The sequence below is a fragment of the Gastrolobium bilobum genome, unplaced genomic scaffold (genome assembly GCF_033153095.1).
Source record: "Gastrolobium bilobum isolate Gb01-03AN ecotype WA unplaced genomic scaffold, APGP_CSIRO_Gbil_v1 utg4886, whole genome shotgun sequence".
Taxonomy (NCBI): domain Eukaryota; kingdom Viridiplantae; phylum Streptophyta; class Magnoliopsida; order Fabales; family Fabaceae; genus Gastrolobium; species Gastrolobium bilobum.
This window is the reverse complement of record NW_026895089.1, coordinates 26,244-98,332: the sequence shown is the minus strand read 5'-3', so window position 1 is coordinate 98,332 and position 72,089 is coordinate 26,244. Positions and strand designations below refer to the sequence as shown.

Sequence of the window (72,089 nt, the reverse complement as noted above, 5' to 3'; positions counted from 1 at the left end):
TATTCTCCTCAACTATTGCCACGTAAGTATTCTCAAAATGCCACGTGACATGCTCCATTCTCTCAACGTGTCCAACCTCCCAAGTCTTACTGTTCATCCCATGGTTGTTCTGTCCCTTAAATTTAGAATGAATCTTTATTATTTATGTAGTACATTTTTTTTATTAAAAATTAAAATTCTGTAGAAATCATGTAACATTATCATAAAACAACGGATAAAATAAATCCAGTTAAATTCATTAGGTCTTTTTTGCTAATTTTAATAAGTAATCTAGTTAATCTTTTACAATACAAATTATATCGCTTAATATAATAGGGAAATATTATTCTCCTTTTATATGAGGTAACTTATCTCATTTTCTCTTACTTTGATTTTCGCACTTCACTTTTTTCTTCTTCTTTTTTTCTTGTAATTGTAAAATCCATCCATTTTCTCTCTACCACATAAGATAACTATATTATGTAGAAAGAGATTAAATATAATATAGACAATTGTTTTCTTGTAGAATATTCACTTATCCCGAGGGGATAATGCTAACGGCGTCAGTTAAGTACGTAGCTGGATGTCAGTGTCACAGTTTGGGTTCTCCTGAATGGGCAAATTGGCTTTGCATATGGATAATTACTTCTGTACAATGCTGAACGCTGCAACCATCAAATCCACATATTACCCTTACCTCGACCCATTATGTTTTTTACCAATGCACGACTCTAAATAATATGGGTAAAACACAAGGGTATTTCAGTCATAGAACATTTCAGTCACGTAAGATTTTATAAGTCCAAATTATCGTTTCCATGAGGAACTGTAAAACAGGTTTAACGAAGTTGAAAATAATAAAGAAAAGTGGAACAAATCAATGGAAATTAAGATCAGTGAATATTGTAAGAGAAATAATGTTGTAAGATAAATACAATAACACTTTCAGTTTTCAAGAATCCAAGAGAGAAATAAGAAAAATTAAATTATGAAAGTGAGACACTGAAAACAAAATTGGCAATGATGAAGGACTTGTTGGCATTTACTTTCCTCAAATAGATGCTATAGCATCACCGAGCTTTAGGGATGTGCATAGAGCGGTTCGGTTTGGTTATTGTCAAAAACCAAATTAAACCAACTTTAAACGGTTTGAATTTTAAACCGAATCACTTTTTTTAAAAAAAATCAGTTTTTAATTTGTCCATGTAGTTCATAACCGATTTTGATTTAAAATTAGTTTTAAATCGATTTTAATTCAAAATAGGTTTTAAATCAAAATTAGTTATATTTAAAATCGGTTATGAACCACAAATCGGTTATCAAGATTAAAATCATTTTTATAACAATTTTTTTTGAATGACTAGGATGCAGATCAATGAATTCATAATGTAATTAAATGAATTCAAGAAATTGAAACCAGTTTAATAACAATTTTAATTCATAATGTAATTAAAATCGATTTTAGTGATTTTCCCAAAAACTAGATCACATGTAATTCCGTAGAACTCACATGGAGAGTCTGATTCATTCCACGTACCCAAAGAAATCAAGGGGTCCTTTAAATGGTTCTTGAACAAAAGAAGAGCTTGGCTTTCCAAGGTTAGAGACAAACATGGCAGGAAAACAGGGGAGGTAATGGATGAACATGAACAACAACAGGGACTTTTTGCTTCAACACACTGTTCTAGTGGATCCAATCGTGAACAACAACAGGGACTTTTTTTTAACTTACATTGCTATATATGCATATATACAGCTCAACATCAAAGTCAATGCAGCTGGTCTAATTTATGTAGGCCACAAACAAAAAGTAGACAACTGTTGAAACTAATGTACTTTAATATTGAGCTTTCTCTTTGAATGACAAGAAAAAGAATAATAATGTCATCTATCTGAATTGCAATATTTTTCATTGTAGATTACAATGATATCAGTGAAACATAAATGCCACCAAAAGTACCAAATACCAAACTCTTTACAGCAACCATCAAGACTGGAAAACCAAATATAAACTACAGCAGGAACAGGGGTCTACGAAAGTACAGAAAAAATGTATCTAAATCTGAAATTCTTAAAAGCTAAAATGACTTCTGCATCCAAATGGAAAACAATCTCCCCTAAACGTCTTCTATTAATTCTGTGAATAATCAAAGCTCAATGGCTGTTGACCAAATGGAACCTGCAAAGCAAGGAAAAATATAGCTAAGCAAAAATATAGTTACTTGGTAAATAAGCAAAACTTTCCATTTGAACTTAATGAAAAGAGAAGTCCTTTTCAAAATCTGAACTGAACCTCGGCTTAAACAATGTTACCTCGTGTACAAGCAATCTCTACAAAGTTACCCTTGAGATAATTGGCATTTGTTGCAACTAGTATGCTGACAAAGAGTTTTCTGCCTGCAAGAAAACAAACGATTTACCAAAAACTTCACCATGTTCAAGGAAACAAGTATCATATGTATTATGTAAGACTTGATGTGTCAACATTATAGATTAGTGTAACACCACGTAGTACTCCGGTTGTTAACATACATAATATTTAGCATACACATCGGAAGACTTTATTTTAAAAGAATAATAAAACGTTTCAAAAAAATACGAGTAAACTTTTTCCAAAACCTTTTACGAAAACATTTCTAAGAACGTTCACGTGAGATACTGCCAAAGCGTAATCTAAACATACATCTACTAATTAATCCCATGAGCAAGTATTAGTGGCCATTGACCATCAAGATATGACATCAAGTGTCATTCCTGACGGAGTCTCACGGACAGCATAACAGCTGTATTTCGGATAACTAGGAACATGGTCCCACACATACAGATAACCTAATTAATATAATAATTTCAACAGATAGCTTGCAAGTCCCACACGGACTGCAATCCCCTCAATGGGTCAATACAAACAATAAGGCTCCATGCCCCAAATTAACTGAATGCATACATCAAGTCTATATTAATTCTAAAACATAAAATCAGTAAATCATCCATTGCTCTAAGGATACAATCATGAGCATAAACAAATCCATAACATAATCTCAATACAGTAATTAAGCATGTTAACAAATCTACATGTTGTCATAAGTCTAAACATAATATAAAATATCAACCGCATCATCAACTACTCCAATGCGGGGGCCATGCCCCTAGAAGCATCACCACTGCTCCGGGTACCTGAAATGATGTCCCCAAACGGGGTGAGATAACAACATCTCAGTAAGCTCAAGGTTCATAAATGATCCTCTAACCCCTGAGCCCACTTCCTGCATGACAAGTCAGATATAAAGCATATAATATAGACATACAACATAAACATAGCATCATCATATCATCCTTGTGTAACCCCAGGGTCAAAGCCATAGATGGTTACAAATGTGTGACTTCCAGGGTCAAGCCATAGACAGTCAACACAACCTCAGTATGAAATAGCTCCCAGAGTCAAGTCATAGGCAGCCTACATACCATGATCACTGGCCAGGATCCTCATAACATATATCATCAGTGCATCATCATAACATCAAGATCATATAACATCTATATGAATGTGAATGAATGCACATATACATCATACCATATACTTTCATACAATACAACCATAATGCCCACCATCATGGTGGGGCCACAAGAGAGAGGAGTCAACTAGAACTAGGAGCTTACCTCACTGAGCTTATCAATAGCCCAACTCCAACAGTCAAATACGTATGCTCCAGAACACTCTCAAGTGCCAAGCTCTCTAGGCAAATCTAGAGCAGGAATCATTTACATCATTAATAATCAATCAGTTAATGGTTCCACATTGCATTCTTACATGCCAATAATATACCCATCACAAGTCTAGACCAATTATTACTTATTATTTATTTTAGTGCATTATTATAAGCTACCACATTCTTTAATCACTTACGTAACTTAGAATCCTCTTCTAGGCTCACATAGATAACTTAGATTATTTTCAACTCATCCAAGCCATATAATTATGATTATTATAAGTTACTAAGGGTTCCTTTAAGCCCAATTAGCCTAAATATCACTTTTACGGTTTTCCCATAACTGTACATGCTTCTATTTTCTAGTCAATGAGCGCAACTCACTTGTTATAAATTTTCATCTTTTAGTATGTTAATCTAGACTCAATTACCTTTCCAACAAGGTATCACATGCCTCATTTGGAATTTTCTAGCTCCGATTATCACCATCTGAAGTTGGACAAGCAAAACTGTTTGCCAACTCCGAACAGAGCCCTAAACATCCTTTACCATTTCTGCGATTCTGGAAACTCTACTAAACCAATTGCTCTCAAATTTTTATGCAGATAACTAGACACCTTTATCTTTAATTAGACATATTATGAGCCTAATTTTAGTAAGAATTGAAGGAGAAAAAATTGGTGGAAGTTCAACTCATAAATCATTTTTTAGGCAGTGCAGGGGATCCTAACATCCCTCACGGTTTTCGTCCCTGTGAGAGTCCCAGAAGTATGATTTATTTCACATTTTAATATGTTGTAGTGGATACCTAGGGATTTAATTAGAGGTATCATAAGCTTAATTTGAGTAAGTAATGAGAGAGATATTAATTTTAGAAGTTGGACCTTTGGAATTGTCCCCCCACAACGAGAGATTGGGCAGTCTGGACTCAAATTCACTTTCTGGACAAACCATGACACATAATCCTCTCAAGTTTTATGACCATATATATGATATCTCTAGCTTTAAAATGAGGTTTCATGAGCCTCATTTGACCAAGGGATGAGGGAGATATCACCCTAAATTAAGCTTTTTAAGCTTGTTTCTTTGTCCTTTCTTTAGTTAATTAGTCACAACACTTAATTAATCAGCTAATTATTGATTACCTTATTTTTAACACAACTAATCCACCTTATACTCAAGAGGTCAGAATCATCATGTGTCTCTTTTAGGGTCCAAGTTCATCCTTTTCCATGAAATCCATATAAGGATCCAAAGGTTGTACCTTTACACATCAAATCAACCATTTCTTGGTTCAAAACTCACACACCCTCAAGAACAATCATCAAAACTCTTTCTTTAAAAATTTTAAACAATATTTTCCCCAAACACAAGACAAAACCGAGGATTAAAAGGGAGGAGGAAAGGATTTTTGGGTCATCTTTTTCCAAAAGAAACCTTACATCTTCAAGCTCATACATTTAGCTCCAAGCTCCACTTTTTACCAACAAGGATGCTCCTTTAAACAAGAACACACCTTCAAAAATATGCTCAAGAGTTAGAGCTCATGAACACAAGAGAGAAAGATGAGATTTTTCATGAAAAGTTTAGGAAACTTACACAAAAACTCAAGAGAATCAAACACACAAGTGATGTTCTTCAAGAGAACTCAAGAACACAACTCCATAGCTCCTTGAACCTTCAAAACCGTGGCTATTCATGAGGATATTGACCACGAAATTTTGCTTCACACCATGAAAATGGTATGGTTGTGAATAGGAGAGTGAGGGGAACAAGTTTGGTGAAGGAGATTTGGTGATTTGGAAAGGTTTTGGAGGTTGAATCTTAGAGAGAAGTGAGAGCAAAGTTTAAAGTTTGAATTTTAGAGAGAGAAGTGAGAAGGGGGCTGCTGAATCTGATCAGAAAATGGAGGGGAAGGTGCCCTAATTAGGGTTTCCATGTCACTTAAGTGGCACCTTGTCCTTTAGTGAAACCTGGTGTAATTTTTATCTGAACCTTATCAAATTTTTACCCGAAAACACCCAAGACTCGAACTTTAAGTACTTAACATTAATTTTGTCTAATTATCATGTTCATAACTTAAAAATTTGATTAGTAGATCCCAGATCCATAAACATTTGTTTAATTACACTGTAGTCTTTACCGGTGTTCTTAACTGTACCCGGATATCATAATCTTTTTAACTTTAACATTATTAGTCTAATTACGACTTGTTAGGCATATATTGGTCTTTATTTCCATTTTCTCATCTTTTTTCCGTTCCAGGATTCTACCGGCTACTGCTACAGCAGTACAAAATACCCGGCAGAAGTGACTTTTCAAAAATATCTCAATATAAGTATGAATCTTCATCAAATCATATCCTAACCTCATTCATGATGTTTATATCATTAGATTAGCTCTCTAACTATAATTTACACACTTGAAGCTATTCTACCGACTGTTACTACGTCAGCAGTCAAAATTAACAGATAAAATTTCACCTGTGTAGAATACCCTCAATATGGATATAAAAATTCTTAGAATTTCATCCTCATTTCATTTATGACCATAAGGTCCCCATCATAACCCTCGAATTTAAAAATCTTATAATTAGGGTTATTATATTCACCACACCTTTTTAAAAAGATTTTGTCCTCAAAATCGAATCATACCTGATATCAAAGTCGGGATGTCGCCGAAGAATATCATCCTCCCGCTCCCATGTGACATCCTCAGGTGTCAATCCTTCCCATTGAATCTTGACCATGGGAATAACTCTATTTCGAAGCTGTTTCTCATCTCTAGCAAGAACCTTACAAGGTCCAACAACGAACTTCAAATCCTTCTTAACCTCTATGTCATTAGGCTGTACAATGTGTGAATCATCATATATATATCTACGAAGCTGACTCACATTATAACACCTCGCATTTCTAAATCTTATATTAATATATTAAATGAGGATTAAAGGGGAGGATTAGTGAAAATCCTGGAAATTCGGTTAAAATACAAAGAAAGGGTAAAACAGTAATTAGCCAAACACAAAACCCTAGGAAGGTAAAATTGAGTAGGAGGTCTCAGATGATAAAAATAACCCTGGAAATGGATTCAGAACAAAAAATTTAGTGGTTAGGCAAGTTTCAGAAAATTCAGTGAATAGTGTTTTTACTGGGTAAAAATACTGTGGTACAGTTGCACTGTAAAACGTGCCGATTGAGTTTTGAGCTCTAGGTTTTGTATACAAGTTATAAATGGTATATAGGACTAGAAAATATGAATTCTGATGATAATTGATGGAAATTAGTAAGTTTGGGGAAGCGTGCCCACGGTGCGCGTAACAGCTTAAAACAACATTTTCTCCGAACGACCGGAAAACTCATGATTCATCTGATCAAGAGTAATTAAAGGACAATGGTTAATGTTAAAAATTAGAGTTTCTAAATAGGTTATGAATTTTCGGACGTTTAGTGGATTAAGCGAGAGTTTTAAATTAGTTTGAAATCGCGTGATGTGGCGGTGGGGCCCAGCTCACTTAAAACAACTTAAGACACATAAGCCTAGGTACTATTCATCATCTCTTCCCCTTCTCTCTCTCCACAAACCCGCAGCCTCCTCCCTCTCCCACCTCATTTTCATTTGATTTTTCTTTCTCCCCTAACTTAGTCATCCAAGCACCAAATCAAGCAAAGTTTGACTTGAAATTTGTTGGAAATCATCTCCTAAACACATTGGTGGTATCCTTGAGCCTTGAAACCCACTAGATTTTGAGAAATCCCTCCCCAAAACCCGCGGCCCTTTTGTTTAGATTTGTGTTCATGGAGTTGTTTGGAGCTCCAATGGTTTAGTATGTCTTGGAGGAGCCTTAGGTCAAGCTATTGAGTAAGTTTCATCACTTTTTATTAGTTGGATTGTCGATTTTGATTTATAAACCCTAAGTCCATTTTGTATGATTTGTGTAATTAGAGAGCTCAAATGGAAATTGTGTATTAGATGATTATGTCTTAGAATGATGTGTTGGAGCCATAAATACAATAAAAATTGTTGGTGAAAATCATGATAACTTAGTGGAAATTTGGATGATGCCATGAACTTTGTGATTTTGAATTGTGTAAGTGAGTTGTTGTATGGTTGTATGATGTGATAATGGGATTGTATGAGGTGTGGAATAGTTGAATTGGATTGAAAAATCCTTGGTGATTGCCTAGGTACAATTCGGCCTTATGTGGAATCATAGGAAATTGATCTTGCAAAATTATTTGGATGATGTGTTGTGTACTATATGCCGTAGGGCTGTGCATGGGTCAGGTCGGGTCAGGTTTTTGTCCGACTCGGCCCAACTTGGTTTTTATAGTTCAGGTATTTTGACCCGACCCGCTTTAATTTGATCCAAGTCAGGTCTGACTTGGATTGGATTTTGTTGAACTAGTTCAGAACTAGTTTGGATCTAACCTGACTTGGTTTCTGAAGTGGGTCTGACTTGGTTTCTGAACTGGGTCAAATCTGACCTGACCCGTTTTTGACTTGGTTTTCTCACAAAATTTTGTCGAAATTTTGACGTTGCAAAAGACGAAAATTTCGTCACAAAATTATTTTTTCGTCGAATTTTTTACAAAAAAAAAAATTTCTATTGAAATTTAGTTTTCGTCAACAGTTTTGACGAAAATGATTTCTTCCATCAAATGTTTTAAACGAAAAAACAATTTTGACAAAAAATTTGACGGAATGTTTTTCGTTCAAAATTTCAATGGGAATGTGTTCTGACGAAAATTTTAACGGAAATTATTTCGAGGGAAATGTTTTATTTGAAACTTTCGACAAAATTTAGATTCTCTAAAGAATTTTGACTGAATATTATTTTCGTCAAAATGTTTTTTTTTTTAAAAATTTACGAAATTTTTTTATAGAAATGTGTTTCGTTGAAAATTTTGATGGAAATTTTTTACCAAAAAACTTGACGAAAATTTTTAGTTGAAAATTTTCGATGGAAATGTGTTTCGCTAAAAATTTCGACGAAAATTTTTTTTTGTCAAAAAATTTAATGAAAATTTTTTCGACGAAAACTTTCCCTGAAATTTGAAATCTGCACAAAATTTTAATGAATTTTTTTGCCGTCAAAATTTTTTGAGGACGAAAATGTTTCCGTCGAAAACTTTCGCCAAAATTTGAAATCTGTAAAGAATTTAATGAAATTTTTTGCCGTCAAAAAATTTTGATGACGAAAATATTTCAGTCGAAAACTTTCGCCGAAATTTGAAATCTGTAAAGAATTTTGATGAAATTTTTTGCCGTCAAAATTTTTTTGATGACGAAAATGTTTCCGTCGAAAACTTTCGCTAAAATTTGAAATCTGTAAAGAATTTTGATTACATTTTTTGCCGTCAAAATTTTTTGATGACGAAAATATTCCCGTCGAAAACTTTCGCCGAAATTTGAAATATGTAAAGAATTTTAATGAGATTTTTTTCTGTCGAAATTTTTTGATGGAAATGTGTTTCGTCAAAATTTCAATGGAAATTGTTTTGAGGAAAATGTTTCATTTGAAACTTTCAACAAAATTTAGATTCTTTAAAAAATTTAGACAAAATATTTTTTCTGTCAAAATTTCTTATCGAAATATTTTTGTCAAAAAATTTTACGAATTTTTTTACAGAAATGTGTTCCGTTGAAAATTTTGATGGATATATTCTTTATCAAAAAACTTGGCAAAAATATTTAGTCGAAATTTTTTGATTGAAATGTGTTTCGCTAAAAATTTTGACGAAATTTTTTTTTTTATCAAAAAGTTTAACGAAAATGTTTATGTCGAAAACTTTCGCCGAAATTTGAAATCTGTAAAGAATTTTGATGAAATTTTTTTCCGTCAAAGAATTTCGATGAAAATGTGTTTCGTCGAAAGTTTTTATGAATATATTTTTTTGTGAAATATTTTTACGAAATTTAGATTCAGTAAAAAAATTTGACAAAAAAAATATTCCGTCAAATTTTTTTACCGATATGTTTTTAGTCACAAATTTTGATGAAAATATTTTCCATAAAAAATTTTGACGTAATTGTTTTACGTTAAAACTTTTCTTTTAATGTAATTGTGATTTTGTTTTTCACATAATGGGTATGGGTCAAGTTTTGGGTCAGTGGGTCAGGTCTAAAACTGACCCAAATAAAAGTGGGTCAGTATTTAAACCAGTTCAAAAAATATGGGTATTTGTGGGTCGGGTCAAGGTCGGATCAAGGGCAGGGCAAGTGAACCAGTTTTTTTGCACACCCCTACGTGAGTATATGGTAATTAGAAGGGTTGTGTGATGGTTGGAAGGTTTGAAAATCAATAGAAAAATATTGGATGATGTTGGATGGTGTGTTGAACCTAGAAGGAATTAAATAGGCAAAATGATGTTAAGATGGTGTAAAATGAAAAGTGACACCTAAAATGGCATTTTGGTAACCTATGAGTGCTTAAGAAAATTAGAAAGAAAATAAAGAAAAATAATTTGTGTTTTAACACATAGATGGCCGGACCTCACCAGTGGAGGGAGGAGATTTTGACGTTTTTGGATTTTGATAGATTTACCGTGTGTTGATGATCTATACATGGTCATTGTAGGTTTCCGTACGTGGATTTGAACCCCGAACCGTGGGCTTGGTGGGTTGCCCTTGGTCCCGGACCAAGTGGGATTGTGGTGAGTATTTAGGAACCATGCTTGTTGAATTAATAACTTGCATGTGTTTGTATGAATGGAAATTAATTGAGAATGTCCTATGTGTAGGCATTTCTGTTGTGTAACTAGCTCGAAAAATACATTGGATTGGATCTACGTGGAGGTGATTAGCAAGGCAACCTCTTGGTACTGGGGTTTGATCCCCTTGTGTGTTCCACCATGCCTGTTGAGGGTAATGGTAGGAAGTGTATGTAAATAGTATAGGATAACATGTTCATGCATATTGTATGTGTGTTGGTACATAGGATGTACCGTGTCTCTGGCCGGTAGACTGTTTGCCTTCGGGCGTTACGGACTTCCACTGGATAGGTCTCCGCGAGAGAGTTCCAGTTGACCTGGGGACGTGGTGTGTGATCCGGATAGAAGCACACTATGAAGTCTCGGGTGGTTATGGATGGAGGGTGCCTTGGTTTGATGTTCTGGGAACACGCCTTGGTTTGAAACCCGTAGGCTTATATACCGAGCCAATAGGCTGGACGTTGCGTGGTTTTGGCATTGACCATTCTAGCTTCGTCGTATTTTGTATCCATATGCTCCCCTATTTCACTAAATCCCTTGTTTTATCCCGTTTTCGGATGTTATGTTATGTTATTTATATGCATCGAAGTGAACCATTGGGCGGAGTATTCTCCAGAACCTATGGGTTACTGAGATATATTCGTATATCTCACCTCGCTTTGGGGGCTTTATTTCAGGAGGTAGTAGTGGAGTTGGAGTGGCGGGAAAGAAGCCCGTAGGCTGAGCTGGAGGATTTATTTGTATTTTGCATTTTGGTGGCCATTGGGCCTAGCTAGACTTAGGTCATGAACAATGCATATGATTAAGAGCATTGTTATCATTTTGTTCATGATGTATATTTTGTCTAAGTTTAGTCTTGATTTATCATGTTTATTTTGGAGTATTTATTATGTTTTATTTGAAGGTTATGGTTTGTAAAGTGTAATATGTCATTTGGAGGATTTGTAATTTGTACATGAAGACTTGATGTAATATAGAAGTATGTAATATGATGAAAAGGCAATAGGCCTATTCTAGGATTGATTTATGTTTTACGTTGCAAGAAGCATGCAATTGAATATTGTGATTGAAATTGATTAACTTGAGAAAAGTAAGCATGAATTGAGTATATTGATTAAGTTGGATATAAACTGTGAAAGGTTGTAAGAGCACCGAGGCATTGCTGGTCTTTGTGTGCCACTCAATGATTATTAGGTACAAATTGAGGTCATAGAACACTTTTGCAAACTTGGGGATTATTGGAAAAACAAAGAAAATTCTGGCGAATTTTCTAAAAATTGGCAGAACTTAGGCGAACTGTGGGAGAGCATATCTCCCTCCACATGGGTCCGATAGGGACGTTCCATACGTCGTTTTGAAGCTTGAGATATCCTCTATCTTGTGGTAAAAATTGGGATTTTTTTGGGTTGCACGTCGGCATGTAGAAGGAAGAGAACACAGACTGCCCATTTGGTTACTACACATGTGGCAGTTCTGATGCGAAATTGGGAAAATTATTCCCGCTTCGTTTCTTGGTCAAATTAAGTGTATGATATGTCAAATTGAATCTTTGAGGTGTCTAGTTTCTTATATAAAAATTTGAGAGAAATTTGTTGAGTGGATTTTCCAGAGTAATTGATTGAGTGAAGGCTGTTTGGAGTCATTTTGGGGTTGGCTGGCAGATTTGCTTGTCCAAATTCAAACGGCGATATCCAGAGCAAAAGAGAACTTTATGACTCGTGTGATAGCTTTTTAGAAATGTAATTAAGTCTAGAATAACATAATAAAATATGGGAGTCTTGTCGTTTGCGGTTTGTCCGCAGAAAATTAAAGACCGAACCATGTTTGGATAGGTAGAAAATGTAAAAGTGAGATTTTAGCTAAGTGGGTTTATGGGAACCCCTTAGTAACTTGAGAGAAGTAATATAAGATGTAAAAGTAGTTTAAATAATTATTCCACAAAGAGTTTACAGTTACGGTCACAACTTTTATTTATTACGCTTTTATTTTTTTTAAATGCTCGCGTAATAAACAGAAAAAATTTACTCATATGTATTATGTAAGACTTGATATGTCAACTTTATAGATTAGTGTAACACCACGTAGTACTCCGGTTATTAACATACATGATATTTAGCATACACATCGAAAGACTATTTTAAAAGAATAATAAAACGTTTCACAAAAATACGAGTAAACTTTTTCCAAAACCTTTTACGAAAACATTTCTAAGAACGTTCACGTGAGATACTGCCAACACGTAATCTAAACATACATCTACTAATTAATCCCATGAGCAAGTATTAGTGGCCATTGACCATCAAGATATGACATCAAGTGTCATTCCTGACGAAGTCTCACGGACAACATAACAGTTGTATTTCGGATAACTGGAAACATGGTCCCACACATACAGATAACCTAATTAATATAATAATTTAAACAGATAGCTTGCAATCCCAGACGGACTGCAATCCCCTCAATGGGTCAATACAAACAATAAGGCTCCATGCCCCAAATTAACTGAATGCATACATAAAGTCTATATTAATTCTAAAACATAACATTAGTAAATCATCCATTGCTCTAAGGATACAATCATGAGCATAAACAAATCCATAACATAATCTCAATACAGTAATTAAGCATGTTAACAAATCTACATGCCATCATAAGTCTAAACATAATATAAAATATCAACCGCATAATCAACTACCCCAATGCGGGGGCCTTGCCCCTAGAAGCATCACCACTGCTCTGGGTACCTGAAATGATGTCCCCAAACGGGGTGAGATATCAACATCTCAGTAAGCTCAAGGTTCATAGAGGATCCTCTAACCCCTGAGCCAACTTCCTGCAAGACAAGTCAGATATAAAGCATATAATACATACATACAGCATAAACATAGCATCATCATATCATCCTTGTGTAACCCCAGGGTCAAAGCCATAGACGGTTACGCATGTGTGACTTCCAGGGTCAAGCCATAGACAGTCAACACAACCTCAGTATGAAATAGCTCCTAGAGTCAAGTCATAGGCAGCCTACATACCATGATCACTGGCCAGGATCCTCATAACATATATCATCAGTGCATCATCATAACATCAAGATCATATAACATCTATATGAATGTGAATGAATGCACATATACATCATATCATATACTTTCATACAATACAACCATAATGCCCACCATCATGGTGGGGCCACAAGAGAGAGGAGTCAACAAGAACTAAGAGCTTACCTCACTGAGCTTATCAATAGCCCAACTCCAACAGTCAAATACGTATGCTCTAGAACACTCTCAAGTGCCAAGCTCTCTAGGAAAACCTAAAGTAGGAATCATTTACATTATTAATACTCAATAACTGAATGGTTCCACATTACATTCTTACATGCCAATAATATGCCCATCACAAGTCTAGATCAATTATTACTTATTATTTATTTTAGTGCATTATTATAAGCTACCACATTCTTTAATCACTTACATAACTTAGAATCCTCTTCTAGGCTCATATAGGTAACTTAGATTATTTTCAACTCATCCAAGCCATATAATTATGATTATTATAAGTTACTAAGGGTTCCCTTAAGCCCAATTAGCCTAAATATCACTTTTACGATTTTTTCATAACTGTACACGCTTCTGTTTTCTAGTCAGTGAGCGTAAATCACTTGTTATAAATTCTCATATTTTAGTATGTTAATCTACACTCAATTACCTTTCCAACAAGGTATCATATGCCTCATTTGGAGTTTTCTAGCTCCGGTTATCACCATTTGAAGTTGGACAAGCAAAGCTGTTTGCTAACTCCGAATAGAGCCCTAAACATCCTTTACCATTTCTACGATTCTAGAATATCTACTAAACCAATTGCTCTCAAATATTTATGTAGACAACTAGACAAATTTATCTTTAATTTTATATATTATGAGCCTAATTTTAGTAGGAATTGAGGGAGAAACAATTCGTGGAAGTTCAACTCATAAATCTGTTTTTAGGCAGTGCAGGGGATCCTAACATCCCTCACAGTTTTTGTCCCTGTGAGAGTCCCAGAAGTCTGATTTCTTTCAAATTTTAATATGTTGTAGTAGACACTTAGGGATCTAATTTGATTTATCATAAGCTTAATTTGAGTAAGTAATGAGAGAGATATCAATTTTATAAGTTGGACCTTTGGAATTGTCCCTGCACAACGAGAGTTTGGGCAGTCTGGACTCAAATTCACTTTCTGGACAAACCACGACACATAATCCTCTCAAGTTTTATGACCATATAGATGACATCTCTAGCTTTAAAATGAGATATCATGACCCTCATTTGACCAAGGTATGAGGGAGATATCACCCTCCAAATTTAGGGTGTAAATTAAGCTTTTTAAGCTTGTTTCTTTGTCCTTTCTTTAGTTAATTAGTCCCAACACTTAATTAATCCACTAATTATTGATTACCTTATTTTTAACACAACTAATCCACCTTATACTCAAGAGGTCAAAATCATCATGTGTCTCTTTTAGGGTCCAAGTTCATCCTTTTCCATGAAATCCATACAAGGATCCAAATGTTGTACCTTTACACATCAAATCAATCATTTCTTGGTTCAAAACTCACACACCCTCAAGAACAATCATCAAAACTATTTCTTTAAAAATTTTAAACAATAATTTCCCCCAAACACAAGACAAAACCGAGGATTAAAAGGCAGAAGGAAAGGATTTTTGGGTCATCTTTTTCCATAGGAAAGCTTACATCTTCAAGCTCACACCTTTAGCTCCAAGCTCCACTTTTTACAACAAGGATGCTCCTTTAAACAAGAACACACCTTCAAAAATATGCTCAAGAGTTAGAGCTCATGAACACAAGAGAGAAAGATGAGATTTTTCAAGAAAAGTTTAGGAAACTTACACAAAAACTCAAGAGAATCAAACACACAAGTGATCTTCTTCAAGAGAACTCAAGAACACAACTCCATAGCTCCTTGAACCTTCAAAACCGTGGCTATTCATGAGGATATTGACCATGAAATTTTGCTTCACACCATGAAAATGGTATGGTTGTGAAGAGGAGAGTAAGGGGAACAAGTTTGGTGAAGGAGATTTGATGATTTGGAAAGGCTTAGGAGGTTGAATATTAGAGAGAAGTAAGAGCAAAGTTTGAAGTTTGAATTTTAGAGAGAGAAGTGAGAAGGGGGATGCTGAGTCTTATCAAAAAATGGAGGGGAAGGTGCCCTAATTAGGGTTGCCATGTCACTTAAGTGGCACCTTGTCCTTTAGTGAAACCCGGTATAATTTTTATCTGAACTGTTATCAAATTTTTATCCAGAAACACCCAAGACTCTAACTTTAAGTACTTAACATTAATTTTGTCTAATTATCATGCTCATAACTTGAAAATTTGATTAGTAGATCACAGATCCATAAAGAGTTGTTTAATTACACTGTAGTCTTTACCGGTGTTCTTAACTGTACCCGGATTTCATAATCTTCTTAACTTTAACATTATTGGTCTAATTACGACTTGTTAGGCATATATTGGTCTTTATTTCCATTTTCTCATCTTTTTCCCGTTCCGAGATTCTACTGGCTGCTGCTACAGCAGTACAAAATACCCGACAGAAGTGACTTTTAAAAAATATCCCAATATGGGAATCAATCTTCATCAAATCATATCCTAATCTCATTCATGATGTTTATATCATTAGATTAGCTCTGTAACTATAATTTGCTCAAAACCCTTGTAATTTAGCATTACGACAACATATTAGCAATATATTCAATTATTGTAACTTTACAGCATAAAACCCTAATTTCAATGCAATTCATAACATATATCAATCATAATTAAGCCTAAAAACATGGTAAACCAAGGGTTTATCAATATTCCACTTATGTGAGGTAGGCCCCTCAAGTGCCACCTCATTTAAAATCACTCAAACACACCACTAATCTTCAATTAACTCTCAAATCATCCAATTAATTTTTGTTCTAATCATCAAAGCATCATTTTAACATTCACCAAAGTGGTTTAATAATTACCCTCCACATTATTTTTGGATTTCTGATAACTTTTTCCAAACTACATTTTTCTCCCAAAAATAACTATATGACGTTCCCAACCTAGGAACGCCGTTCCCACCATGAGAACTTCGTTAACCTACTGAATATTGTTCCTACCTTGGGAACGTCGTTCTCCCTTTAGGAACAACTTACTGAATATTGTTCCCACCATGGGAACGTCCTGCTGAATGCCATTCCCACTCCGGGAACAACCATTATTTAACAATTTTTTTTTAAAAGTGTCTACCCACTCCAAATTTTGTTCTGAATCCATTTCCATCATTAGTTTCATCAAATGAAATGTAATTTTATCATCTCACAGACTAAGGTTGGGTATTTGCCAAATTATTATTTTACCCTTCGTATGTATTTTTACCTGGATTTCAAGATTTTTACTAAATAAACCCTCTAACCAGCATTTTAACTATAATTAAGTGTTTTAAAACTACGAGGTGTTATACAAGGTATGGCCTTATTCTGATGCATCAAGTCTATCTCGAAATCCATGGCTTTAAGCCATTCAAAGGAGTCAACATCCTTGACTGTCTCTTCATAACTGTTAGGCTCATCATCCTCGATGATTTGTTGATTATCAATAACAAAATTGTGGTGGTTGACTAACCTTAAGACGTCTGCGAAGTTATGTGTTTACATCCCTTTCAATGGGTGTCACCTGTGCAACAAGCTTGAGTCATTTTATATGTTCTTGTGGGACTTGAACTTCATAAAGTTCAACTCTGCTCCTACTGATTCTTTGAACAAGGAAATTCTTCTCTAAGAACACAACATTCTTGAACATAAATACTTTATAGTCCTCAGAAAAATAAAAGTAGTATCCTTTAGTTCTCTTGGGATAACACACAAAAAGACACTTGGTTTAGCACTCAACTTGTCTTATGGCAATGCTTTAACATAAACAGGAAAGCCCCATATCTTTAGAAAACTCAAGTTGGGCTTCTTGCATTTCCATATCTCATTTGGAGGAGTATGAACAGATTTAGAAGGTACCATGTTGTTAACGCTCCTATGGAGACTTAATTCTAGGCTTATATTTGATGATTTGGTACATAAGATGGGGTATAATTCCCTGATAATCATAAGATAATTGAATTAATATTGTCATTTTGTGTTTTGAGTGAGAAATATTTAAGTATTTATATTTGAAGTTATTACAAATGCTAGAGCAATTCATTGTCTTTGAAGTTTCTGATGCATAATAGAGCCACAACATTCTTATAACACTAGAGAGTTTAATGAAACAATGCATTTGGAAGCTGCCACATAATGGATAAGAATATAAGCATTCAAACACGAAGATAAGACACTACAACACTGGATAAGGGATAAGAAGGCTGCGAAAGATAAAAGATGAACACATATCCTATCAAATCCTTATTTTCAGCAATCAAGAGGAGAAATATTAGTATCCAAGTTAGATTATAAGACAAATTCTGAGTGAATTCAAATTTAAAAGTTACTTGGCGCCCAAGTGAGCATTTTTCTATAAAAGAAAAACCCATTCACGTCAAAGAAAAAGCAAATGGATTGAAGAATGATTTGAAGATTTTGTTAAGAAGAATCCAATGGATCAAGGGGTGAAGCTAGTGTCCAGTTGAATAATAATTGGACTCAATTAATCCTAACACTTCTCTGGAAGCTTGGAGACGGTGTAGAAAGGTGGCGCATAGAGTTGTTGCGGGAGTAGAGCTACAACAATGCTACTGTTTACTTTATCTTAGTTCTATGGAGTTTTCTTATTTCTTTTGTGTTACTTTTATTTCAAATATGAGCTAAGTTACCTAGGATTTGGTGATAGAGTACCTATATGGTAATATAATCATGGTTGCCTAAACTTTGCTATGATATTTTTTCATTAGATGTTTAATAAATTATTTTTTTAATCTTGTTGACTTACTAGGAAGTAGGGGTGTTAACGATCGGAATCAAGTCGGGCTTTGATCTTAAAAGGCTAAGTCTGTGTTTAAATGTGTCAGTCTGATCTAGCCTGTTATATGTTATGAATATAATTATCGACTTGTGGCATGACTTATTTACAAAAAAATGCTTGGTTTAGTCTATTAGCCTGTTAAAAAAATAAGACAACAAAAATTTATCCAAACAAAATATATGATCATCAACACTAATAATTCCACAAAAATTCATAAATTCAATGTATATCCAAACAAAATAATATAGAACAAAATCATTCAACAAGTTTGTTTAACCAATAAAATGGGGTGAAATGAATTGAGAAGAGAGGAAAAGCTATTATGAGTATTATAAAAAATTGATATTTAGGCTCACTGTATGAGTCAAAATTGTTTTTTCTAACATTAATCTTGAACAGCATGGACTTGTCAATAAGAACATCAAATTCTTTTGGATAATGTTCCAAATCAGCACCCTAGAAAAAATTTCCAAAAAAAGATGAAGATTCCAACCAATAAAAATATCAGAATTTAGAACTAATTAATATGACAAACAGTTGATGAACACAACGTTGGGCAAAAATAGAATACCAACCCTCTTGTATTGCAATTCACGCAAATCAGAAGCACTCATACCCAACAAAGTAACACAATCTCTATCAAAGAGAATGAACGATGCAGAATCGGTGTTATCAACAACTCTGACTTGAACACTGAATCTATAATATAATAATTATTATTATCAGCGTCAATTACGTAGTATAAGAAAACATTAAAAATAAAAATAATCTCACCTTGGTTGATAATCACTCCAATGTTTTTGGCAGTTTTTACAAAACCATTTATCATAATCTTCAAAAACAGGATACGGGCATTTCTTATAGGATTTGTACCACCAGTTGTACTTACTCTCAATTGCTTTGATAGTTCCGTAAGCAATACACGTCATAACCTGAAAAAAAAATGTATAACATTAACGACAATTAAAAATAAATAAATAAAATTTAAAAAAGATAGCATAACTTTATCCCAATCACAAATAATCAACTCGGTAGAAATTTTAATATCAGTAATACACTTTCTTTCTGTATTTTTAAGAAAATCATTCTCAAAGAAATATGTCGATTGAGTAGACAACTGGGACAATCCACGAATACAATCCGTTGAAACATTTCCAAGCCTAAAACAAAAACAAACGTAACATATAAATTACGAATCCAAACATACAAAAATTTCATAACAGAACTTATACTGAATAATAGAGTTGCAACGGTCATAAAAAATATTTCTTACTGTTTCTTGAATTCAATAATTTCTGTTACATTCGAATCCATAATGAGACGCGTTGTATATCTTGTATTAGTTATTGACTTTTGACCTACACAATTAAAAGTGAAAGAAAACGGAAAGAGCTACAGTTACAAAAAAAGTAATAGAAGGAGACAGACAAAATAGATATTTATGAAGACAAATACCTCTGAAATCCTTCATCTTTGCAAGATGAACTATTATAACATTCTGAGAAGCCTGATTATTTGCCAAAAAACTCTGCACTTCATCAACATAATGCTCCCACAATGTGCATTCAAGTTTGTGACCTCTTTTTCGCAGAGGTTTTTAAAAAAATATACACAACTCATTACGGACATCAATTTACCACACATAAAATAAGTATAACTCTTACACATGCGTTATTCAAAATCGTTACAACAAAAAATACCTGTGGTTATCAAGCTCCAGCACAATGTTTTTTGTTTTCCTACCAAACACATCATGCTCTTCAACTTAGTTCCAGTCAGTAAACCGATGACATCTACAGAAAAAATAATTCAGATGAATGAAAATATTTTTTTCCAAGTAAATAAATTATTTAAAAAAATAACAAAAGAATACATTACCCAATAAATAAGGAGAGGCCGTTTTTTGCTGTATAATAAAATCAAACTCGACAAAATTGAAACAATTGACAGGTATGGTAGCATCAACAATGGCCTTAACATCTGTCCTCAAGTTGAAAGAAATTTTGTAAACATGCCTAGTTGCCCTGAAACCTTCACCATTCAATCCAACTCCAAAATTTCTAATAATGTACGCTTCCCCTTCTATAAATTTTTTTCTAACTTGCAAAGTCCCTTTGACAGTAGCATGGATCGTAGAACCCTACACAATTCAAACATAAATTAGCAAGAATAATCGAAGAATTAGAAAAAAAAAAGAGCAAAATCAGTTTGCAACATAAAAAGAAAATACATGTTCATCTGCCAGAATCATCTCCAGATTGTCATCAAATCCCTTTTTCTCATAATTAGGGACCTTCCAAGTCCTAATGGCCCTAACCTTAATCCTCCAATCATCCTTAGAGGAATTTAGATCTTTTATAAAATCGTATTTTGAAAACATGACTAAAGCAGAAAGTAGAAGAAGGGAATAACAACAAGATACTGAAGAAGATGAATGAGTGGACCAGAGAAAAATGGAGGGTTCATATAAAAAATGATAACAATAGGGAGAGAAGGCATTAAAAGTCTGAGAGAGACATTGGGACATTCAAAACATTGAATAATTACTTTCAGTTTCCAATGGGGTACAACAGTTATTACGTTCATCAATTACCAATGAAAGAATTAGGTGGGATTTTAATTGGATTTCTGCCACCAATATATTTTCGGAATTAAAATTTTTCTTTATTCAGTATTTATTTGTTTAATGTTCGAAATTCAAATTTTAAATGTCTACCAAAACAGGAAACTTTTTAAATTGTTGTAGGTGTGAACACAAACCTCAGATTCAAGGAGAATGCGACACATCATCAAAGTTTCCAATAAACGGTTTTACTTTAGAATAATATATATATATATATATATATATATATATATATATATATATATATATATATATATATATATGTTTTAAAATCAAAGTTGGGTGGAGAGCTAAGCTCATGCTTAACTGAGCAATATATCTAGAATTAAGCTTTAGGACTTTTGGTAAGATTCCATCGATGGAGAGCAATCACTCCTTATGTTTTACCATGATCATGTCACGTGGAATATTTTAGGCATTCAATTGTAGATCAACAATCATAATTTTAATGAAAAAAGTTTATAAAATGAGAAAATAAAAATTAATACTTTAATTATTGACATTAAATTATAATTAAATGACTAAAATCTTTTATATAACATGGTTATATTAATACAAAACGTGAAAGAATTAAGGTGACTCGGAGATATGGAAAATAACTCACCTCAAAAAAGTAATTAGAATTGATATAAAAAAATAAATATAAAAGGATTATTTCCATTTTCTTTTTGTGTACATCACATAATCTCATTTAAATGACGTGTGACTTTTTATTAAACATGGTATTTAATTTGTTTTTATATATTACATTGCGAAAAATGAAGTAAATCTTTTATTTTTCCAATCACATTCAGTGGTTCAAATTTATCAAATTCATTACAAGTTCTATTTTGATATATTATCAGTGCAAATATTCTTTCCCACATTATGCTAACTAACATCTTATTTAATGAGATTTGTTATATTACTAATTATATAAGATATCAAATTTTTAAAATTCCATCAAAATTAAAGTTTAGAAACAAATAAATTTTGTGCTTTTGTGACATACCAGGAATTAAAAAACCAATGAACATTCAGTGGTGTTTGGTTGGAGCTTTTTGTGAGGATACCTACGTATATGAGATTGGGTTTTTGTATTATTCATGTTTGGTAAAAAAATTACAAAATTTTCCTAGCTAACTTGATTCCCCGTCATTTCATAATTGTGTGTAAAAATGAATGAAAAGCACTGTTCAACTTACCCACTTCTAACATGATATTTGGTAGAAAGCTAGGTAAATGGTAAAAAGCAACATATGCACAGTACAACTTACAACTTTTTCTCAGTAATATTTTACTCAACCAAACAACTTTTTTTACATTTTCTTACCAAACTTACTTTCAAACCATTTCCCTATCAATTACATTTTTCTTAATATTCAAAAAAAAAAATTCGTGAACCCAACACCCCTTATAAATTAAGGGGGGTTGGGAAATTAATGAGTATTACTTTTGGGCGAAAGTTTTGATTCTGTGAATTCATTGCAAATATCTGTAGAACTTAATTACATACCAAATTTTTTTTTAAAAAAAAACGAGAGAGAGAGAAGAGAAAAACCTATGTACTTTGTTAAAGCAATAAGGACGACAAGTGTTCAGTGAAAGCGAAAAATGGCAGAAGATGAGGAACTTGGCTTTGGCTCCAACTGCAAGGATGAGAGAGAGATTGATTCTCGCATATCTTAAATGACAGTGTGTAATTTGTTTTTTCTTGAAAAAGAAAAAGCAAAAAACAACAAAACAAAGCAAAATTGTGGAGATAGAAGAAGAACACAGGCTAGAGAATAATACATGAAAAATGACAAAAAAAAGAAAGAAAAGGAAATAATGATAATTGAGAAAAAAACTATCTCTACAATAATAAAGATTAAAAAAATTGGAAAGAGAAAGAAGATGGAAAAGAGAGAGAAACCTGTCTCGTGAAGCAGCAGGTGACGCTGAAGAAAAAGAAATTAAAAGCTTCCTCTTTTACTTTCTTTCTTTCTTCTTCTCTCTTTCTATATCTCTCTCTCTCTCTCTCTCTAAAAACGAAGTTTTTTTCTTTTTCCGTCTCTCTCTCTCTCTAAGAATTCTCTCCAACAACACTCACATTGATATTCTTTGCTTCATCCTTTTACATCACGAGATCCCCATCACTTTCTCTCTCTTTTTCTTCTTCTTCTTTTCTTTTGAGCTCGTGTTTGTGAATCTATGCTTCTGAGCTTCTTCTGAAGCCTTGCTGTGGTTTTATTCACTGGCATTGCTGCTCATAGAGTGAGAGTGAGAGAGAGAGAGAGAGAGGAAAAAAAAAAGAAACATAAAAAAAAAAAAAAAGAGTTTTTAAGATATACTGATAATACCCCTTTGTTGTTTGGTTACCGAGAAAAATGTCACATTCTAGGAAACCCATTACCGAGTTAGGGCTCAGCGATCGCTTCCGTGACTCACTGAGTTGCGGCGACGACGCTAACAAGCCCGATTTCCGAGAACTCGATCTGGGTTCCCCCGTTTCGCCATTGCGGACCCGACACAACCAGAGTGCAGCAGCAGCCACCAGTAGCAGCAGCAGCTCCGGTTCGACCGGTTCGGTTTCCGGCCGAACCGGGAACAACCAGGTTGCGAAGAGATCCCATTCCGGCGAGCTATCCGGGTCCAGTGAGAACAACAGCCCCACCCGGAGTTTCAAACCGGGTCATCGGAGATCCGATTCGGGTACCTTGCAGCCGTTAATCTATTCCGGCCAAAGCCAGAGATCCCCCTCCTCCTCCTCCGTCCCCGCCTCCTCCGCCGCCGTGAATTCGCCGCCGCTGAACGTTCTTCCTGCCGGAAATATATGCCCGTCTGGCAGGGTTCTCAAGGCCGGCATGGCGGCGGCACCGAGCCGCAGCTCTCGAACCGATGTTTTGGGCTCCGGCATGGGGAATTACGGCCATGGAAGCATAATGCGGGGTGGAAGAGGTGGCTGCGTAGCCGCAGGAGAGGCAGCGAGTGCGAGGTTGAGTGATTCTGTGAAGAGGGTGGATCCAGAAGAGGTGAAGAGAGCAGGGAATGAAGAATACAAGAAGGGGCACTTTGCGGAGGCATTGAGCCTGTATGATCGGGCAATTTCGTTGTCTCCCGGCAATGCCTCCTACCGGAGCAACCGCGCGGCGGCATTGACCAGTATGGGACGGTTGGCGGAGGCGGTGAGGGAGTGTGAGGAGGCTTTGAGGTTGGATCCTAATTATGCAAGGGCACATCAGCGTTTGGCCACTCTTTTTCTTAGGTAAGAAAGTAATAAGAGTTAGCATGAACATTTATATCGGTTTTCTTTTTGGTGGTTCATTTGTGGAGTGTGAGTTGAATTTTGGATTAATATTAGATGATAGATGCTATTTTATGATGTGTTTTGGATTTCTTGCTTTGCATTGTGTATGGCGTGTTATTGATATGAAAATTATGTGGTAAAATCTTCCATGTCACAGGTTGGGATATGTTGAGGATGCTAGGAAACACCTATGTTATGGCGGGCTTCGGCCGGATCCTTCAGAGTTGCAGAAGTTGCAGATAGTGGAAAAGCATATTAGGAAATGTGTAGATGTGAGGAGAATAGGAGATTGGAAAAGTGTTCTGAGGGAAGTTGATGCTGCTGGTGCTGCTGGTGCAGACTCTTGTGTTGGGGTATTTTTTGTTAATTTTTTAACTTTTTGATCATATGTGAGTTGAACATGTTATGGAGGTGTGAAAAGTGTAAACCAATGTCTGAACATGTTGGAAATTGAATTTACAGCTATTTATGTGTAGAGCAGAGGCACTTCTGAAGCTCCATCAAATTGATGATGCCGAATCAAGTTTATTGCATATACCCAAATGCGAAGCGAATACCATTTCCTCATCACAGGCAAGATTCTTTGGGATGCTCTCCGAAGCTTATTGCTACTTAGTTAGAGCTCAGATTGAGATTGCTTTAGGAAGGTGAGTTCAGAAATTGTAAGCTTCATCAAGAATCTAAGCTGGCAAAGGTTTCTGTTGGAGAGTGAGAATGGATGATGGATGTGTTGCAGGTTTGAGAATGCAGTTACTGCTGCTGAGAAAGCAAGTCAGATTGATCCCCGAAATGTTGAAGTTGCTGTTTTGCTCAACAATGTAAGGATGGTGGCAAGAGCTCGAGCACGTGGGAATGATCTTTTTAAGTCAGAAAGGTTCACTGAGGCATGCTCAGCATATGGTGAAGGTTTGAGGCTTGACCCTTCAAACTCTATTCTCTATTGCAATAGAGCAGCATGTTGGTTTAAGCTTGGGCAATGGGAAAGTTCCATTGAAGACTCCAATCAAGCTTTACATATCCAACCAAATTACACAAAAGCCATTCTTCGAAGGGCTGCCTCATATAGCAAGGTAAATTTACTTCTTATTCTTTTGTGATACAGTCTGTTTGTCATACTCAAAGGTAAGTGGAGTCATCTCTTGATTTTATATGCAGTTAGAAAGGTGGGAAGAAGCAGTAAAAGATTACGAGCTCTTGCGTAGAGAACTACCGGATAACAATGAAGTTGCTGAGGCTTTGTTTCACGCACAAGTTGCATTAAAGAAATCTCGTGGGGAAGAAGTGCATAATTTAAAATTTGGTGGTGAAGTGGAGAACATATCAGGCCTTGAGCAGTTTAGAGCTGCAATTTCTTTACCAGGTGATTAAAATGGTTGAGGATAGGCTTATGCAATTCATTTTACAGCTCCATTATTATGCATATTTCCTGATATTATCTCTAGTTTTACAGGTGTTTCGGTTGTCCATTTTCAAGTCGCATCCAACTTGCATTGCAAGCAAATATCACCATTTGTGGATACACTATGTGGTCGCTACCCATCTATTAACTTCCTCAAGGTAGCTCATTTCACACCCTGTTTCGGACTAGTTTCCCTGATATTTAATTTAGAGATAAAGAAAGCATTATGATACTATTCTTATGCATGCAATTTTGTGTTTGATCAAAGGTGGATATTCAAGAAAGCCCAACAGTTGCTACTGCTGAGAATGTTAGGATTGTACCAACCTTCAAGATCTACAAAAATGGCAGTCGCGTGAAGGAAATCGTATGCCCTAGTCGTGAAATGTTGGAACACTCTGTTAGGCATTACAACTTGTAGAACTCATTACTTGTTCTGTTTCTCTGTTGTCTACTGCATTTCTATCTTGCTGTCTATGCCTGCACTAGAACTCTCCAATGTTCATCCAGTCTTATATTCCCACCATAAATTGATCTCCTGATACCTGTTACATAGACAGAACCACATAATAAACATGTTAGCATCCAGCGCCAGTGGAACCTTAAGAGATACTCTAGACCTAGTTCCTTTTGCAGTTTTTATTTATTCATTCATTCGTCATTGCTCTCTGGTTCCATGTTCCTCCAGCTTTCCCCTTGTCAATTTTCTTTACTCTTCTCCTTTCCAGTTCATGTAGGCCAGTTGTTCTTGTATCCCCATTTTCTTTATAGAAAAAGGGCAAATTCAGATGCATAGGGCTCCCCGACTTTATGGTTGAAAAAAAAATAAAAATAAGAGATCCTTTTTATGATTGTACAATTGATTAAATTGTCAGTTTTTATCACCTTTAGGATAGATAAATAGACAGATATAGAAGGAAGGAAGGAAGGGGAGGTTGGTCTGCTGTTAAAGGAGGATCTGTAGATGTATATATGTGATTATATCCTAAACACTGGAAGCCTTTGAAGGAGGAGATAAGGATGTGTGGTGGGTACCTACTGGGTTGGTGAAATGAGGATGAATTTGTTATTATTTTTCTATCTTAGCCATTTGATCAATAAAATTTCCCATTTTTCTGTTCTTTCCATATTATCATAACCATTCTGTTTTCTATATACACTGAATCAATGTACAATGATAAAGTCTTGTGAAAGAATTGTCATTTATGATTTATGTATTGGGCAGAGCTATGATGTACCAACACTTTAAAAACCCGTGTCGTGTCCGATATTCTCTAACACTCTTAACATGCATTACATAGACTCAAAAAAGGGTTTGAAAGTTGCGTTGCGTTGTGTTTTTAGTTTCAATTATTAAATTCGTTGGATTACTATTATTATTTTATTGAGTTTAATATAAATATTTGGAATATCTTATGCTCTTTTGCAAAATTGATGGATATTATAAGTTTAGTTTTATTTTTGTTAAATTATTGAATATTAAATATAATATATATTATATATTTTATTTTTATTTAATATTAGAATGTGTCATAATATGTCAAAATTTAATATTTTTTACAATTAACGTGTCTCATGTCCGTGTTGGTGTAACATAGGGGCAGAGATAGAAAAAGATGACTTGGTCTTGAGATTGGGAAGCAGGGGGTTATGGCATTTAAGTTGATAGCTGGTTTTTTATGTTTAAGTTATTGAAGATTCGTTTTGTTAGAGTGGAGTGGACTTGGGTGGTTGATACAATTCGTAACTCCTATCTTTTTATCATTGTACTATTATAATGGAAGGTGGACCACCAAATCATATTTGATTTAACAAATCAATCTTGTTCATAATTTATACCAAGTAAGATGAAACATGGCAAGCACAATCATAAAACTAATGTGAGAGAGATTGTGACCTTTCAAGAAGAGGGTTTATGTTCACGTGGCATTTAAGATGCTACTCTCTTTCAAAGGGAGCAATCAATCTTAAAGATTTTAGATGCTTTGACGAAGATTGATTTGATCTTTGGTTGGATTCAAATTCAAAACCACGATTCAATCAGTCAGAAAAACAAGTTTAGAACAAATTAATTTATTTTTAAAAAAAATTAATGAGAATATGGAATAGAGTCTTTATCTTGTTTTGTTGTATTTTTAAAATGTATTAACAAAAGAATAGAACCCTATGTCTTAGCTATCAAACACGTCTATCACAAACGCATTTGATGTTCTCGTAATGTGTTGCGTTGTAGAAGTAGAAGCCTCCATAATCAACTTCTGCCTCTCTTTTTTTTTAATTTTTTTTTTCTTTAGCCCTTTGGAAAATGATGACAATGAGATAAATTGTAGGTTCAAGTGACCAATGTATAAAATTAATTTGCATTGAAGTTAGGTACTTTTAACCTACCTTAGCTTCAATTTCAAAGTCGAATATACGTGTGAAGGTAGCCATAGGACTAGGACTTGTCGCAAGTATAATAAATAAAGAAGGCTTAGTAAATTGGTGGTACTACTACTACCAATACATTCAACCCATTGCTAGTTTAGGTTAAAGAGGATTGGAAAAAAGATCAAAAGGGTGAAAATAAAACTTGACGGTGAGAATTCCCATTCCCATTTGCATGGTGTGAATGAACAGAACACTAGCGTGTGGACACTAGAAAAAGTGTGTGGACACTTGTGTCTCTCAAGTCAGAATGCGCGTGTCGGCGCGTCCAACTGTCAAAACCACCGGCATTCATATAGGGAATGGCCAGCAATTAGAGCATTGTAAAAAGCGAAAATCATGAGAAAAACGATTTGAATCTTCTGACGTGAAAAAGTGGTATATAATTATGTTATTTAATCACAACTATTCATTGACAATGAGATAAAAATAAGAAAAATATATAATTTTTAAATGAGTAATTATAATTAAATAATATGATCATGTAATTATTTTTTCGCAGGAGAGGAACCAAATCTTGAAAAAAGATACAAAGGAAACAAAAAAGAAAAAGGACAGGCTATGGCTAACGTCGTAGGCTTAATACACACAGAAAGGTGAGTCTCGAGGCTACGTTATGTGCTGTGGCAATATGGTCCATCTCATGCCACAGTACGACACCACTTTGTACATTGTACCACAACATCATCAAATGGCGTTGTGAAGGCTTAAACAAGAATATAGCCGTTGTGGCTGATACTCACTTTGAATACGATACTGCAGGCTCTTGAGAAAGAGAGGGTTGTCACTGTCGTTTAGTTAGTCTAGTTTGAACTACGAGCATTATGTTTTGAGGGTCATTTTCGGTTATTTCTTCTTTCACTTTCTTATTGCATGAATGCTATTGATTTGATGATGTTAATTTGTCATAGCTGCTTGGACTTTTGCCTAAAATATGACGTGTTGTTAGAAAAAAGAGAGAGGTTTGTTTAGCAGAACCATGGGAAGGAGTAATGATGATGCAGAGATGCATTAATATATATGAGAGTACTAGACTAGTAGTTCTCATACACCTCTACAACAAAAACATTATCTTTTCTTATTTTGCATTTCATTAGTTTGCATATACAAATTGTACCCACCTTTCAAATTGTACTCACCTTTTACCCCCTTTCTCTTACGATACATTTAGGAAGCGAATGGAATACTAATCCACCCTGTTACACCTAATAATTGAGGGTGAATAATAGCTTTAAACGACTAACTATTAGTATAAATGTTAGCATCCTTAAACATCCGTGTCTGGCTTTTGAAGCGCACAATTTCGCTGCAAGGTACCATTAACAGCCTCATTCATAGGAGGGCAATCTCTAGTTTTTTTGGAAAAATGTGTTGTTTGGCTTTAGCCACCCGTCTACACTGCATTTGGATGGCTAGGAATTTGCTAATTTTTAAGAATACCCCACTTTTTGATGTAATTGACAAGATTAAATTTCTTGTTTATAAACACTCACTTGATGCATCTGTTTTAGGCACATGCTCTTGGTGCATCTGTTTTTGGCTCTTGCACCTAGTGCATATGTTCTTTGTTCATTTCTGCTGCAGGGTATGCTCCATTTCCGTTGTAAATTGTTTGAGTTAATACATATTTACATTTTTCCAAAAATAAAATAAAAATGTTAGCAGCCTTAATCCCAATACAAATCCAAGCACTTGGAATGCCTAAATTGGCAGAATTGCTGTGAAATTAATGAAATACAAACATTGCTCAAAACCATGACTTTCAACTACGTGTTTAAGCATGGCCCAATTTGACCTTTTGCCCACAGGCTCCCACCCTCTTGTGTTTCTAATATTCTTCGGACCAAAATAATTACAGGCTCTAAAGCCCGTATGTTGCTTTTTTATGTTCTTATTTATAAGACTTAAAAGGCCAAATAAGAGATGCTATTTATAACGGTATCACTGCATGAACGCGCTTAATCCGTACTCCTACAGTGACCGCACCTATTATTAACTTTCAATTGCTTTAAGCTTGCTAGACAATAACTAAAGAGCATACCGTGTAAGATGATTGACATGTAACTCAGAAGAGACATGAATGCAAGTTTAGAGGAATTTAATGAAATATGTTTTAGTCTATTCAATGCCGGGAGCGTGAAAAGACCTTTAGGGATTAAAGATATAAATTCGCAAAAAATAAAAATAAGTCACTCATCGCACCTCCTGAAGAGGTTAATCCTGAAAGAAAGCAAATCCGGTAAAACAAATGCAACTGTTAATTGCAACAGTCCCAAATTACTTAGCAGTAGGCAGACAAATGATCAATACATATATTAATAATACAAGTTCCAAGATAAGGCGTCTTCCAAGAGAATCAATTAACAGTTAACCGGAAGCTACGAGGAATATTAACCCCAAAAGTTCAGACATCAATTCTTCCAAATTTCCAATGTGAATTAACGGTCACTATTGTTATTTGGTTTGAACCCCATCATCAGGCGCCACTAGCATATAATCGGGTCCATTCCTTTGCTGCAAATTCCAATGCCATGCCACATTTTAACGAGTATATAAATATCGAAAATAGATCCTCTCATGATAATGAAAATTTTGTATCTATGTCTTTCATCATAAAATTAAATAAGTAGGATCCTATCAAAATTTATGAATACCTACGACATCAAAAATAGACACAAATTTTTCACATAGAAGGTCATGTGTTTGTCTTGTAGAATTATAATATTAGAGATCCATACCCATAATTCACATGCAGAAAACATACCTGTTTCAACAGCCTCGGCCTCATTAGATTTCCAATGCTTGGCAATGTTCTCGGAAAGTGGATCATCTGGGTTTGGTGCACTCAAAAGAGCTTGAATGCTAGCAGAGTGCCAATAAATTCATATATTCAGCACATAATATTCTTTCCAATTAAGAACAGGTTAATTCAGATAATTAAGAATTTTTTCTTTTTCCAGACTTGCAAATTTGCATAATGCATATTTGTATTTCTCTATGTATGTATCATCACATGTTTTAGGAAAATTCAATACGAAGGTCAAGACTGTAAACCAATTACTATTAGCTCTGTCCCATTTCTTCAAGAAAAAAATAGGTCCACAGAACATGGGCATATCCAGTAAGCTAAAATACAACAAATAAAGATACCTCAAAAGAACAGTGCGTATCTGAAGAGCAGGACTCCACTTATCTTTCAGAATATCAAGACATATCCTGCCAAGCTAAATTTAAACAAGAACTTGTAAGAGAAAAATAACTACTGAAGAAGAAATGAGAATTTAGGGGAAGCAACATGTACCTTATCAATGTTCGGATGATATATTTTTGTCAGAAACCTAACCTGTAAAAAGTAATGCACATATGAATCTAATGAGAAGATATCATTATTGTCAGAATCTGAAGGAACCCAGAAAAATACAACACTGAATTCATTAGCAATGGAGGCATAGCCTCTTTTTACATACACTGATACAATATAAAATGCAAAAAATAAACCCAAAAAATCTCAACTCTCCCTCAAACCAACACACCTAGGCTCAAGAGTTTCCAAGAGGTTTCTTAATTTCCCCACTAAACCAATACTCAATACCTGCCTCCCTACTCAAAGTGAGAGAGCATGAGAGAAGTTATCTCCTATGAAAGGAGAGTAATAAAGCCCATATATATATATATATATATATGAAAAAGGGACTAACACAATGCTATTAGCTTTTCACGACTCAGTCCTAAGACAAACCGTACGGTAATTATTTCTCATTTCATTAATTCTTGTTTTTACTACCTTCCCCCAAGTAAATTTTTACCAATCTCTTCCTTTCTTTGTGTCATGCTTACAATAACAAACCTATGTTCTTATCGGAGCCTCTTAAGAGTTCTTCGAAGAAATGCCCAAATAGACTCAAACTATGCTCTCTTATCTTTATTTCCACCGGTATTGCTACAACTTTTTATTGAATATCTTCATTTCTTATCTTATCCATCCTTGTATGACCACACATCTACCTTAACATCCCTATTTCAGTTATTCTCATTTTATGTTCATGTTGCTTCTGTGCTAGCCAACAATAGTTGTGTATAGCATTGCAAACCTTGTCTATAAAATTTACCTTTTAACCTAAGAGGGATTTTCCTCTAATTCTATGACTTACATCCTCATCAATCTCTCCCCTCTTTTGCAACATTGATCCAGATATCTAAATGCATTTTTCTTGGATACTTCTTATTCTAACATATTAACGGATTCTTGATTTCCTCTCTTCCCATGGAAAACTCACATGTCATGCATTCAGTCTTACTTCAACTTAAAATAAATTCTTTAGACTCTTATGTGCTTCTTCATAATTCTAATTTAATATTAACATCAGCTCTGGTCTCATCAATAAACATGATATTATCTACTAAAAACATATATCATGGCACCTCATCTTGGATATGTTTAATTAGTTCATCCATAACTAGGCCAAAAAGATAAGGACTCAAAGCTAAACCTTGGTGTAAAGCAACCAAAATTGGAAATAACTTGACCTATGTTACAACCAATTCAACAATTCTAGGAAAATTGAAAGGAATAGTAGCAAAATTGTATTCAAAATCCGAACCAGTATTGAAATTACACTGAAAGATCAAGATACACCAAAAATCAGATGTTCACAAATTGTTAAAAAAAAAAAATGTAGATTCATAGGAGTTGGAGAGCCTCTAATCTCACCCAAGTCCCAAAAGATCCTTTTCCTTGTTGATGGTTCACCCTTTTAAGGGACCTGAGTGGTGCATTCCCTCCTTTGTCCACTCCATAACTGCTCCCCTCTCTAACCAAAATGGGGAATATTATCCCTTGCTGACTCAGTATGCCAAAGAGCTAATAATCCCCAATACCTCTTCCAAAAATACAATCTTATGCTTGGTTTCTGATAAGTCCATGATTAGTGACTTAGAACATCTAGTTTGATGTTAAAATGGGAATGAAAAGGATATCTTTTGTTAATATAAACCCCAAATATTGCATAGAAATGAAGGATTCTGATTTTGAGTGCTAATGGGCTGGTTTTGTATTTTTCAGGCCCAATTGGTATTATTTCTACAAGCAAAGAGAAGAAAGAAAAGCTTGGACTGAGTTACAATACAAGTCAGAAAAGAAAAGAAGAAAAGAAAAGAATAAAGGAAGAATGGGCCGCTCCTTGCTGATCAGAAGCCCAAATCGAAGGAAGAAAGAAGCAATTTTGGGAGAAGCCCAAATCAGAAAAGAAGGAAAAGAAAGGAATGGGAAGCAAAAGAACTCAGTAGCGTGAAAAGTTGAAATAAGGAAAAAACCCTAGCACATCAAACCGTTCAAGCAAACCCACCTCCATTTAGACCCTCATCTCAACCGATCCTTCTAAATCCCTTCACCGATCTAGACCGTCCTTCAATTTCGGTCGAAATCACAGAACCCTAGCGTCACTCACGGTTCAATTCTTGAATCAAACCAACCAAAACATAAACCCTAACCGATTTTTGTGCGATACAGAAAAATCCAAACAAGTCCCTCAATCGACTTGATGAGCTGGAGTTTGTTAGTAGTGGTGGCTGGAGATTCCTTTTGGTGCGTTGCTAATCGTACAAGGGACACGCACGATTAAGTGGAGCGAGGAGCATACGTACGTTTTGAGGAGGTGACCTGGGATCAGCTATAAAGGAGGAGATAAAAGCATTTGTAGGTGACTTCTCCTCTCTTTCTTCGGGGAGTTTTTCTTTTCCTTTTGGGAAATTTTTATTTTACTGTTCTCTGTTATGTTTTTAGGTTTTTAGAATTCTATAATTTTTGTAAGCACTGTTTCAGAGCTAATTGTTGAAGATAGCCTCTGCCTTTATATTTTGCTAGTCGTACGTTTTAAGTTGTTGTTTTTATTATGTACCTTTGCTGTTTGTTAGCTCATCAACCTGTGGTGATGAGCTAATTTTCTTAGAGTTGGGTTGAAAGAGTACCCGGAACTCATTTGTTATTAGTGATGTTTTAAAGTTTAAAGTGTTGATTCCAGTTTGTTTACTGTGCGTTTTTTTTTGCTGAGTTTATTATGTGATGATCACACATAGTGAGATTATTGGGAAATAACTCACACTAGACCCCACTGTGAGCACATGGAAAGTTGAGAGAGATCTCTCTCAATGGGTATGGCTCCAGGGATGAAGTTACCCCCATGTAACTTTAGGAAATGGTACTTCAAGGTCCTATGACAACAGTGACATAGGGATATGTCATCTGTTGTTATTGGAAGAAAACTGTTGTTGGGAAACAATAGTTATTTTAGTATTTTCGTTAAGTTGGAAGCAATAACTATTTTCTGTCAAAGCATCCTAATGGCAATTGAAGGAAGGGGAAATTGACACCCAACTTGCTTCCAAATTCTGTTTTCAAAACCGATCCTTGTTTTCCTTTTGTATTTTCATCCATATCTGAAATTACTTTTCTGTTTTAAAACTTAACCCCCTTTGTGAGGAGGCACCCCTTATCCCGAAGTTACGAGGCTATTTTGCCGAGTTCCTTAGAGAGAGTTGTCTCGCGCCTCTAGGTATTCTCTACCTACCCACCTGTGTCATTAAAAAAAAATATTTTACAAGTCTTTTAGTTAAGTAATTTTCTAGGCAGTAGTTAAAGATCCTTTCACCAACTAAAATCACTGTTTTAAAAAGAGAAAATTTCCATAAAAACATTTTCAGTACACTAGTTTAGAATAGTAGTAGCATTTAATTTGATTTTATTTTATTTTAGTTCTGTTAGCAATTACTAATTTATTCCAAGTCAAAACGCCAAAGATCCTTGTGGGAACGATAACTGGGATTCATAAAAAGCCCTATATTACTTGTTGTCGCGTATACTTGCGCGCATACTTGCATAACTGTTAGCAAGACAACAAGTTTTTGGCGCCGTTGCCGGAGATCGAAGGCGTACATTGTCAATTTTCTGAGTGATTGTTGTTTCTGAGTTAATTCAATTTTCTTTTGTTTTTATTTTTAGTTTTATTTTAATTCTGTTTCTTTATTGTGTTAGTAGCTACTCCTGAATTTTCTTGAATAGTGGTCATTTGATTTTTGTTCTTTTGATATTCTGTTTTATTTGCATGTTTTATATAGTTGTTTTGTCATTTAATTTTTTAGTTTATTATTTCATTGTTGTTACTTTGGTTCTTAATTTTTTCATGTCAATCTTTTATTTTTATTTCTAGTTTCATTCCCTTAGTCTAATTTTTTTTTACTGTTCTATAACACTATCTGTTTGTGGTTACTGTTGCTGTTGCAAATTCTTTTCTGTTCGGTTGGTTGTTTGATTTTTTTATTTTAGAAGATACTGAATAGGAATTTTGTTTGCTTAAGCTAGGTAGATTTTTTTTTAAAAGGGTGCATGAGTACAACTCCACACCCTTTCTTAGAATCTTTTGATCCGGAACCTGAAAGGACATTCAGAGTTAGGAGGAGAACGCAGAGAGCAAATAGGCAGAATTTACTTCCAGATTTTGAAGAAATGGAGGATTTAGGAAATGTAAATGGGAATGATGGGGTAGGAGGACCTGCAAGGATAGAGAACTCACCAGTAATAGATGACAATGATAGGTCCATGATGGACTCCATCATACCTGTTTTGGATGAGTTAGACCCAAGTATTGCCCAACCTGTTAATGGAGTGCCCTTTAAGTTAGAACCGGTGATGTTCACCATGCTCCAAAATATGGGGCAGTTTCATGGTCTGTTGATGGAAGACCCACACAAGCACCTTAGGAATTTCATAGAAGTGGCCAACACTTTTAGGAATCCTAACATCTCAGATGATGTACTTAGATTGAAGCTCTTCCCTCATTCACTGGCTGACAAAGCCAAAGAGTGGTTGAACTCCCTTCCATCCAACTCCATCACCAATTGGCACACATTGGCTGAAAAATTTATCATGTAATTTTTCCCATCCAACAAGATAGTGCAAACTAGATGTGATATCACCAACTTCATGCAGAAGAATGGTGAGACCTTAGTGGATGTGTGGGAGAGGTTTAAAATCCTTCTTAAGCAATGCCCCAACCATGGTTCGCCTTCTTGGGCAGTGTTACAGATCCTTTACAATAGCCTGAATACTCAAAACAAAGCCTTAGCAAATTCTGCTGCTAATGACATGTTTATGTCCATGTCCTTTAATCAAGCCCATGAGTTGTTGGAACAAATGACTCAAAATTATGCCCAATGGCCAAAAGAGAGAAATCAGTCAAGGAGAGTGGCTGGTTTGCATGAGGTAGATTCTGTAACAGCCCTTTCAGCCAAGTTTGATGCACTGTCCACCTTAGTGAAAAACCAAGGACAAGCCATTGAGGTAAGATTGTCTCAGCCTCGAAGTTCCAATACCTCAACCTCAAGTTCCCATAGCCCAACCTCAAGTCAATGTTGTGAACACAGGCGAAACTTGTGTTTTCTGTGGTGGGCCCCATTTGTTTGGTAGCTGCCCATCCAACCTAGAATCAGTTTTCTACGTGGGAAATCCCAATAGGAATCAAAATAATTTTTCCAACAATTTTAATCAAGGTTGGAGGCAAAACACTGGTCTCCCATACTCTCAAGGGCAAGGACAGCAAGCCGGTCCCTCAAATGCCCAACCCATACCACCCTTCCCATCTCAAGGATATCAGCAGCCACAAAGGCAGCAACTTCCTGCACAATATCCTCAAATCCAACAACCTGATCAGCCCTCTTCTTCTCTAGAAACACTACTTAGAGAATTTTTTAATAGGACTGAAGCTAAACAAAACAGTTTGGAGGCAGTTGTGCAAAGTATTCCTGCTCCTCTTAGGAATTTAGAATCTCATATAGGCCATTTAGCAAACACTCTGAGCATTAGGCCTCTTGGCACCTTGCCTAGCAATACTGAAGAGCCTAGGAGAAATACTGAACAATGTCAAATGATAGAATTGAGAAATGACAGATCTGTGAACCAACCTGAAGCTGTGATTAGGCCTTCAACATTAAAGAAAAAGGCAGAGGAAACACTTCAGAAAGATAAGGAAAAAGAAAGCCCACACCAGGTTGAAAATACATCAGCTGGACAACAATCAGCAGCCATGGAAAATAGCAATGAAACAGGGGCTAATTCAAAGGAAAAGGCTTCTTCAAACAGCCAAGCTTTTAAGCCAATTGTTGAGACACCTGTTGTCTCCAATAGACCTTCTCCACCATTTTCTCAAAGGCTTCAAAAGCAGAAGCAAGATAACCAATTTAGGAAATTCCTTGACCTCCTAAAACAACTTTACATCAATATTCCATTTGTAGATGCATTAGAACAGATGCCCATTTATGTGAAGTTCATGAAAGAGATATTTTTTAGGAAGAGGAGGTTGGAAGAGTTTGAAACAGTGGCTCTTACTCAAGAGAGTAGCAAATACTTGTTGAGCAAGTTGCCTCCCAAATTAGAAGACCCAGGCAGTTTTACAATCCCTTGCACCATAGGTGACCATTATATAGGCAGAGCACTATGTGACTTAGGTGCTAGCATTAATTTGATGCCCATAAGTGTCTTTAAGAAGCTCAAAGTAGGAGAGCCTAGCCCCACAACTGTCACCTTACAATTGGCAGACAAGTCCCTAGTCTATCCTGAAGGTAAATTGGAAAATGTTTTAGTCAAGGTAGATAAATTTATTCTACCTGCTGACTTCATAATTTTAGATTATAAGGAGGATAGGGAGGTGCCAATAATCTTGGGGAGAGCATTTTTAGCCACAGGTGAGGCTGTAATAGATGTGAAAGAAGGTATATTGACCATGAATATAAATGGTGAGCAAATTAAGTTTAATATCTTAAAATCCATTAAGTACCCAAGAGAAATGGAAGTGTTCTAGGATGGATGTGATTGATGTTGCTGTCCAAAAAGTTTTTGTTAAGGCAGAATTAGTGGACCCACTAGAAGCCACTGTTTGTGAGAGCTTGGAGGTCAGTAGGGCAGATATTAGAGGAATAAGTCCATCCTATGGTATGCATAAGATCCTACTAACTGACCCAAATAGCAGCTCTAGAGAACAGCAGAGAAGGTTGAACCCAATAATGAAGGAAGTTGTGAAGAAAGAGATCATAAAATGGTGGGATACAGGGAAACTAGCTCCACCTTTTAATTCACAACTAACGCTAGTTCCTATGAAGCTAAAGTCTGGATGGTTAGGCCTCTTTAAAACTGTTGAAACCTATTTGCATAAAGTTGTAAAAATTCTAGTTGAGCTAGATGGTAAAAAAATCAAGGTTGATGAAAAAGGGGTCAAACATTACAGGGAAGATGATAGGGACAAGGAGTCCATCTTCCCAAGAGAGCCTGATTGAAACTGATCAGGAAAATGAAGCAAAAAGTCTAGCTAAAGACTATAAACTAAGCATGTTAGATTTATTTTTTTTAGATTTTTTTTGTGTGTTTTCTGTGACTTCTTTATTTACATGTTTGCTGCATGTTGTTTAAAGTAAAACAAAAAAAAAAAATATTGAGTTTAATTGAAAATTTAATACATTGATATGGTTTTACAAGTGTCAAGTGAGAGAGTCAGCGATACTACTGCAGTGAGTCAATTCTGAGTTTGGGGGAAAGCTGGACAACACTTTTCAGATTAAAAGATTCAATTCTCAAGTGCTCCCCTCCAAATGCACCACTTCCACCTTAAGCTGAAAAGGAAGACCAAACAAAATGAGAAGTATGAAGAAGACTCTGGGAATGCTGAATAGGGCCAGAACCTCTTCTGGCCTCAGGTTGCCTTGTTCTTCATCTTTATACTTTTTGGTAACCTGTATAGCCACAGTGAGGACACTGTTTAATTCAAGTTTGGGGGAGAATAATTCATTTGCTAATTTTTTTTAGTTCATTTGCTGTTGTGATTTTTTGTAAATATGGATTTTGGAGTTGCAGTGTTTGTTTGCTGTTTTGAAGTTAGAATTTATGTTTAAAAAAAAAAACAGTACTAGAAAATTTCTTGTTTCAAGACTGTGTGCATAAAATAGCAGTAGATGAATTCTGATTAAGGAGTTTGGATTTTTTTTAGAAAATGCTCATCTTTCAGTTGTGTGACTATAGACATTGAGAGAAGAGTGTTTTGATGGCTAAGGGATGATATCAGGAAGAGATTGATGATATTAATGGACTAAGGCATGGAAGAAAAATTGGAACAATAGGTGATTGAGATGGTAATTGAACACAGTGAGGATTTGGGCTTAAACAGATGAATTTTTTTTTTTTTGAGAGATCTTCACCTGGGGCAGAACTTGGCCTGATGCTTAGGTGAGTAAGTGTAGCACTTGTTAGGTTTGAGATGATAAGGGCATTCTGTTCAAGTAGCCTTGTTAAGCCAAAAAGCCATCCTGGAAATATTGACCATTGGAAACCCCTTTGTGCTTGAGCCTTGTTTTTTGTGTAGCCACAATGAAACCCATCCATAGTCTCACCTCACCATGTAGTTGTGATGGAAAACAAAAAAGAAAATAAATAAATAAAATCTTGAGGCAAGTTATTGTTGGCTGAAGAAAAATGTAAAGTGCTGCTGTTTACTTACAACTAAGTGTTTATTTTTCTGATGCAGTTGTTAAAAAAAGAAAAAGAAAAAGAAAAAGTACTCAGCAGTAGGAAAAGTAGCCACTAAGACTGTTAGACCAGTGTCTCTGATATGTGCTGTATTGTTTTTCATCACAATTACTTAGCCAGCATTCCCACAGATACCCCACCTAAACCTCAGCCAAAGTACCACCATGGCAAGTCCCTTTGATTTAACCTTCACTTGTTGTTGCACTTAGGAAGGATGAGCATCTTGTCAAGCCTATGTCAAGGCTATTCCTAGTGAGGTATGGAGAGAAACAGATCCCTGAAACACTGAGTGAGAATGTGAGGAGAAAGTGAGCCATTATAACTGTTCTCAATTACTTGTTGTGATGATTTTATTCCCTGTTGATAAGAAGTGAAAAATCAAGATCTTCTCTGTTGTTGTTCCATTAGCCATTGTGATACAGAAGGAAGATCAAGAGTTTTAGCATTTAAAGTGCAGTAAAGAGTTTTTTTTGTTGTTATTAACTCTTGGAAGTTGGGATTAATTATTATTATTTCTAATTCCTAAGCAACACAATTCTTGGGAGCATGACTCTTGGGAATTGGATTTAGTTATTGTTATTTCTGTTTTCTAAGAAACAACTCTTGGAGTTATATGTCTCTTTGTATTCTCATGCTTTTAGTCATCCTATAAATATATGATATTTTGTAATGCAGAGGACAGATTGGATGAATGAAAAAGTGTGTTGCAAGTTCTCAAACTTGTCTTGAATCTTGTTATCTTTATCTAACCTTGGGTTAGTGGTGAGGCGAGTGGGTTCTTTATCAGTTGGGAGGGTGGCTTAGCCTTTAATCTCAATTGTGGTGGACTCTTATTTATCCCATTTATTTTTACAAAGTGTGTTTTCCCTTTTTCTCATACCCATCACGTATCAACTTGGTATCAGGAGCACCGGTTCACATGGAAGACGAAGGTCCAAGGTACAGAACTCGTGAGCAAAATCAGAATATAAGGCGTGACCAACAACTTGCAAATCTTGAGAATCAGATTGAAGAAATACGCCAAACTCTTGCTAATCTTGTCCAAGGAAATCATCATGGACGTAGGAGACATTCCAGAAGCACTCATAGCCCCTCCATTCGTGATTCTTCTGCTAGTGACTCAAGTGCTTCTTCCAATGAGTCAACACCTCATGATAGAAGAAGGAGAAAATTCCAAGATGACTTTAGAGATGTGAAGATCGAACCCCCAGAATTTGATGGTAGCTTGAATCCCGATATTTATTTGGAATGAGTTCGTTCTATTGAGCGAATTTTTGAAGCTAAAGACTTTGATGATGAGAAGTGCTTCAAAATTGCAAGCATCAAACTCAAAAAGTATGCATCAATATGGTTTGAGAACTTGAAGATGGAGAGGAACCGAGAAGGCAAGAGAAGGCTCAAATCTTGGGCTAAACTGAAGAGGTTGATGGATAAAAGATTTCTTCCTGCCAGTTACAAACAAGACTTGTATCTCAAAATTGCTTCTCTCAAACAAGAAGATCGGAGTGTTGAAGAGTATATTAGGGAGTATGAGCATCTCCTTATGACTAGTGGCCTTCAAGAAGTTCAGGAACAAAAAATTGCTCGTTTTATTGGCGGGTTAAATACCGATATTGCTGAGAAGGTGGAACTACAACCTTTTTGGACTTTTGAAGATGTGTGCAAGTTAGCCATTAAAGTGAAGAAACATTCAAAATCAAAGAAGGTCGAGGAAGCTCCGAAAGAATTTAAAAAGAAATGTTTTAAATGCCAAGGCTTTGGCCATTTTCAAGCTGATTGTCCTAATAGGCAGGTCCTGACACTTAAAGAAATTGAAGAAATTGAGCATGAATATGAACAAGGTCCAATTTGGGATGCTGAACATGATGAAATCCCGGGTGAAGAAGTTATCTTAGAAGCAGACCAAGGAGAGCATCTGCTTATGTTACGAAGAGTCCTCCATGCTAAAGAAGCGCCTAAAGACAAGAGCCAAAGAGAACAAATCTTCTACACAAAGTGCACCATCAAAGGAAGGGTATGCAATCTCATTGTGGATAGTGGGAGTTGTGTTAATGTTGCTTCTACGTTACTCATTCAGAAGCTTCAATTACCTACCACTCCTCACCCTCATCCTTACAAACTACAATGGCTAAGCAAGAATAGTGATGTCAAGGTAACTCAACAAGCCCTTATTCCTCTTTCAATTGGGAATATTTATCATGACCGAATCTTGTGTGATGTGATCCCTATGGATGCATGTCATATTCTGTTGGGACGTCCTTGGCAATTTGATAAACATGTTGTTCATGATGGTCATAAAAATACTTATTCTCTTGTTGACAATCAAAAGAAAATCACACTTGCACCTTTACCACCAAATGAAATTCATGTGAATTTATATGGGGAGGGAAACACAAGTGAGAAAAATTCTTATATGAGTGAAACAGTGGTTGAGCGTTCATTACTTCAAAACAAGCCTATTTTTGCCCTGCTTGTTGAAACATCCAGAAGTACAATTGAGGCTCATTTACATCCTCTGGTGCAACCTTTGATTGAGAAATTTCAAGATGTGTTTTCGAATGACTTGCCCCCTGGTTTGCCACCAATTAGGGGAATAGAACATCAAATTGACCTCATGCCTGGCGCTCCATTACCAAATAGGGCTGCCTATAGGTGTAATCCTGAAGAAACAAAAGAACTACAAAGACAAGTGGAGGAGTTGATGGCTGGAGGATTTGTTAGAGAAAGTATGAGTCTTTGTTCTGTTCCAGCTTTACTTGTTCCTAAAAAGGATGGTACTATGCATATGTGTGTTGGTAGTAGGGCCATAAACAACATCACCATCAAGTATAGGTATCCAATCCTTCGCCTTGATGATATGCTTGATGAATTATATGGTTCTAATGTTTTCTCCAAGATTGATCTTCGCGGTGGATATCACCAAATTAGAATGAAGGAAGGAGATGAGTGGAAGACTGCATTTAAGACTAAAGAAGGGTTATATGAATGGAGAGTCACGTCCTTTGGGCTTTCTAATTCTCCAAGCACCTTTATGAGACTTATGAACGAAATTCTTCGTCTTTTCATTGGGAATTTTGTTGTGGTGTATTTTAATGATGTCTTGGTTTATTCCAAGAGTAATGAATGTTGGGTATGGCTCATACTTCACATTATGATGTTGGCCCTAATTGTCGGGGTCAGCAGAAAGGCAACTGGGGTCCCGTAGAGGCTAGGTAATGTTTAGGCCTCTGTTTCTATTGTAATTTTCTTAGCAGTTTGGGCTTGGGCCCATGAATAGCTGCTGTTAGGGTTTCTTGTAATCCTATTTATATTTTTGCCTTGTAAACCGAGAGACTTGTAACGAGTGGCAGTGAGGTGAATATAGTACAGACAAGCTGGACGTAGCCTATATTGGGTGAACCAGGGTAAATCATCGTGTCAATCTCTCTACTCTTATCTCCTTTTTTGTTTTCTCGATTCTGTGTGATTGTCGATTTCCAACAATGAAGACCATCAGGATTTGAGGACAAATCCCAATCAGGAAAGGGAGGATGATACAGAAGGAAGATCAAGAGTTTTAGTATTTAAAGTGCAGTAAAGAGTTTTTTGTTGTTGTTATTAACTCTTGGAAGTTGGGATTAATTATTATTATTTCTAATTCCTAAGCAACACAATTCTTCGGAGCATGACTCTTGGGAATTGGATTTAGTTATTGTTATTTCTATTTTCTAAGCAACAACTCTTGGAGTTATATGTCTCTTTGTATTCTCATGCTTTTAGTCATCCTATAAATATAGGATATTTTGTAATGCAGAGGAAAGATTGGATGAATGAAAAAGTGTCTTGCAAGTTCTCAAACTTGTCTTGAATCTTGTTATCTTTATCTAACCTTGGGTTAGTGGTGAGGCAAGCGGGTTCTTTATAAGTTGGGAGGGTGGCTTAGCCTTTAATCTCAATTGTGGTGGACTCTTATCTATCCTATTTAATTTTACAAAGTGTATTTTCCCTATTTATCATACCCATCACGTATCACATTGAGTACATTCTTGCATATGGATTTGCACACTGTTTGTTGACTGATTTTGACGAATTGAATGTTTACTCAAGCTGCTTGATTGGTTGATTCAATAGCTGTTGTTTTCATGTACAAAGTTTGTGAATTTATGTCATGAGTTTGGTCATTGAACTTATCTTGAAAAATCTGTTTGATTGGAAATGAGATTACATTTGAAGAGAAGAGTTGATACATAATCATGCTTATTGTTTTGCTGATTGGAAGTGAATTTGTTCCTTGGGGACAAGCAACAATGTAAGTTTGGGGGTGTGATAAGTCCATGATTTGTGACTTAGAACATGTAGTTTGATGTTAAAATGGGAATGAAAAGGATATCTTTTGTAATATAAACCCCAAATATTGCATAGAAATGAAGGATTCTGATTTTGAGTGCTAATGGGCTGGTTTTGTATTTTTCAGGCCCAATTGGTGTTATTTCTACAAGCAAAGAGAAGAAAGAAAAGCTTGGGATTAGTTACAATACAAGTCAGAAAAGAAAAGAAGAAAAGAAAAGAATAAAGGAAGAATGGGCTGATCCTTGCTGATCAGAAGCCCAAATCGAAGGAAGAAAGAAGCAATTTTGGGAGAAGCCCAAATCAAAAAGAAAGAAAAGAAGGAAAAGAAAGGAATGGGAAGCAAAAGAACTCAGTAGCGTGAAAAGTTGAAATAAGGAAAAAACCCTAGCACAGCAAACCGTTCAAGCAAACCCACCTCCATTTAGACCCTAATCTAAACCGATCCTTCTAAATCCCTTCACCGATCTAGACCGTCCTTCAATTTCGGTCGAAATCACAGAACCCTAGCCTCACTCACGGTTCAATTCTTGAATCAAACCAACCAAAACACAAACCCTAACCGATTTTTGTGCGATACAAAAAAATCCAAACAAGTCCCTCAATCGACTTGATGAGCTGGAGGTTGTTACTAGTGGTGGCTGGAGATTCCTTTTGGTGCGTTGCTAATCGTACAAGGGACACGCACGATCGAGTGGAGCGAGGAGCATACGTACGTTTTGAGGAGGTAAGCTGGGATCAGCTATAAAGGAGGAGATAAAAGCATTTGTAGGTGACTTCTCCTCTCTTTCTTCGGGGAGTTTTTCTTTTCCCTTTGGGAAATTTTTATTTTACTGTTCTCTGTTATGTTTTTAGGTTTTTAGAATTCTGTAATTTTTGTAAGCACTGTTTTAGAGCTATTTGTTGAAGATAGCCTCTGCCTTTATATTTTGCTGGTCATATGTTTTAAGTTGTTGTTTTTATTATGTACCTTTGTTGTTTGTTAGCTCATCAACCTGTGGTGATGAGCTAATTTTCTTAGAGTTGGGTTGAAAGAGTACCCGGAACTCATTTGTTATTAGTGATGTTTTAAAGTTTAAAGTGTTGATTCCAGTTTGTTTACTGTGCGTTTTTTTTTGCTAAGTTTATTATGTGATGATCACACATAAAGTACTCCTAGTGGTGTGAGATTATTGGGAAATAACTCACACTAGACCCCACTGTGAGCACATGGAAAGTTGAGAGAGATCTCTCTCAATGGGTATGGCTCCAGGGATGAAGTTACCCCCATGTAACTTTAGGAAATGGTACTTCAAGGTCCTATGACAACAGTGACATAGGGATATGTCATCTGTTGTTATTGGAAGAAAACTGTTGTTGGGAAACAATAGTTATTTTAGTATTTTCGTTAAGCTGGAAGCAATAACTATTTTCTGTCAAAGCATCCTAATGGCAAATGAAGGAAGGGGAAATTGACACCCAACTTGCTTCCAAATTCTGTTTTCAAAATTGATCCTTGTTTTCCTTTTGTATTTTCATCCAAATCTGAAATTACTTTTCTGTTTTAAAACTTAAGAGAAAATCATTAAAAAAAAATATTTTACAAGTCTTTTTGTTATGTAATTTTCTAGGCAGTAGTTAAAGATCCTTTCACCAACTAAAATCACTGTTTTAAAAAGAGAAAATTTCCACAAAAACATTTTTAGTACACTAGTTTTGAATAGTAGTAGCATTTAATTTGATTTTATTTTGTTTTTAGTTCTGTTAGCAATTACTAATTTATTGCAACTCAAAACGCCAAAGATACTTGTGGGAACGATAACTGGGATTCATAAAAAACCCTATATTACTTGTTGTCGCGTATACTTACGCGCATACTTGTATAACTGTTAGCAAGGCTTCTTCACCTTGTTCTCAAGGTGATAGAAAAGTTCCTCCTCCGAGGTTGCACTGCATGAATTGTAAGGGCCAACTGATGTTTATATCATAATAGCTCCTGCCAGGATTCCATTTCCCTTCTTCACTAGTGCTATAGTTACTTTCCAATGCCGGAAGAGCATTTAACACAAAGAATAATGTTGTTTGAATCAGATGGAAACCACTGTACCAAAATAGCAAAAGTAACTTCCATATAGAATTCAGAACAAGAGTGCATATTTTTTATCAAGACAAAGGCAATAGAGTGCTCTAATGCTTGTTGAAGACAAACGAAATATGTAACTTCATTTGATTCAGCAAAGAGAGATGCAGTATGTATGGAATCATTGCTCAAGACAATTATAAGCTTAAGAGGCTTTTGAAATTCTCCAAATACCATTGGTAAAATACAATTTTCAAGTTGGCACACTGAGCGGACAAACTCCCCCTTGATCTGGGTCACCAATATGTCCTCCTTTGGAAACAATTTTTCCTACAGATCTTTCTTTTAATGAAGACAAACATCAATCAAGACACCGTTGATGTACACAAGTATTTTTAGATGGAGAAGAATTTGTTGACATTTCTCTCACAATATCAACTCTATATTTACCAAATGGTACAATCTCAGTATTTACTATCATACATAGATTACCTCCGGCGGTTGGAACTTTCTCATCCTCATTCATCAAATTCGAAATCAACAAGACATTATGCATTTTGTCATGAACGGAGAAATACATACTATTAGAATAGATATAATTAGATATGATTAGATATGATTAGATTTGAATAGATTACTTCTTATCTGTAAAAATTCATTTTGGATTAGATCTGGGCTTCTCACTTAAGCTCATTAGTGTCTCTATATATTGTAACTTTTTGTATTAGATTAATACACAACATATTATTTCATATTCAAGTTGGTACCAGAGCTCTTTTGTTCTGGGGACCCTCGCTTCTGCTTAAAAACTTGTTTTTGCTTTAAAACCTAAGCCCACTGCTTAGGAGTCATCTTTCTTTGTCGTGCGTCTTTCCAGCAAGCCATCTAGGGCTGTAAGCCCCTTCTGAGTAATTTTCGAACGCGTCAGCACCTCTGACCGCCACCGGAACCACCGTCTGTCACTGTTCCGGCCGCCGGAGAAGTTTTCCGGCGAGTTTTCAGCCCAGACTACCTGCGATCAGGACCGTCTCCTCTCGGCGACCAGTTTTGTGGAAGTCCGACCACCGTCGCGTCAGCCACGCGCCGCTCGTCTCCTCTGCGAGTGGTGCTCATGCGCCACCTTCAACCGGTGCGTGTGCACTGTTCCGGTGGAGTTTTCCGGCCGTTCATGGACAGAAAGGCTCGCCTTCTTCTCTTCTTTCCAGATCTGTGGTTGGTTCTCTGTGGGTCTCACTTTTTGTGCGCACCTCTTCTTGATTTGTGATCAGGTTCGTTCCTATTTACTCGGTTTATACCCTTGTGATTTAATATAATGGCAGCAACTTCTCCTGTTCATTCGGAGGTCAATTCTCCCTCTCGTCCTGTCAAAAGTTCTCCTAATATCATCTCCACCAATGTTGGGCCCATTACCTCTTCAAAGTTGAAAGGTTCTGTTAATTACAAGAACTGGGCCACCTCTGTTCGAGTTTGGTTCTTTGGACAAGGACATGGAAACCATCTCACAACCAAATCTACTGATATTCTTAAGGAGGAAAAATCTGATTGGGAAAGGATTGACAACCAGCTCCTGAGTATCCTTTGGCAGTCTATTGATCCAGTCGTCTTGGACATCTTCTATTCTTTTCAAACTTGCACTGAAGTGTGGGAGGAAGCAAAACACCTATACACTAATGATGTTCAGCAGCTCTATTCCATCATGTCTCAGTTTATGGATCTGCGCAAATCATCTGACACTCAGATGGAGACATATGTTGGCAAAAGTCGATCATTGATGCAGGCATATTTGGATATGTTGCCCTACCCTACTGATGCTTCTGCATATCGAAAACAGGTGGAACGTCTCTTTATGGTTGCCACACTTTCTGGTCTCCCCGAAGAAAATGATAATGTCCGAGATACTATCTTGACTAGTGGGGATCCTGATCTATCAATGACGTATCAGCGTCTTCTGAATCTTAATAAGAAATCTGTTCCTGCATCGTCTGCTGTTGTTGATTCCACTGCTCTAGTTTCCCGTACTGACTTTCGCGGGAGCATTGGAAGTGGTCGTGGTAAAGGCCAGGGAGGACGTAGCCCAGGAGGACGTGGTCAGTGACTTCGTTGTTATTATTGTAAGCAACTTGGTCATTATGAGGAATGTTGCTACACAAAGTATCCTCACCTGCGACCTTCTCATGCTGCTAATATAGCTCAATCGGATACTGCTTCAAATGGTACAATCTCTCTCTCCTCTGAAGACTATGCAGCACTCCAGACCCTTCTCAGGAAGGCCTCACCTCAGTCTCAGGCCTCTGCTTCAGAAACTGGTAATCTCATTGTTTGTGTTTCTCATTCTGCATCACTTGGTCCTTGGATATTTGACTCAGGTGCTACTGATCACCTTTGTGGTAATAAGGAACTCTTTTCATCTCTTACATATTCTGACAATTTACCCTCTTTTACTCTTGCTGATGGCACTAAAGCCCCTGTTCATGGGATTGGACAAATTTGTCCAACCTCCTCATTGACCTTGACATCAGTCTATTACATTCCTGATATCCCTTATAGCTTAATCTCTGTTAGTAAATTGATCAACTCTTTTAATTGTATTGTTACCTTCTCAAACCATTCTGTTTCTGTGCAGGATTCGGGTACGGGGAAGACGATTGGAGTGGGCCGTGAGTCACGGGGTCTGTTCTACCTGGTTGTGCCGAGTCCTTCAGTTGCTTGCTCTCTCAGAGAACCTCCACAACTCATTCACAGTCGCCTTGGTCATCCTAGTCTTTCAAAATTGCAGAAGATGGTTCCTCTTTTATCTGGTCTTCAGACTTTAGATTGTCAGTCATGTCAGCAAGGGAAGCACATACGCTCCTCCTTTGCCAATCGAGTCAATAAACGAGTTGATGCTCCCTTTTCAATTATTCATTCAGATATTTGGGGTCCAAGTCGTAGTGTGTCTGTTTTAGGGTTTCGATATTTTGTTACCTTTATTGATGATTTTTCACGTTGTACTTGGATTTATTTAATGAAAAACCGTTCTGAGTTATTTTCTATTTATCAGAAATTTTCTGCTGAAATTCAAACTCAATTTGGTGCTTCTATGCGTATTTTACGTATTGATAATGCTAAAGAATATGTTTCTGTTGACTTTTCTAATTTCTTAGCCACACAGGGTACTTTACACCAAACTACTTGTCCTCACACTCCACAACAAAATGGAGTAGCTGAACGTAAAAATAGACATCTCATTGAGACTGCACGGACTCTTCTTATTCACATGCATGTTCCTCTTCACTTCTGGGCCGATGCAGTCCTTGCCTCTTGTTTTCTCATCAACTGTATGCCTTCATCTGTGCTTAATAATGACATTCCTTATAACTTGTTGCTTCCAGATGTTCCCCTCTATCCTCTATCCTCACATGTCTTTGGTTGTACCTGTTTTGTTTGTGATCTCACTCTAGGTAAGGACAAGTTAACATCCAAAGCCTTTAAATGTATTTTTCTTGGTTATTCTCGTCTTCAAAAGGGTTATCGTTGTTATTCTCCCGATCTTAAGCGTTACTTTGTTTTCGCTGATGTCACTTTTCTTGATCAACAACCCTTTAATTCTATCCCATCTCAATTGTCACAAGTTGATCATATTCTTCCTGTTCCTTTTCTTGACTTGTCTTTGCCAGCTGCAGGTACTTTTATTCCAGATAAGGTCCATACCTGAGGACCGTCCACTTCTCACCTATCAGCGTCGCAAAACTGTGCCTCCTGACGACTCGACTCTTGCTAACTCATCGCCCACTGCAATTGATTCTTCCCCTCCGGCTCCTTCACCAGAGGCTCTTCCCATTGCTCAAAGAAAAGGTACACGTACTACTCGTAACCCTTATCCTCTTTATACCTTTTTGAGCTATGACTGTCTTTCTCCTCCTCATTTCACCTGTTTCTAGTCTTTCTTCTGTTTCAATTCCTAAGACCACAGGTGGAGCACTTTCCCATTCAGGGTGGCGCCAAGCGATGCTGATGAGATGAATGCACTTCATTCCAATGGCACTTGGAACCTTGTTTCTACTCCTCCAGAAAAGTCTATAGTTGGTTGTCGCTGGGTTTTTACTGTGAAAGTTGGACCTGATGGCCATGTTGATCGTCTCAAGGCACGCCTAGTTGCAAAAGGTTTTACTCAAATCTCCGGCCTTGATTATAACAATACATTCTCTCCGGTCGCTAAGATGGCGTCAGTTCGCCTATTTCTTGCTCTTCCTGTTGTTCATCACTGGCCACTCCTTCAACTTGACATCAAAAATGCCTTTCTTCATGGTGATTTACAAGAAGTTTACATGGAGCAACCACCTGGTTTTGTTGCTCAGGGGGAGTCTAGGAAGGTGTACCGTCTTAGCAAATTCTTATATGGTCTCAAGCAGTCTCCCCGAGCATGGTTCAGTCGCTTCAGTTCTGCTGTTCAGGCGTTTGGCTTAATTCTCAGTAAAGTTGACCATTCTGTATTTTATAGGATCATATCTCCTGATAAGTGCATCTATTTGTTAGTCTATGTTGATGACATCATTCTCACCGGGAGTGATCAAGCTGAAATTCGTCAGTTAAAACAGTATTTATTCAGTCAATTTCAAACAAAGGACCTTGGGAAGCTGCGTTATTTCTTGGGAATTGAGGTGGCACAATCTAGACAGGGCATTTCTATCTGTCAAAGGAAGTATGCCTTGGATATCCTAGAAGAGACTGGTATGTTAGGGTGTAAACCAATTGATACACCCATGGATCCCAATGTCAAGTTATTGCCCGGACAGGGGGAGCCGTTATCTGATCCTGGTCGTTATCGGAGGCTAATTGGGAAGCTCAATTATCTTACTGTGACTAGGCCAGACATTTTTTTAGCTGTTAGTACGGCTAATCAGTTCTTTGATTCCCCTTGTGATTCTCATTGGGATGCTGCTGTGAGGTTCCTCCGATACATCAAAGGAGCACCAGGAAAAGGTTTGTTGTATTCGGATCAGGGAAATACAAAAATTTGTGGTTATTCAGATGCTGATTGGGCAGGATCTCCCTCAGACAGGCACTCTACTTCTGCCTATTGTATCTTCTTTGGAGAAAACTTAATTTCTTGGAAGAGCAAGAAAAAACCTGTTGTTGCTCGATCTAGTGCAGAAGCTGAGTATCGAGCAATGGCAATTACTACATGTGAGTTAATCTGGTTAAAGCAGTTGATTCAGGAGCTTCATCTTTGTGAACAGAAACAACCCATGACACTCATTTGTGATAATCAAGCTACGCTACATATATCTTCTAATCATGTATTTCATGAAAGAACCAAACATATAGAAATTGATTGTCATTTCATTCGAGAAAGGATTCAGTCAGGATAAATCAAGACAGCTTTTGTCAACTCTAATGATTAACTAGCGGATGTCTTCACTAAAGCTCTTAGAGGTCCTGGGGTTGAATACATTTGTAGCAAGCTTGGTGCTCACAATATATACGCACTAGCTTGAGGGGGAGTGTTAGAATAGATATAATTAGATATGATTAGATTTGAATAGATTACTTCCTATCTGTAAATATTCTTTTTGGATTAGATCGGGGCTTCTCACTTAAGCCCATTAGGGCCTCTATATATTGTAACTCTTTGTATTAGATTAATACACAACATATTATTTCATATTCAAGTCATACATTGCTCTAATATTTCTAAAGCATATGGCATCTTTCCCTTTTCATTGTAAGATGATTCCACGAGGTGAAAATTGGCCAACACTAGGAATTGATTCTTGACATAATGCCAAAAAAACATTAGTGTCCCCGATTTTCCCACATGAAGCTAAATCATTCATAACATTCTGAACTAATTGAGTTAAGTAGGAAGATGAAGCTGCACCTGAACTACCTAATTCCCAGTTCATAGCAAATGTATCTGTCTCTTTGGCATGGGCGATTTGAAAAAGATCAACATACACAAGAAATCTTATGTTCACAAATTGTAAAAAAATAAAAAGTAAAGATAGATTCAGAGGAGTTGGAGAGCCTTTGATCTCTCCAAGAGCCCAAGTCCCAGATATCCCAAAAAATCCTTTTCCTTGTTGATGATTCACTTTTTTAAGCAGCCTGAGTGGTGCATTCCCTCCTCTCCACCCCATAAACGTTCCCCCCTCTAACAGAATAGGGAATACTATCCCTTGCTGACTCAGCATGCCAAAGAGCTAATGATCTCCTATATCTCTTCCTAAAATACACCTGTATGCTTGGATTCCTATCAATCTACCCTTTCAAGCATTCACACAAGCAATTACACCATCATACATATCCTTGATTGTCTCTACAAGTGGTGACGATGGAAAGAACATAATTAAATTAGGTACCTTTGGAGCAGCCATTGGATACTCTTCTGGCAAAAATAGTTCTAACTTGAAAACTCCTCCTAGTAATGCATAAAAAAAAAATACATATTAGTAAAAACACAATGGGTTAGCATATATGACAAAGAAAAAAGGAATCATAAATATCATCACCATTAGTGATTAATTTAAAAGTAGAAAAGACAATAACTGCACCTTCCCGCACTCCCAAACAGAGAATCAAAAAAGAAGGAATTAACATCTGATATAAGAAAGCATTTCCATGAAAACCCACCATGCAAAGATAAAACTTAATGCTTTACTTCAATGTAATAAATATAACTCAGCATAATCATAATCTAGGCAATGTAAAGAAAACTACCCTTCCTCAACAGGTAATCCACAATTTCATAATATTTTCCCTTTTATATTATTTTGGCAGGAAACATAGTTCAGAAACTCCAGATCCTGTAAAAATAATCAAGCATAATAATGCAGAATGAAAGTAATAATACCCTCAAAAGCCAAAGGTTCTAATCCATGCAGCTAGATAACCACATAAAGAATTGTAGTAATAAAGAGATGCCAGAGATGCAGGCAGACAACACAGATTCCTCATTTTTTTTCTATTAAGTTCAAACCTATAAGGAGCCTTGGCAAAACGGTTGGTGTTTTTGTTATGTGACGTGGAGGTCACCGATTTGAATCATGTAATCATGCTCTTGCTAATAATACAACATAATGCCCCCAAATATAGACCCACGTCAAAATCACAATCCAACACATAAGATCTTGCAATTTTGCAATCTTAGACACCAAAATCGATCTGGAACAGATGTTGGATCACAATTCTTCAAGTTCGCTGGGATTGCCAGGGAAAATCGCAAGATAGTAGGATTGCTAATATCTTGCGATCCTGATAAAAAAACCCACCCATTTTGTTTTGACCCCCTTTTTTAGATTTTGACTTGGTTTAACTTTAAAAAACTCACCCAAATAACATCCAATCTGATGGCAAACAACCAAAAAATAAAAATAAAAAAACCTAGCCAACCCCAAACCTATGATTGCAATAGCGGCGCTATAGCGCGAGATTGCGGTTCTGGTGCGGGTTGCGGCACCCAGACGCAACTTCTGCACCACAACGCCACAGTTTCCGGTAGCAGACGGTGGCGGACAGTAGCGGCAGTGGCGGACGGCAGCTATTCCCATGCTATCGCACCGCTACAGGAACGAGAGGTGGAGTTTCAGAGATCGGGGATGAAAAAAACACGAGGGGCATCGTTTGGGAGATTTGGATCTCAATTAAGGGTGAAATGGGAAGAAAAAAGACAGCTGGATTAATGAGGGGTAAAACAGGTATTTACTTTCGTTTTTTTTTTTCTTCTGAAAAGAAGAGAGGGAAACGTGTCTTCTTTCCCTCCTCTTTTTCCACGTCTTCTTTCTCTCGTTTGTGTCATCTTCTTTTCTACTCTTTTTTTTTTTTGCTGAGAAGAAAACACCCACAAGCATGTTGTTCTGTTGAAGTTCCTGGAGATTGACGTTGAAAACGAACGACGCACTCAGCTTGTTTCTGCAACGCACTCAACCCTTCCTCTGTTTCTGCAACACACTCAGCCCCTCCCCTGTTTCTGTAACTGTTTCTGCAACGCACTCAGCCCCTATTTCTGCAATGCACTTGGCCCCTATTTCTGCAACGCAACTGTTTTATTTTCTAGTTTGTGACTGTTCTGGCTTGAGAGCAATTTTTTCCTTCATCGTTTTCTGGTTTGCAATGCAACAGCCACTCCATTGAAGGCCTTCTGTTTTCTCCCTTATGTTTTGCCACTGTTCTGTTTTTTTTTTTTGCCCCTGCTTTTCTTCAACTCCCATTGTTTTCTGGTCATGGCATAGCAAAATATCCAACAAAACAGCCCAGCTTCCGTGGCTTCTTGCGGATTGGTAAAACCCACAAGTGAAAATCTTGATATGCATGGCAGTGGAATAGTTTAAAAGATATCAATAATAAGAGATATGTAACATGTGATTTTTGTGGGAAAGTTACAAGGGGTGGCATCACAAGAGCCAAAAGACACCAGATTGGGTTGAAGGGGGATGTGGGCCCTTGTAGAAAAATCTCAACAGAAATTAAGAAGATTATGAAAGATGCTTATGTGCAAAAGCTTGCTTATAGTGGGAGGTGAGGTAATCAAGCACACAACTTCGTTCTCAATCAAAATTTTACTTCGGTTTAGTCCTTTACTTTGTTGTTTAATTTTATCTTATGTATTATTTTATTTTTTCAGAAATATGTGTTTTACCCTTTTCTCATTTAAGAAAAGGTTGGCAAATTGCTAAATGACAAAATAAGTGGCTTCTTGCGGATTGGTAAAACCCACAGGTGAAAATCTTGATATGGCATGGCAGTGGAATAGTTTAAAAGATATCAATAATAAGAGATATGTAACGTGATTTGTGTGGGAAAGTTACAAGGGGTGGCATCACAAGAGCCAAAAGACACCAGATTGGGTTGAAGGGGGATGTGGGCCCTTGTAGAAAAATCTAAACAGAAATTAAGAAGATTATGAAAGATGCTTATGTGCAAAAGCTTGCTGAAAAGGATGCATATAGTGTTGATATACATGAAGATGATGATATGTTAGAAGAGGTGCAAGAAATTCAACACATTAAAAATGGGAAAAGGAGTGAGACAGCATCAAGTGAAGCCTCAAATTGTAATACTGCTACTGCTACCAAGAGAGTTAAAGGCCCTTTGGATTTACTTTTTTTTAAAAAAACCAGAAGCAAGCATTAAAGTGGGCAAAGGAAAGAGGCAAACAAGCATAAATGATGCTTGTCATAAAGAAGCAAGGGCTAGAACTATTCAATACATTGAAAGATTTTTGTGTACGAATGGAATAGCTTTCAATGTTGTACGTTCAAAAAGCTTCAAGTACATGGTTGAAGCAATTGGGAATTATGGTCCAAGTCTAAAGCTCCCAAGTTATTACGAGTGCAGAATTCCTCTACTTAAAAAGGAATTGGATTATACCAAGAATTTATTAAAAGATCATGAGGTACAAAGAGCCAACTATGGATGTTCCATTATGTCGGATGGATGGACTGATAGAAAGAATAGGACGTTGATAAATTTCTTGGTGAATTCTCATCTGGGTCTATGTTTGTGAAGAGCATTGATGCTTCTTCTTATGTCAAGAGTGGAGCAAAATTATTTGACCTTTTAGATAATTTTGTTGAAGAGGTCGGGGAGAAAAATGTTGTTCAAGTGGTGACCGACAATGGAAACAATTATGTATTGGCTGGTAAGACAATTTGTTTAATTTAACCTCATTTAATGTTAATTTTTATTTTATTTGTTACTCATTTTAGGTTGTTTAACTTGTTCTTAGGCAAATTGTTACAAGCGAAGAGAGAAAATTTGTTTTGGACTCCACGTGCTGCACATTTTTTGGATTTGATGCTTGAAGATATTGGAAAAATTGAGAGTTAAAAAGCAATACAAAAAGGCATCAAGCTTGTTGGGTTCATTTATAATCACACATTGGCATTGAACACAATGAGGAAGTATACAAGCAAGACTGAATTAGTTAGGCATGGAGTGACAAGATTTGCTACAACTTTCCTCACATTGCAAAGGCTTCATAAGCAAAAAAATAATCTTAGAAAGATGTTCACATCAGATGATTGGCTAAAATCAAATACAGCAAAAGACCCTAAGGGAAAAAGGGCGACTGACACTGTACTTATGCCATCATTTTGGAATGATGTTATTCATTCTTTAAAGGTTATGGGGCCTCTTGTGCGGGTGCTTAGACTTGTTGATAATGAAAGAAGGCCCGCAATGGGATATATATATGAAGCAATGGATAAGGTCAAGGAAGCAATTCAAAAGTCTTTAAATGGAAATGAAGATAAATATAGGGATGTTTTTGCTATAATTGATAGAAGATGGGACTGCCAACTCCATCATCCATTACATGCTGCAGACCATTATCTAAACCCCGAATACTTTTATGCTAATCCAAACATTGATGATGATGCTGAATTGATAGTTGGACTATATAAATGCATTGACAAGCTAAGTGCAAATGAGGAAGAGGTGGACAAGATACATGGACAATTGAAAAAATATAAGAGTGCAGAAGGCCTTTTTGGTATGAATACAGCAATAAGACAAAGGAATAAAATTGCTCCCGGTAAGTAAAAGCACACTTATTTGATCACTTTAAGCTTTTATTTAACAAGTGGTAATGTTAACAAGTTGCAATTTGCATTACAGCTCAATGGTGGAAGTTATATGGAGCACATGTTCCAAATTTGCGAAACCTTGTTGTTAGAGTGTGGGGCTTAACTTGTAGCTCATCGGGATGTGAGCGTAATTTGAGTACTTTTGAGCATGTAAGTACTTGTTAAATGATTTTTGTTTGTAGAGTTTCATATCATGATTGTGAAACTAATATTCTTTATTAGAAATTGTAAACTAGATTCATTCTAAGAAGAGAAGCAGGCTTGAGCATCAAAGGTTGCAAGACTTAGTCTTTATTAAGTATAATCAATCTCTTAAAGAATGTTTTGAGAGCCGTGATCTGGTTGATCCTATTGTCCTAAAAGACATTGATGAAAGTAATGAATGGTTGGTGGGAGAAATGGGTGAAGATGCAGAAAATGAGTTCGTTTTTTATGATGATACATTAACTTGGGGAGATGTTGCTAATGTAATTGGGGCTAATGAGCCTATAACTTACACTAGGCAGCATACTAGATTCAGGAAGGAAGCTGCCTCTATGCCATCAAGCTCTAGGGGAATAAGGGCTGAACAGATTGAAAAAGGTGATAACGAAGAAATAGAAGATGAGGATGAACAAATCTACAAATTTAATACTAGTGAAGAAAGTGAGGGTGGAGAAGAACAAGGCTTTGAAGAAATGTTTGATGATGATTCTGATTAGTTCTTTTCCTTCTTGATTTTGATAGAGCAATTTGTATTTGACTCTACTTGGATCCTTTATATTCCTAGAATATTATTAATTTAGTTTCCTTCAATGAACTAGTATGTTGCTTCCTTTATGTTCCCTTTAATCCTTGTTTTGAATGTGTAGTATCATACTTTTCATTACTTATTTCCTCCTATTTTGGGTGATTTCTTATCTTATAGCATTTATATAGAATTTATATATGTGGTATAATTTATTATAAGTATTTATATGGACTTCACAGTAGCGGTTTTACCGCTACCCGTTATACCGCTATAGCGTTTTTGGGGTCGGCCGCTACCCGATATTTAAAACTATGCCCCAAACAGCCCCAAATCCCTAATCTGACCTTTGCGAAGGTTATGCCACTGCATGCAACTTGGTCTTCTCATCTACTTACCCGTGACTTGATTACATCTAAGTATGTGAATACCTATTCTTCCTTTTTCGGTTGTCTTCTTTGTTTTTTTTTCAGCTCTTGGGTTTTTTATTCTCTCTTCATTTTTTCTGTTTTCTTCTAGTCATTGGGATTGTACTTCAAGTTTCTTATTCTCTCTTTTGTTTTCTTCAATTTTCCAGGGTTTGTTTAGTTGTTTTCTCCCTTTTTTTTAGTGTAGCACCTTCAAATATTTGTTTTCATGTAGCTTATCTTTTTTTTCATAGTGTTTTTTTTTTATGTAGCTTCTGCTTTTTATTTTGTAGCCTCTATTACAAAAACCAATCCGTTCTGTTCTTGTTTGTTTATTTAGAACTATATACTGCTAACAGATCCTAATATTGATTCTTTCCTTGTTGATTGTTTTTTCTAAACCTACATTTTGATCTGTACCCACTTACACAGGTAGCTAGTTTGAATTGTCTTTTAGGACTCAAGTTGTGAGTTAAATGTTACTTTATATGCATAATTATTATTTTTTATTTAAATTGGAAAGGTAAGATCTTTACGATCCGTGTTCGGTTGATCCCACGATTTATGATTTTGCCACCCCCTCCCGATCTTAAGTACGATCTCCATTTTGACTACCTTGCCCACAATCACACACAATGAGTCTGAACCTTCCCTGGACCTTGCGCAAAGGAAGAGCTCTATAGCAACATGTAGTCCTTTTATGTTTAAACCTATACTAACAAATTCAAAAGCAAGCCACATAAAGATTCCAAATGGAGCATAATTACCATGAGCATATAATAATAACTAGTGCCATTAAACTTCATAGAAAACAATAAGACTCAGCTGTAAAGCCAGTATTCAACACAAAGTAATAAGACAATAAATTGCTGAGAGAACTGGTAAATATAAACTAATACTCCTCGTGTCACAAAAAGTACGCCCAGAAAAACTACCAGAAACATTCTCTATAACTAGGCCACAAGCAGAGTAAGACAATTATCATACAGATAATCAGATATATAATAAAATGTAATCAAATGGAATTTTCAAGGCCGAAAATCATTCCCAAATTACATTTGACTGTAGAACATGTTTGTTTATGGGAATTCTCCATGTTCTCCCTAAAAATACCCAAATCAAATCGAAATTTATTCCACGTTATTATTAAGTATTGTTTAAGCAGAGACAACATATTAATAAGTATTTTCAGGCAGCATAATCAAGCTGATAGCCTGAATACTACCTTCATAAGGTGACTGGGTTGGCCCAAGGATCATCACATTGAAATATCGCATATTGTCTTCAGAAGGGGAAGCACTAATTCCAGGTGCTGCATCAGGAGATGACCATAACATTAGGCACTGATGCACAAGCGGAATAAAAACAGAAAGGTAACACATTACAACCCGTGCATCGTTATTTGAATTATTAAATCACCAAGGTAATAACATTCAAGATATCTCAGACGATACTAGATAGAGCCCAAAAAACATGGACAAGCACTACCAATTCACCTGAGGGCGAGCTTATAAAGCACTAAAACCACGAGGAAAATTTTCAAATATCAAATAAAGCAACAAAGAGAAAGTGCGAATAGGAAGTTACCTGGCTCACTAAGCAAACGCTGCGTTTCCTGTTGATAACAAAAAAAAGAAAAAAGAAAAAGGAGTGATCAAAACATTCCCAAAGACCAAAGTTCAAATACAAAATTTAGAAAAACCTCAGAACCACACTTTGCTTCCAACAAAGATCAAAAGCAAAAGGGGAACTGAATCCCCAGATTTTTGACACCTAAGACCATTTTTTTTTCATAATCGCAGCTGAATTTAAGCAATATAAAGTGGAAATTGACTGCACAGTTTTTCGTTCAAAACCATGACCGGATTTCGAGTTCCTTTCGTTTTCTCAGCAACCAAACAAATCGATCAGAGAAATTGAAATTGGGATAACAACAATGGAATGGGTACGAACCTTGATTATTCTTCTAGGGAGGTTACTGTTCGCCATTATCGGGTTCGATTGTAAAGCACGCAATAGGGTTCTTAGAGAGAGAGAGTTTCTCTCACTAAAGCAAATGAGAGGAAACTTAAATATGGATTTGATTGGAAATCTAGGAACCTGAAAACTTCTTTATTTTCGATTAGCAATCATTTTATTAAAAAAAAAAGTAAATAAATATCGTTTTCGGTCGACACTAAATTTTACGATAGTCGCTTTAGTTCCTAGCAAATAAAAATACTATTTATGGTTTCTAAGAAATTTAAAATGGATCCATTTTAGTCTTTTTCAAGAATTAATGTGGGTCTTTTTTGAATTTATGAGGGACCACGATTTCAACTAAATGGATCCATTTTGAATTTTTTAGGGACCACGAATAGCCTTTTTATTTGCTAGGGATTATAGCGGACACCGTAAGAATTGCTGAGGACAAAAAAAATCAACAACATCAACATCAACAACACATTTATCCCAAATTAATTGAGGTCGGTGAAGATGAACCCAAATGAAAGATACAAAAGGTTGAAAAAAAAAACATAAAAGTAAAAATAAAAATAAATAAATAGAATAGTAATAATATATATATGGGAAAAGTGTTTGTAATTTTAAATGACATAAAGTTATGTCATTTTAAGAGAAAGACAGACACAGAATATTTGTTTTTATTTAAATTTTAAATTAAAAAACCATTCACTTTCTCTTTCCCATGATTTTTATTTTTCTGTGTCTATCTCTCTCTTAAAATGACATAACTTATGTCATTTAAAATGACAAACATCAAACCTTATATATATATAAATAAAAGTAAAAAAAGAAAGGGAAAAGAAGAAGAGGGGGAAATGAAAGGGAAAAGGACTAAAAATGGACCTTTTTTTTCTCTTTAGGCTTCTGCCCTCTCTTGTACTAAAAAAAAAAAGACTAAAAATAAACCATCTGTAATATAGGAATAACAACGGGTCTAACCTTCCACCATGCTTATAGCTTTTCTCCATTCGGTTCTAAAGCATACCGTCCGCCAATCTATATCTCACTCCATTAAATATTGTTTTACTACATTCTCCCAAAAGTAAGTTTCGGTCTACCTCTACCTCTTATTGTGTTGAGCTCTAACAAACTTCTGTTCTCATGGGAGCATCCAGGGGCCTTCTCATTACGTGCTCAGACGACCTCAATCTATGTTCTCTCATCTTCTCAGCCACCGGTAGTACTCTTACCTTTCGTCGAATATCTTCATTTCTTATCTTATTCATCCTCGTATAACCACACACCCACCTTAACATCCACGTCTCGGAAGACCAAAAAAAATATTTACTCAAAAAATAATCACTTTTTTGGTTCTCGCTTTTATTTGTTTTTAATTTTAGAGAGTATTAATTTTGCAGTTATGGTAAGAATAATAGAGAAAATGTTTTTTTTGTATGTGCTATAAGTATTATTATTTCTGTCACGGCTATAAAAATAATTATTTCTAATTTAAAAATTCCCATAAGTAATACTCTCTTAATTTTATTATCTTTACCGATTACCACCACTTATTATTATTATTATTATTATTATTATTGTGAGTTAAAATTAATGTTAATTAAATCAGAAAATTTCTTAACTACTTACGTCATTCTTTCTTTCCAAGAATGACATCTATCATTATTAGTTTAATTTTAATTCAACTTCTCCTTTAATTAATTATGAATATCTTTCTGTTTAATTTTAAATTTTAAATATATTTTATCTCAATCTATAAGTTTTACAATATTTGTTGAATTTAAAAAACTATACATTGGTAAAATACTCCTTAGTTATTACCATTTATTTATATTTATAATTTTTAAATATAATAATAACTCACTTGTGAAAATGAAAACTGATTTTTATATGATTGAAAACTCATTCCTTCTTCTTTAATTTCTCCTTTTGGTTTTTGTTATTTAAAAAATATATTTAAAACGTGTTGATCAAACATCTAATATATACGTATGGTTCTCTGGCCTTAGGTTTTTTATATGAACTTATAAAGTTTAAATAAAATTTTAGTTCATATAATTTTTGCTTATTTAAGTTTTGGTCAGCATAGTTCATTTTTATATATTTATCCTAAGACCTTAATAAATAGAAAGTTATGAAGAGTAATTTGTTATAAAAAAAATATAGACAAATAAAATAATAAATAAAAAATAAAATAAAAATAAATTTTAAATAAGTGAAAATTATAAATATTTCATAATAAAAATTATGATTTAAACAAATAAAAATGTAGAAGTTAATAAAGAATAAATAGAAGAAAACTTAATATTATAAATATTATGTTAAAGTAATGTTACCAACCACTATTGTTTTAAGCGGTAAGTAACATATTTCTATGTATAAAAAAAAATAAAGTAACATATTTCTGAAGAATAGATGAAGAAATTAAAAAAAAAAGTTACAAAAACAATAATTATAAAATGAAAAATATAAAACCACATCTAAAAGCATGTTTGTTATTTGTCAAACGAAAAAAAATAGTATGTAAAAAAAAATTCAACGTAATTGAACAAATATTTTGAAAAAATAAAAAATAATTTAATGGTTTTCCCAAAAAAAGTAAAATAAAAGGATAAATTATGATTAAAAAATCATAAAAAATATATATTAAGTTCTTATGAAAAAACCTTATTTAGATATAATTCCAACTCAACAACTTAGAGTGTGCATGACAATAATTATGTTCTCTGGCATTGTTTCTTAAAATAAACAATTCTTTTTTATTTAGGGTGTGCATGACAACCTTTTTGGAATCAATTTTTTTATTTAATTTTTGTTCTCGGGAGCAGAAATGGATAGAAAACTCGTTTGATAAAAATTGGTTTATTTTTTTGTTCACGGGATGAACCGGTTTAATTTTTGTGTTGTGGAACAAAAAAAGAATAAAAAAATTTATGTTTTTTTATTCCCGGACACAAAATGAGAAACATTTATTTCTCTCAATCACTTTCTACCACTATCATCATCATCACCACTATTATCATCCCGACACAACCACCACCACCATCCGCCGTCGTCGTTGTACCACTAATGTCGTCGTCACCACCACCACCTCCACCCATCACCACCATCATCATCGCCGCCACCGCCACTCCCTTCACCGTCACCACCACCATCGTTATCACCACGCCATTGCCACCACCACAACGCCGACACTTCCACCACCGTCACTAACTACCACTACCATCGCCGCAGCCACTGCCATTACCATCACCACCATTGTCGCAGCCACTGTCAGCACCACCACCACAATTGCCACCACCGCTACCACTACCATCATCGTCACCACCACCACCACAACGCCACCACTTCCACCACCTCACTAACCACTACTACCATCGCTGCAGCCACTGCCATTACCATCACCACCGCTGCAGCCACTGCCATCACCACCACCACCATGCCATCACCACCGTCACCAACCACCACCATTTTCGCAACCACTTTCATCACCACCATCGCCACCACTACCACCACCACTGCCACCATTACCACCACCACTACGCCGTCACCATTACCACCACCATCATCGCAGCCATTGCCGTCACTACCACTACCATCACGCTACCACCACTACCAACACTGCCGCTGCCACCACCATCACCACCATTACCATCACTGTCGCCGCCACCACCACCACCACACCGTATCGAAAGGAAAGTGATAATCTGAAGAAAAACATATGCTTAATAGGAATTATTTTTTATTATATTATTTATTGTGTTATCAAACGCAATTCTCATTCTCAGAATAAAAATAGAATATGTTATCTAACACATCTTTTTCTCAAAACTGTTCCAAGGCACAGAAATAGAAAAGAATTGTTTCTTTACAGAAACAGTGACAGGGAACAGAATGATTGTCATGCACACCCTTATCTGCCTTGGAATAGTTTCTGAGGAAAAAAATTTGTTTGAAAACATGTTTTATTTTTATTCCAAGAATGAGAATTGCGTTTGATAACACAATAAATGATATAATAAAAAACAATTCCTATTAAACATAAAAAAAAAATTCGAATCATCATTTTCCTTTTTATATGGTGTGGTGGTGATGGTGGCAGCGGTGGGGTGGTGACGACAGTGGTTGTGATGAGGGTTATGGTTGGTGGCAGTGGTGGTTATAACAACCATAATTCTCAAACTATGTGAAATAGAGAGTTAAGTGAGATAGTGTGTGAATTTTGTGACTGTTAAGAGAATTCTAACAGTTGAATCATGAAACTACTATGATAATGAATGTGAGGATACAATTCATACCTAACAAATCATTTAGAACCTAAAAAGAACATAAGTTGTGTTTAGAGACATAAATGCAGAAATTGTGGTAACGAAGGTATTTTGGTAATTTTGTAAAATAGGTCTGAACTGAGTTCTAACAGTCTAGTTAAATTCTTTGATGAATTTTAAAGGTTATATATGTGTCAAATTCAATTAAATGACATGTAGAATAATTTAAAGAATTAGGTCAAAGATTGATTAATTAAAAAGTCAACTAGGTTAAAAGTAAGCTTTAACTTTACACCTAGGTTTAATTCTTGGCCAAAGATGATTGTCTTGCTTTGTTTTCTATTTGTTATGTGTAATTATGTTATTGTGTGATTGGTTGGTCAAAAGTTCAAGTGTGTGATGTGTAAAGTGAAAACCAATAAAAATTAAGTTACATTTTACATGTAAAAGTCAAATTTTGAGTGTTAAACTATCTTTACATGTGCAAGTCTGTTTGTTTCCCTTCGTTGGTGTCTTCCATGATGCAAAACTAATTTGGGAGAGTGGGAGACTTGTCTTAGAAGTTTGGCTAAAGTGTGATAAAAATATCTAAGTGAAAAAGTGAAAAAGTAATGGAAACTTAACCATTAAGCCTTTGAATTTCAAACCACTTGTCATATTTTCTTTCTTTCTTCAAGAGACATAAAATATCTTCTTCTTCTTCTCCTTCATGACCGTAGCTTTCAGAGTGGGAGACTTGTCTTAGAAGTTTGGCTAAAGTGTGATAAAAATATCTAAGTTAAAAAGTGAAAAAGTAATGGAAACTTAACCATTAATTGAATTTCAAACCACTTGTCATCTTTTCTTTCTTTCTTTCTTCAAGAGACATAAAATATCTTCTTCATCTCCTTCATGACCGTAGCTTTCATGGTGTGTGAGAGCTTGAGAAAACTTGATTTCTAGCCATTATTTCAAGAAAGTTTCAACATGAAAATGATTCCTTGTGAGCAAAACCCCTAAAATCATACACCTTCTAGCCTTGTTTTGAGTAAGATATTCTCTTTTAAAGATTGGTTATGGCTGCTGCCCTATGGTGTTTTGGATGAGTTTTTGCTTGGTTTTTATGTTGGAAAAACCTTTGGTTACCTAAAGGAAGCTATCTAAGGTATTACTTGTCATTTTCTTTGGTTGGATGATGATTTGTGAATATTTGTACTCTTGTGTTCAACATGAATTTCTATATATGTTAATACTGATTTTTGAAGTGGTTTTGTTTTGAAAATTGGTTAATTAATCATGTAATTTAAAGACAACATCTTAAATGCTTAAGAAATTTAAAGAAAGTAACCTAACCCTAACTTCAAGTTTCAGCCATAAATAGTAAATTAGGGTTTGATATGGTTGGTCGATGTGGTTTTATAATTGATTGATGATTGTATGTTGAATCAGTAGTTTATATGTTAAGAAAAATGCATGCAAAGTGTTGATTCTTCAAGTTGTAATTTCGGCCATGCATGCTAAGTGTGTGATAATGATGTGTTTATATATGAACGATGATGGAATTAGGATTTTGTGATGATTTAAGTGATAAAAATATAAAGAATTACATAGGCCTTGGTGTGTACATTCAATTTGGCCAAACCTAGTTAAATTAGGGTTTGTATGTAATATGATTAAATGAGTGTTTGTAATATGGATTTAATGAGTACTTGAGTGTTTGATGTTATTGGATTAAAGTTTGAATACATAAAAGCCATGGAAATGAACTCGGCCATTTAGAGTTAAAATGGTATCCATGTTGTTTAATTCATTTTGAATGATGCTAAATACATTTGGTGTATAATGAAGTGTAATTGAATGTTGGTTTGAGTGTTTGAACTTATGAAAGTAAATTGACACTTAAAGAACCAACAAAGCAATGGTTTTGAATAAAAGGTTAAGAATATGTTTTGATGTATGATGGATTGATAAATGGAAGGTTGATTGTTGTTGTGAATGCATGAAAATGGGTTTAAATGTGCAAGCTAGGGTTCAGCCATGTTGGGTTAATATGATTGGAATTGAAGTTAATTAATAACTAAACCCTAGAAATTAAATTGAAAAGGGTTCAAATAAGTTTGAAAGATTAAGTCTCTAATTGAGAGTGTTTGAATGTAGGTTTAAATTAATGTCGGGTTTAAGGGTGGGTTTGACTTGTGAAATGGGAATGAATTGTTGAAAGTGAATTATTAAGAGTGTAATGTGGAATGGACAAGATGTGAATCTTGTGTTACAAATTATTATGTGTATGTCAAGTCTGATGTATATCTAGGTACAAGTGTGAATTGGGAGATACAATGATTCCTGATCAGTGTTCGAAGAATTTGATGTAGTTACTTGTGGTACAAGTAAACTTGCTAGGAGCTACGAGAGGTAAGCTCTTGGTTTAGGGGGATTCTTCTTCTTTATTGGTTCTACTAGGATTTCATGATCTTAGAGGTATATCTGTATGTTTGTGTTTTGTGATAGTCGGATATATAGTGTAGTTGCATTCGTAGAAGTGCTAACATGATTTGATGTGATATATTAGTTCTTGTACAATTAAAATATCATATAGGCCACGTGTGCACCTGGACTGGTTGGCTCTGATTGCTCTTGGGATTCAAGTCTCAGAGTTATCTGTGCAAACGAGTGCTCTGATATTAATTTTGTGCTTGTATGTTGTATGCTATACTATGTATCTGACCTTTCATATAGGAAGTGAACTCATGGGTGGAGACTTCTCTATAAACCATGAGTTTACAAGATTTATTTCTCACCCCGTGTTGTGGGGATATATTTTAAGTATTCTAGCAGTTGTTGATCAGTCATCTCAGGGCAAGAGTCGTGTGTAGTGTGGTTATTGTTGGAGCTGGATTATGTATTTTGAATCTTGTGTGTGTATTGTATATACTTATTTTGAGGCATGTGTAGTATCCATGCATGTTGATAGCTGTTATCTTTTTGAAAAGCATGTTCAACCTTTGTTTTGATTTTCAGTATGTATTTGTGTATTGGCTTTAAGCCATAGTTCAGTATGCGAGGTATTTTAGATGTGTGTTTATCTCCTATAAATCTAAGATTCGCAGGTTTATTTGTGTTCAGGACTGGCACTGAGCCAAATTATGTGGGAATTCATGGATGAATTCTAAGTTTGATAATGTTTATTTATGTTTTGTATAGATTTTTCTGTACTACAGGAATTTAGATTTATACGAATTATAGCCGTTATGTTGTCCGTAGGTTTCTGTTCAGAATGGTCTCAATGATCATGTTTGGATGGAATATATTTGTCAAGTACAGATATGAATAGAATAGACATAGGTAGACCTTTCAAGAAGTTGTACATGTATGAGACTATACAGATTATAAAAATTGGAACTAGGTTTTGTACGTGGCAATACGGGGAATGATAGTAAATGTGTTTATTTATTAAGTAACGTAAATCAGAGTAGTATTAGGATAAAAGAAAAAGCTTATCCACCTTTTTACAATAACTAAAGGTATGTTAAGTCTTCCGCTTAATTCACAATTTGTAGTGCGCTATTGTACCATACGTAGGTTAACTCACCGGCTGCAGAGGGGTGTTACATTTTATGGTATCAGAGCAGTTACATCTAGAAAAATTCCTTACGTATTGCCAAATTTGATGTTATAAGTTGCTTTTAGATTATTGCTATGAGTATGCATGTTTGATCACTAAGTGTACGCCTGATCAATTCATTCCTTTGCGTGACATGTACAATAACTCTAATTACATGACTTTTAAATTAGAGGGTTATGATGAGGACCTTATGGTTATAAATAGAATGAGAATGAAATTCTAAGAATTTGGATACCCATATTGAGGGTATTCCAGTCAAGTGAATTTTCATCTGTTGTTTTTGATTGCTGACGCAGTAACAGTCTGTAGAATAGCTCCAATCTTGCAAATCTGAGTTAGAGAGCTAATCTAATTATATAAACATCATGAATGAGGTTAGTATATGAAATGGTGAAGATTGATACTCATATTGAGGTATTTCTGAAAAGTCACTTGTACCAGATATTTTGTACTACTGTGGCAGCAATTGGTAGAATCCCGAAATGGGAAAAAGATGAAATAATGGAATGAAAGCCATATATAGGCCTAGCAAGTCATAATTAGACCAAAAATGTCAAAGTTAAGAAAATTATGAAATCCAGGTACAGTTAGGAACACAGGTAAAGCATACAGTGCAATTAAACTGCGGTAAGTGGATCTGTGATCTACTAATCGAATTTTTAAGTTAAGAACATGATAATCACACAAAATTAATATTAATTACTCAAAGTTAGAGTCTTGGGTGTTTCCGGGTAAAAATTCGATAACAGTTCATAGAAAAATTACACCGGATTTCACTATAAGACAAAGTGCCACTAAAGTGACATGGCAACCCCAATTAGGGCACCTTCCCCTCCCTTGGGCTGCAGATTTCAGCCGCCCTATCTCCCCCTCTCTATCTAAAATTCAGAGTTTCAACTTTGCTCTCACTTCTGTCTAGAATCTCTCCTCCTAAATCTTACTAAATCACCAAACTTTCTTCACAAAACTTGTTCCCCTCACTCTCCTCTTCACAACCATACAATTTTTATGGTGTGAAGCAAATTTTCGTGTTCATCCTCCCCAAGTCCAGCCACGGTTTTGAAGGTTCATGAAGCCATGAAGTTGTGTTCTTGAGTCCTCTTGAAGAACACCACTTGTGTGCTTGGTTCTCTTGAGTTTTAGTGTAAGTTTCCTAAATTTTTCTTGAAAAACCTCATCTTCCTTCTTGTGTTCTTGAGCTCTAACTCTTAAGCATATTTTGAAGGTGAAAGCTTGTTGGAGCATTCTTCATTCTTGTCTAACGGAGCATTCTTGTTGGAGAAAGTGAAGATTGGAGCTAAAAGTATGAGCTTGAAGAAGTAAGCATAACTTTGGAAAAAGATGACCCAAAAATCCTTCCTTTCCTCACTTTCATTCTCGGTTTTGCTTTGTGGGTGGGGAGAATATTGTTGAAAATTTTAAAGAAAGGGTTCTTGATGGTTGTTCTTGAGGATTTTTGAGTTATGAACCAAGAAAGGGTTGGTTTGATGTGTAAATGTGCAACCTTGGGATCCTTGTGAGGATTTCATGTAAAAAGATGAACATGAACCCTAAAAGGACACATGAAGATTTCAGCCTTTCCATGGAAGACTAGGGTTGTTAAGTGTTAAGAAGTTGTTAAGTGTGGAAAAATCCCAAGAGGAACTAAGAAAGACTAACTAAGTGGGTTATCTCTAAGTGAAACCTACTAATCTTGATTAAGGATGACTAAAAATCATAATAAGCCTAACTAATCAAATCTGCCCTCTTGAGTATAAGATGGATTAGTTGTGTTAAAAATAAGGAAATCATGGATTAGTGGATTAATTAAGTGTAGGGACTAATTAACTAAAGAAATGACAAAGAAAAAAAGCTTAAAAATCCTAAACTACACCCCTAAACATTTCGGTCTTGTGCAATTAAATGAGGGTCACTATGTTAAAATTAACACTAAGACCTAATTGGGACACTAATCTAGTGGTTAAGTTAGGTGGACTATGCATAATACACTAATTAAATATTAAACCCTAAAATTTGACCTAATTAGGTTTTAGGAGCACTAATTATGCAATTAGGAACTTGAGGTACAAGACATAATATGACTAAGTGGGACTTCATAATGAACCTAATTAAGGATAAACCCTAAAATTAATTTAACTTAGGGTTTCTAACAAAACCTAATTAGGGTTTGTTAATTAAACCTAAGTAAGGAATGAAATGGTAACTTAAGCTTAGGATGGACTTATGGACACATGACCATGGGAATTAATGAAAGCAAATCCTAGGTTAGGGTATATATATGATTTGGCCATATAGGGTATAATTAGGGTTTAGGAATGAAAAATTTAAAGAATGATGGATTAAGGTTTGATTATGTGTCTAAGGCTTTAACCAACTTGTAACTTGGAGTAACAAGCAATTATTATTAGGATTTGGATTAAGGGACCCCACGGTTTTGGGACTTGAACTAAGGGATTTAAATGTTGAAGTTTGTATTAATTTCTTGTAATGCAAGTTAACTCTTCATAATGCACTAAAATACATAATTATGTAATAATTGGTCTAGACTTACAATTGGCATATTATTAGCATGTAAGAATGAAAGGTGAAATCATTAAGTGATTGAGTATTAATGATGTAAATGATTCCTGCTCTAGGTTTGCCTAGAGGACTTGACACTTGAGGATTTATTGGAGCATACATGTTTTACTGTTGGAGTTGGGCTTGTGATAGGCTCAGTGAAAGCTCCTAGTTGTAGTGGCTCCTCTCTCTTGTGGCCCCACCATGATGGTGGGCATTATGGTTGTATTGTATGAAAGTATATGGTATAATGCATATGTGCATTCATTCACATTCATATAGATGTAATATGATTCTTGATGTTATGATGATGTACTGATGATATATGTTATGAGAATCTTGGTCAGTGATAATGGTATGTAGGCTGCCTATGACTTGACTCTGGGAGCTATTTCATACTGAGGTTGTGTTGACTGTCTATGGCTTGACCCTGGAGTCACACATGTGTAACCGTCTATGGCTTTGACCCTGAGGTTACACAAGGATGATATGATGATGCTATGTTTATGTTGTATGCATGTATTATATGTTTTATATCTGACTTGTCATGCAAGAAGTGGGCTCAGGGGATTAGATGATCCTCTACGAACCTTGAGCTTACTGAGATGTGTTATCTCATCCCGTTGGGGACATCATTTCAGGTACCCAGAGTAGTGGAGATGCTTCTAGGGGAAATGCCCTCTCCTTGGAGTAGTGGATGGCGATGCTGATTAATTATATTCTGATTAGATTTTGTGATGGCATGTATAATTATTAACATGCCTAATTATCTTATGTTGAGATTACATTATGTATTTATTTAGGCTCATGATTGTAGTATTGGAGCCTTGAATTATTTACTGATGCTTAGACGTTTTAAAAATTAATATAGACTTAATGTATGTATTCAGTTATTTGGGCATGGAGCCTTATTGTTTGTACTGACCAGAGAGGGGAACACAGTCCGTGTGGGACTTGCGAGTTGTCTGTTTAATTATTGTAACTATCAGGTTATGGTATGTGTGGGACCTATGGTCCCAGTTATCCGAAATACAGCCGTTATGCTGTCCGCGAGACTCCGTCAGGAATGACACTTAAGGTCATATCCGGATGGTCAACGGCCACTAGTGATGGCCAATGGTTTTAATTAGTAGACTTAGATGTTAATGTTACGCTAATGCAATATATCAGATGAACGCTTTGAAAATATTTTAGAAAATATTTTGGAAAAAGTTTACTCGTATTTTTATAAGACGCTTTATTACTTTTAAAATAAAGTCTTCCGCTGTGTATGCTAAATATCATGTATGTTAACAACCGGAGTAATACATGGTGTTACAACATGTGCAGAATCATGGTACCTCCTAGAAGGACTCAGGGAATATCTGATCCACCGCCGGATCCAATAGTTGTAGCTTTGGCTGGTATTCAACAAGTAATGGAAGCAAATAGGCAGACTGAAGCTGAAGTTATAACAACCCTAATTCTCAAGATAGGTTAAATATGAGTTTAAGTGAGACGATGTATGAATTTGTGACTATTGAGAGAATTCTAACCGTTAAATCATGAAATTGTCATGGTAATGAAAATAGAGATACAATTCATGCCTAACAAGTCAATTAGGACATAAATAAGAACACAAGTGTGCTAGAATACACAAAAGTCAAAATAATGATAACGGGGTATTTTGGTAATTTTGCAAATTAGGTCAGAATTCAATTTTGACAGTCTAGTTAAATTCTCTGGTAATTTTAAGATATATAAGTGTCCTTAATTTAAATATATGATTTGTAGAAAAATTAAAAGAATTAGGTCAAATGTTGGGAAATTAATTAAGTATAATTAAGTCAAAATTTAATAAAACTTGAAATATAAGTCTAAACTTGATTTCATTAAATTGTTTAAGAAATTCTATGAATTCTAAGTGATATTAAAGTAGTCTAATCATGGTTAGATAATTAATT

The 72,089-nt window shown here is 35.6% G+C and overlaps 2 protein-coding genes and 1 non-coding gene across 5 annotated transcripts; 1 reads left to right on the top strand and 2 right to left on the bottom strand.

The window, feature by feature from the left end:
• Positions 1–23,360: 23,360 nt before the first annotated feature.
• On the top strand, positions 23,361–26,731 carry LOC133292991 (TPR repeat-containing thioredoxin TTL1-like). The gene is made up of 7 exons (XM_061491804.1): positions 23,361–24,238; positions 24,438–24,633; positions 24,743–24,927; positions 25,017–25,350; positions 25,436–25,640; positions 25,731–25,837; positions 25,948–26,731. Exons 1-7 carry the CDS (start codon positions 23,361–23,363, stop codon positions 26,098–26,100), a joined length of 2,058 nt encoding a protein of 685 aa, XP_061347788.1. The 3' UTR covers positions 26,101–26,731.
• A 3,614-nt stretch (positions 26,732–30,345) lies between these two features.
• Positions 30,346–59,844, bottom strand: LOC133291072 (ubiquitin-conjugating enzyme E2 35). Of its 3 annotated transcripts, none has more exons than XM_061489599.1 (8): positions 59,710–59,844; positions 59,317–59,371; positions 58,982–59,068; positions 52,399–52,457; positions 31,408–31,449; positions 31,257–31,330; positions 30,871–30,968; positions 30,346–30,620 (listed from the first exon to the last, which is right to left on the bottom strand). In XM_061489599.1, exons 1-8 carry the CDS (start codon positions 59,743–59,745, stop codon positions 30,583–30,585), a joined length of 489 nt encoding a protein of 162 aa, XP_061345583.1. In that variant the 5' UTR covers positions 59,746–59,844; the 3' UTR covers positions 30,346–30,582. The 3 variants fall into 3 exon arrangements, with proteins under 3 accessions (XP_061345583.1, XP_061346845.1, XP_061346234.1); XM_061490861.1 differs by having other exon boundaries at positions 58,979–59,068; positions 59,344–59,371; XM_061490250.1 differs by having other exon boundaries at positions 59,344–59,371.
• On the bottom strand, positions 36,059–36,164 carry LOC133293808 (small nucleolar RNA R71). Its single transcript, XR_009749141.1, has one exon. It is a non-coding gene; the product is annotated as a small nucleolar RNA R71 (small nucleolar RNA).
• Positions 59,845–72,089: the final 12,245 nt, after the last annotated feature.

Bases quoted from the DNA above. Each gene is read 5' to 3' on its own strand.
- LOC133291072 (XM_061489599.1), bottom strand. From the start codon at position 59,745: ATGGCGAACAGTAACCTCCCTAGAAGAATAATCAAG. The intron at 59,372-59,709 runs GTTCGTACCCAT...TGTTATCAACAG, and splicing joins TCCCTAGAAGAATAATCAAG to GAAACGCAGCGTTTGCTTAG. The intron at 52,458-58,981 runs GTAGTATTCAGG...ATGCATTACTAG, and splicing joins AACCCAGTCACCTTATGAAG to GAGGAGTTTTCAAGTTAGAA.
- LOC133292991 (XM_061491804.1), top strand. From the start codon at position 23,361: ATGTCACATTCTAGGAAACCCATTACCGAGTTAGGGCTCAGCGATCGC. The intron at 24,928-25,016 runs GTGAGTTCAGAA...GATGTGTTGCAG, and splicing joins ATTGAGATTGCTTTAGGAAG to GTTTGAGAATGCAGTTACTG. The intron at 25,838-25,947 runs GTAGCTCATTTC...GTTTGATCAAAG, and splicing joins CATCTATTAACTTCCTCAAG to GTGGATATTCAAGAAAGCCC.